General features: G+C 42.0%; 3 protein-coding genes and 2 long non-coding RNA genes across 9 annotated transcripts; 3 read left to right on the plus strand and 2 right to left on the minus strand.

The window, feature by feature from the left end:
• The first annotated feature begins 4494 nt into the window (after positions 1-4494).
• On the plus strand, positions 4495-6471 carry LOC109897619 (uncharacterized). Its single transcript, XR_002256238.2, has 3 exons — positions 4495-4573; positions 5597-5658; positions 6001-6471. It is a non-coding gene; the product is annotated as an uncharacterized LOC109897619 (long non-coding RNA).
• Positions 6472-6770: 299 nt separating this feature from the next.
• On the plus strand, positions 6771-21655 carry LOC109898477 (putative E3 ubiquitin-protein ligase UNKL). 4 transcript variants are annotated; one of them, XM_020493455.2, is made up of 16 exons: positions 6771-6891; positions 7749-7958; positions 10717-10893; positions 11789-11955; positions 12643-12778; positions 12876-12993; positions 13123-13207; positions 13298-13458; positions 13872-14060; positions 14616-14669; positions 15337-15514; positions 15624-15713; positions 15814-16035; positions 16200-16393; positions 16512-16769; positions 16942-21655. In XM_020493455.2, the coding sequence occupies exons 1-16, from the start codon at positions 6827-6829 to the stop codon at positions 17095-17097; spliced, it is 2460 nt and encodes an 819-aa protein (XP_020349044.2). In that variant the 5' UTR covers positions 6771-6826; the 3' UTR covers positions 17098-21655. The 4 variants fall into 4 exon arrangements, with proteins under 4 accessions (XP_020349044.2, XP_020349047.2, XP_031689974.1 ...); XM_020493457.2 differs by having other exon boundaries at positions 6781-6891; positions 11822-11955; XM_020493458.2 differs by lacking the exon at positions 13872-14060.
• LOC109898475 (uncharacterized) lies at positions 21316-34013 on the minus strand. 2 transcript variants are annotated; one of them, XM_031834113.1, is made up of 30 exons: positions 33486-34013; positions 33203-33307; positions 32670-33116; positions 32441-32543; positions 30506-30665; positions 30204-30422; positions 29745-30026; positions 29338-29479; positions 28996-29190; positions 28725-28877; positions 28377-28571; positions 28164-28277; positions 27897-28041; positions 27458-27752; positions 27012-27091; positions 26716-26870; positions 26456-26582; positions 25174-25305; positions 24920-25084; positions 24439-24741; positions 24278-24334; positions 24159-24197; positions 23807-23976; positions 23505-23700; positions 23240-23334; positions 23003-23117; positions 22577-22785; positions 22393-22478; positions 22211-22280; positions 21316-22029 (listed from the first exon to the last, which is right to left on the minus strand). In XM_031834113.1, exons 1-30 carry the CDS (start codon positions 33600-33602, stop codon positions 21949-21951), a joined length of 4752 nt encoding a protein of 1583 aa, XP_031689973.1. In that variant the 5' UTR covers positions 33603-34013; the 3' UTR covers positions 21316-21948. The 2 variants fall into 2 exon arrangements, with proteins under 2 accessions (XP_031689973.1, XP_020349042.1); XM_020493453.2 differs by having other exon boundaries at positions 22577-22788; positions 33486-34012.
• LOC116375864 (uncharacterized) lies at positions 26578-27375 on the plus strand. The gene is made up of 2 exons (XR_004211285.1): positions 26578-26725; positions 26811-27375. It is a non-coding gene; the product is annotated as an uncharacterized LOC116375864 (long non-coding RNA).
• A 191-nt stretch (positions 34014-34204) lies between the features above and the next one.
• Positions 34205-36795, minus strand: LOC109898478 (insulin-like growth factor-binding protein complex acid labile subunit). The gene is made up of 2 exons (XM_020493460.2): positions 36693-36795; positions 34205-36370 (listed from the first exon to the last, which is right to left on the minus strand). Exon 2 carries the CDS (start codon positions 36363-36365, stop codon positions 34563-34565), a length of 1803 nt encoding a protein of 600 aa, XP_020349049.1. The 5' UTR covers positions 36366-36370; positions 36693-36795; the 3' UTR covers positions 34205-34562.
• Between the last annotated feature and the right edge of the window lie 34429 nt (positions 36796-71224).

The following is a 71224-nucleotide window of genomic DNA, read 5'->3' on the forward strand; positions in this document are numbered from 1 at the left end:
AACATACAGCTGGCTGGGTTTTCGGTCCATCAGCAAGATAGAACAGCTGCCTCCAGTAAGACAAGGAATGACGGTCTGTGTCTATTTGTAAATAACAGCTGGTGCACAAAATCTAATATTAAGGAAGTCTCAAGGTTTTGCTCGCCTGAGGTAGAGTGTCTCATGATAAGCTGTAGACCACACTATTTATGTAGCTGTCTATTTACCACCACAGCCCAATGCTGGCACTAAGACGGCATTGAACAAGCTATACAGCTCGAGCTGTACAAGCAAACAAGAAAAGGCTCATCCAGAGGCAGCGCTCCTAGTGGCCGGGGACTTCAATGCAGGGAAACTTAAATCAGGTTTTACATCATTTCTACCAGCATGTTACATGTGCAACCAGAGGAAAGAATCTCTAGACCACCTTTAGAGACTAGTACAAAGCTCTCCCTCGCCCTCCATTTGGCAAATCTGACCATAACTCTATCCTCCTGATTCATGCTTACAAGCACAAACGAAAGGAGGAAGTACCAGTTACTCGCTCAATAAGGAAGTGGTCAGATGACGCAGATGCTAAGCTACAGGACTGTTTTGCTAGGACAGACTGGAATATGTTCCGGGATTCTTCCGATGGCATTGAGGAGTACAGCACATCAGTCGCTGGCTACATCAATAAGTTTATTGATGAAGTCGTCCCAACAGTGACCGTACATACATACCCCAACCAGAAGCCATGGATTACAGGCAACATCCGCACTGAGCTAAAGGGTAGAGCGGGACTCTAACCCAGACGCTTAATAGAAATCTTGCTATACCCTTTGACGAACCATCAGACAGGCAAAGCGTCAATACAGGACTAAGACTGAACTCTACTACACCGGTTCCGACGCTCGTCGGATGTGGCAGGGCTTGCAAACTATTACGGACTACAAAGGGAAGCACAGCCGTGAGCTACCCTGTGACATGAGCCTACCAGACGAGCTACATAACTTCTATGCTTGCTTCGAGGCAAGCAACACTGAAGCACGCATGAGAGCATCAGATGTTCTGGATGACTGCGTGATCACGCTCTCCGTAGGCGATGTGAGTAAGACCTTTAAACAGGTCAACAGATCTTTGAACCAGGACGTGTACTCCGAGCATGCGCTGACCAACTGACAAGTGTCTTCACTGACATTTTCATCCTGTCCCTGACCGAGTCTGTAATACCAACATGTTTCAAGCAGACCACCATAGTCCCTGTGCCCATAGTCCCTGTGCCCTAGGCTGGTAAGGGCTCACTATTGTCCCAGAAACCCTAGACCCACTCCAATTTGCATACTGCCCAAAAATATCCACAGATGATGCAATTTCTATTGCACTCCACATTGCCCTTTCCCACCTGGACAATAGGAACAGCTATGTGAGAATGCTATTCATTAACTACAGCTCAGCGTTCAGCACCGTAGTACCCTCAAACCTCGTCACTGATCTAAGGGTCCTGGGACTAAAAACCTCCCTCTGCAACTGGATCCTGGACTACCTGACGGGCTGCCCCCAGGTGGTAAGGGTAGGTAACAACACATCTGCCACGCTGATCCTCAACACGGGGGCCCATCAGGGGTGCATGCTCAGTCCCCTCCTGTACTCCCTGTTCACCTATTACTGCATGGCCAAGCAAGTCTCGAACACCATCATTAAGTTTGCAGACGACACAACAGTGGTAGGCCTGATCACCGACAATGATGAGACAGCCTATAGGGAGGAGGTCAGAGACCTGGCAGTGTGGTGCCAGGATAACAACCTCTCCCTCAACGTGATCAAGACAAAGGAGATGATTGTGGACTACAGGAAAAGGAGGACAGAGCATGTCCCCATTCTCATCAATGGGACTGTAGTGGAGCAGGTTGAGAGCTTCAAGTTCCTTGGTGTCCACATCACCAACAAACTATCATGGTCTAAACACAGTAAGACAGTCGTGAAGAGGGAATGACAACATCTATTCCCCCTCAGGACACTGAAAAGAGCATCCTGACTGGCTGCATCACTGCCTGGTATGGCAACTGCTCGGCCTCCGACCGCAAGGCACCACAGAGGGTAATGCATACGGCCCAGTAGATCACTGGAGCCAAGCTTTCTGCCATCCAGGACCTCTATACCAGACGGTGTCAGTGGAAGGCCCTAAAAATTGGTAACGACTCCAGCCACCCTGTCATAGACTGTTCTCTCTGCTACCGCACGTCAAGCAGTACCGGAGCGCCAAGTCTAGGTCCAAAATGCTTCTTAACAGCTTCTATGCCCAAGCCATAAGACTCCTGAACAGCTAATCAAATGGCTACCCAGACTATTTGCAATGCCCCCCCCTCCCTCTTTTACGCTGCTGCTACTCTCTGTTTATTATCTATGCATAGTCACTTTAACTCTACCTACATGTACATATAACATCAAATACCTTGACTAACCGGTGCCTACGCACATTGACTCTGTACCGGTACCCCCTGTACATAGCCTCGCTATTGTTATTTTACTGCTGCTTTTGAATTATTTGTTACTTTTTTTTCTTCCATTTTTTACTTATCTATTTTTTACTTAACACTTGTTTTTCTTAAAAGTACATTGTTGGTTAAAGGATTGGACGTAAGCATTTCACTGTAATGTCTACTACACCTGTTGTAATTCAGCGCATTTGACAAATACAATTTGATTTGATTACTCTGCTCTCAGCTGTGCAACATGCAGTAAATCATTGTTTTGCAGGCTAGGAGTGTCCGTATAGCCTCTCCCTGCTAACTATTTGTTTAATTTAAACAACATTGCTCCATAATGTTACAGTATTAGCTAAACCAGTTCAGTTTACTAGTAGTATGCAATTGTTTCTTGGCCCCGAAAGAAAGGAAAATGTTGTGAGTCTGGTAAAATAATCTGTAGTATTGTGTAGGCTGTAGCAATATTTTTTAAGTTAGCTATGATTTGTTCAATGCCTCAATTGATTTCAGAAGTTATATTGGATATACCGTATGGCTGTACAGATTCCTGGTTCAAATCAACCCAAGATCATGAACCCTAAAGATGGGACAGAGTGCATGACAAGGTGGCCCAGAGGAATCTAGCTGTTCTGAATGAAGACCTCTAGTGAGGTAAGTACACACACACATACAAACACGCGATACCAGCTTGATATGTCCCTTGTCACCTATGTTTTTACCCAGAGAGTAACAGCTCTGGTGCTCTCTGTCTCATTCTATTATTTCTTGCTCTATGCTTGACCTAGGGTTTGAGAAGAGCTGACAAATCAGAACTGAGTAGGATTATTAGTGAGCCCCATGAGGAGCACCTGATACTGTGCTGACTTCTCTGTCCTGGATGCTCTCCTGCCCAAACTGTCCCATTGTGTTTCCCCACCTCTGAACCCTCTTACCGCAAATAGAGTTACCCCTGATCCTAGATCTATGATCAATCTCAATTTTAACTCCCTCTCTTTGTCGCTCTCTCCCCATTCAATTTGTGTTGCAATGAGGTTCTTATTTGGTTAACTGTTGTTTCTTATATTGTCAATTTGGTTGTTTAATTCGTTTTTAATGTCGTTACCACTTTGAATGAATGTATTTTATCTACAAATGTATTGTTTTTCTTACATTTAGATTTCAGAGAGAATTTCAGTGTACATTTACAGCAGTATCCTGGCACCAGAATTGCAAGCTTAATACTGTAATTATGCTTTGCAGCAGAGATGATGCAAAATATTTCACAGTACTATTTTCCTTACTGTAAAACATTACAGCATCCCTCTAAATTTACAGCAGGGATGCTGTAATATGTTTTACAATAAGGAAAATAGTACTGTAAAATATATTACAGCATCTCTGCTGTAAACAAAATTACAGTATTAAGCTTGCAACTCTGGTGGCAGTATAATGCTGTAGATTTACAGGGAAAAGTTTTATGGTGTAACTCTCAAATAAACCATGACCTGTAAATATGTAAAAAATATTTCACAAATATTGACCATGAGTCACTTAAACAATAAGACACGAAAGGTTGTGGTTTATGGCCAATATACCATGGCTAAGGGCTGTTCTTATGCAAGACGCATTGCGGATATTGGCCATATACCACAAACCCCTGAGGTGCCTTATTGCTATGAAAAACTGGTTACCAACGTAAAGAGCAATAAAAATACATGTTTTGTCATACCCGTGGTATACAGTCTGATATACCACGTCTGTCAGCCAATCAGCATTCAGGGCTCAAATCACCCAGTTATAAAAATAAATATATGATCTGTAAATATATTCAACATAGCTCACACATAAAACTACAATTTGAACAAATATAGGAGGATTTGTGAGCGAATGTTCAGAAATCCCTGACATTTAAAACTGTGGAATGTGCATTTGCACATTCAAAAAGTGCCTGTGGATCTGTATTCTGTGTTTACAAAATTCTTAGATTTTTACCTCCATCTGTCCATGTATTGTAATCCACAAATGTAGTTTCAGATGAGAGTCGGCTATCTCCATTCATTGGGATAATCTTTATGTCACGTGACGAAATTACATCACGACTGTGTACTTCTTGTCCTTAGCTAGAAGAAAGAACAGCTTCATAAAATGTGAGTACAACGTTTATTTATTCAACAAATTATGTTAAAATGTTCAATAAATGACTTTCGTATGAATATTGCATTTGACCATTGGTGCATGCAATACCGAGTGTGTGTACCGGTAGCTAGCAGGCGATCTCGTCACCTCACCACCTAAATTAAACTTACTAGCAGTGGTTGAAAAAGTACCCAATTGTCATACTTGATTTGAAGTAAAGATACCTTAATAGAAATTAGTCAAGTAAAAGTCATCCAGTAAAATACTACTTGAGTAAAAGTATTCGGTTTTAAATATATATATTTTTATTTTTATTTTACCGTTATTTAACTAGGCAAGTCAGTTAAGAACAAATTCTTATTTTCAATGACGGCCTAGGAACAGTGCGTTAACTGCCTGCTCAGGGGCAGAACGTCAAATTTGTACCTTGTCAGCTCGGGGATTTGAACTTGCAACCTTCCGGTTACTAGTCCATATACTTAAGTATCGAAAGTAAATGTAATTGCTAAAATATACTTATGTATCAAAAGTAAAAGTATAAATCATTTCAAATTCCTTCTGTCAATAAACGGCACCATTTTATTGTATACGCCAGAGGTATACTCCAACACTAATTTACAAATTAAGCATTTGTGTTTTTAGTGAGCCCATCAGATCAGAGGCAGTAGATATGACCAGGGATGTTCTCTTGATAAGTGTGTGAATTGGACCATTGTTCTGTGCTGCTAAGCTTTCAAAATGTATCGAGTACTTTTGGGTGTCAGGGAAAATGTATGGAGTAAAAAGTACATTATTTTCTTTAGGAATGTAGTGAAGTAAAACTTATCGAGTACAGATACCCCAAAACACTACTTAAGTTGTACTTTAAATTATTTTTACTTAATTAGTTTACAACACAGCTTAATAGTTAATTGTTAATTCAGGAATGTGTCAATTTTGAAGAACTACTCAATAAAAAAAATCTGAGTTGTGATCTGGCTAACAAGCTATATTGAAATGTTGCAAATCCTATTTTCCAATCTGTTGTCTTTCAGGGACATAACAGGGCAATTGATGCTTTGGCAGGACAAATCACTCTTTCCCAACTGGTGTGGAGGTATTAAGAAATTGTAACATTATCTGATTAGAAATGTTAGAAATTCAGCTACTGTTTTCTGCTCCGTGTAGGCTTGCTAGCTAGCCAAGTCATTTGTTGTGCATGCTTAGATACATGTATTAATATGTTGTTTCCTAGTAAATACATGCATTCTGTGTCTGAGTACTGTCAGTTCAATACATCTCTGTGTTGTGTTGCATCATTGAATTAAGGGGCTGGGCAATGTTGCCTGTTCAATAAAAGGCAAAGTTGTAAAAATGTTTAACCTGACAATATCGCTTGAGCCGGCTGCTTTTGGACGCTACTGCAACACCCCACTAGTCAATCTCCCATTTATTTCAGGCCCTTCCTAAGTTGCTTGATCTGACAGCTGACTCGCCCAAGGACCCACTGCAGAGTTTCCCAAAAAACGGTCCTGGGGACCCAAAAGGGTGGACTTTTTTTGTTGTTTTTGTCCTAGCACGAATACACAGCTTATTCAGGGCAATTGATCAAATTTATTATTTTAATCAGCTGTCAAGACCAACCTGTACAAACACTCCTTTACCCCTAATGCCATTGCCGTTTGAATACAGGGAGAGGGAGGCAGGCAAGTCTGTCTGTCTGAACAGGAACTGGTATCATTGTCCTTGGTCATCATAACATGGTGATGCTGACGTTGCTGATGATTTTGCTCAGCATATTTTTGATGTGATTCGAGGATGTGTACAGTGCGCTTTGCTTGTTATGTAACTTTGTACTAATGATTTTATTACAGATCCACAAGCACTTTTTGAATGCACAAATACACTTTCCAAAGTTGTAAATGTTAGTAATTTCTGAATATTTGCATGCAAATATTTCTATATTTGTTCAAATTGTAGTTTTATTTGTAAACTGTATTTAATATATTTACAAATCATATTTATTTTTGATTTATGGTGAATATCTGAAATATTTATACATATTCACGGATTATGGTTTAATTTGTGAAATATATGATTTACATATTTACGGACTATAGTTTTATTTTAATATATGCACACATCAGTTTTATTTGTGAGTTATGTTGAATATAAGCACGGATCGTGGTAGACACATTTACAGAATAAAGAAAAATCTCTCCTCGTACGCTAATGGAACGAAACCAGACAGTTCGCGCAGGCGCGTTTCATTGTTTTGACTGAAAATGCCGTCGGTTTCGAAAACGGCGGCGAACGCTTCTCCTCAAACCGAGAAACCAACCCACTATACGTAAGTAAAGCAAACGTTAAATGGACAAAGACGTTTTCGTTAAAATACCGTGCTGCTTTTATGTACAGAATATTGTTTTATAGTTGGACTGCTTGATATTCCTTCACTCGTAGTGCAGTAAAACATGGTGCTTTTCCTTTTGTAAATTCTTCCCAATGCACGCAGTTAGCCTGGCGCTAACTTGCTAGCTACATATTCAAATTGATGCAGTAACTGAATTTTCACAAATACATGTGTATAATTGTATTGTGTGACCATGAAAATGTTCCACATAAAAAATAGGCGTAACATTAAAAAGCGGAATTCGCAGGAACTTGGTTGGTGGTTAACGTTAGCTAGCCAGTCAGCGTGCTAGCGTGGACTGGGTAACGTTAGCTAGCCAGTCAGCGTGCTAGCGTGGACTGGGTAACGTTAGCGAAGTTGAATGGTTTGCCAGCCAGCAGTGGTATCCTTTTCCTCTTTCCACCTCGGCCTTATTTGCTGCCTGTCTACGAATGTGTTTTGACGTACGTTCTGGTTGTTTGATAGAGTGCAACGCCGAACATCTTGCGTGGATTGTATGTGAATGGTCAAAGTAGATAACTACTAGCTATCACTACCAAGTAGTTCTAGCAGTTCGATTGATTGTAAAATTCAGCTACATAGCTAGCTAGTGTCAATCAAATATTAGTTGTAGATGTTGTAAACGTGTATCTCCTTACCTTTAGCATATATCGTGTTTACATTTCAAATAGCGAAGCTGTAACATTTATCAATGTTAATGCGATATTTCCCCTGAGCTTTGGACTCAATACTTCTTTTACACGATGTCTGGTGGTGTCTGTCATTAACACTGCCTTTGTCTTTCCATTTTGCAGATATTTGAAGGAGTTTAGGACCGAACAGTGCCCTCTCTTCCTGCAGCACAAGTGCACACAACATAGACCCTTTACATGTTTTCATTGGCATTTCCTCAACCAGAGGCGAAGACGACCGATTAGAAGAAGAGATGGAACTTTTAACTATAGCCCTGACGTTTATTGCACAAAATATGACGAGACTACGGGCATTTGCCCAGATGGAGAAGAGTAAGTGTGAAGCTTAATTTCCCCCCTGTGAATTATTATGTTCTGGTTAGATTGTTGATACTGTATCATGCTTATCAATATTGTTTTGTGGCTGTTGTTCATTCCGGTTGAGAATTCACTCAATGTGTGCAGGTTGCCAATTTAGTGAGCACACTTATAACGGTGTTGCTAATATTTTATGGATGCTGCATTGTTTCAGTAGGAAGTCAGATTCATGCGAATTCCTGAAGTGAAATAACGTTATTGCACAGAATTCAGCTCGCACCACGAGCTTGGTGATGACCTAGCTTGCACATGGTGTTGTTGACTTGTCTATTGTTCGAGCTAATGTCGATCCGCATGGCCTCGTATGGCCCCCGAGTGGGACAGACGTTCTCAATAATGCGGAACCAACTGGATGATTAACCACATTCATTGTCATTTCATTGATGTTTTTTTGTTGTAATTCTCGCTGGACACGTCTGTTTTGAGCTGCAGAGTGGGGTTGAGCTTCTTCCTCCAGCTTACAAGGAAACGATGAACACACCCCCTGTTTTCTTGCTCGTGATTGAACCGCCTTTGCACATAGCCTTCACCCATTGGTCGAGCAACCAATGTTTATTGTTCCTGGGTCCGTTGAAAATGAGGTCGCTTTGAACGAGTTCCTGCTTTGTATTTGTATCCTTAATGTTGTCACAAGTAGTTATACATGGACGTGTCTGGTTTTTACCACTTGTTCTGTATCATCATGTTAATTGAAACCTAAGTAGAAGAGGGATTTCCTAATTCAATTATCTGCTCAGCTTGCGCATAACTACTCTTTTGTGATAATTAATAGAGATGTACTGAGGGGTAGAAATGGAGTATGTAAGTCTTATATGTTCTTGCTCTATTGTTTAATGGCTACTGCAGCATTTTTAGGCCCAACCCTCAAAGCATCAGCTATTTTCACTTTTGTAACAAAATCAGAGGAACATATTTTGAATGATTGGGGTATGCCACTTCAGCTCATTCTTAGAACTGTAGTTTTCACTACTGGTGTGATATCAATCTACTGAAAATGAAAATAACAAAGAATAGGCCTAAATGAGCCTACACATTTGTAAAGGCACAACCATGCTAATGATAGCATGTACAGATGGTAATAGATGTAGCCTAAAATATAATATAGCAAGTCACGTTGTGCGGATACAGTTGTCACTTGAGGTTACATATGAGAAGGCTTGTGGTGGTGCGGATAGACACCAAAGGAAGGATGAATAAATTCATACATTAGCAGTTCATCTGCATCTACCTAAAATAAAAGCTACACTATTCAGTTCCCAGGTGTAACAAAGTCACAGGGTTATTGTAAAAAAACAGAATGCTACCCTGTAGTGAAGGGGGATATTATTTGACGATATATCGTATTCACAATATCATAATATTATTTCTGCTCTAGTTGAGGATACCTGCACCAAAACTCCAGTATTTTTCCTTCATAGAAAACAAGCTATTGTCTTTTTCAATAGGGAGCCAATTGCAATACATATCGTATTGGCACCTAAGTATTGTGAAGTCCCAGGCATTTCCCAGGACTACTAACCTGTCCTGAGTAATTTTACAAAATGCCCATACTTGGCCTACTGGAACAGATGTACTTGTTAGTATACTTACTGGCAGCTCTATCAGTTGAAGTAAAAATATGGAAATGTTAATATTGTATGTGTTGGTTGGGGATTTTTACAAGTCTCCTTACAAAATTAACAGAATTAAAGGTTCACTGAAAGGAAGCAGGCTATACAGCTAATAACCTAGCCTATTTAATAAGACAGGATAGATGTTATAGATTATATCTTGAGAAAGATGCTGTTCAACACTAAGAAGAACAGCTCTGAAACATGATATTCAAACCACTCCTATAATTTGGGCTTATTTGTGTCAGAGCACCATAAAGAAATTGAGTAACTTGAAACGTCTCACTCACTAGTTCAATGACAATCCTCAATGGCACATGTCTGGTTAAAGTGCTTTGGTCAGATCCACAGTTTAGTGATATGTAGAGGTAGCGACTAGATGCAATGTTAATAGTATTTGTGGCAAATATGTAGCATACTGAATACTTTTTTATAGAGGGGTTGGTTAATCATTGAGGTTGAGTTCCAGTTTACTACAGTAAGTAAACAATGTTCCTCAATTCATCCAGCTGTCATATTGAAAGTTCTATACAATTTTTTAACTGTGCCTGAGAGCGAGCACTTGCACTCTCTATTCCTCATTCTACCAGTGGCTGCTCTCTTCTCGTGACATCACATACGTTGCCATGGTTACTGTTGCTGAGTCAGAAGCTTTTGCTGTATTTGAGAAATGTATTGGTTATCTAGCATTTTCAATGTGAATTTGAGCACATTAATAGAGATGTTGCTATTATTTCTGTTAAATTCCTCACCATACATCAAAGCCTGTGAGAGCTCTGTATCTATAAAAGGCGTTGCATTCCTCTGACTCCCACTGTGGGCATTGGCTACATTTTTGTTGGTCTAATGTGCATATTAAGCATCAAGATGAACGGTTGCCACTAATACAGGGAGGAAGACAGATGTAACTCATTCCTTTAGCCTCGGTCTGTTTCCTTTCAATTAAAATCTGTGGACTGACTTCTTAGGATAAGCACAGCATAGAATTCTAGAAACATTGGATAGACCGATTTTATGCAGATTGTATCTCTGTCACATCAAATCCTGATCATTTTAATGAGGAAGTCTGCATTTGTCTAATCATCGTTTCCTTTCCTGTCTAGCTGTCCTTACTTGCACCGGACCACTGGTGACACAGAGCGGAAGTACCATCTTCGCTATTACAAGACTGGTACCTGTATCCATGAAACTGATGCCCGCGGGCACTGCGTGAAGAACGGCCTACACTGCGCCTTTGCCCATGGCCCACATGATCTCCGCCCCCCGGTCTACGATATCAGGTGATCTATCATGCCTTTAGTAACCACTGTTCTCAAGGTGTCATACCTTCACGAACATGTGACTAGGCTTGTTAAGCCAGTTAGCTGAGTACACAACGATAAATATTGCAAGGTCTGACCATGCACTAACAAAATGTACCAACTGATTCCATTCGTAAATCATAGTTTCTAAAATTGACCCGTAGACCATATTTTTGAAGCTGTCTGTCAACCCCTTCTCTACCATTGTTAGTGTTACTTTGATTCGACATGTTAGGCCTAGCTCTCTCTGCAGAAGTGAGTCTGTATCCACTCCAGTACATGCCCATACATGGAAGTGGGAGAATGAAGCGTGTTAATCTATTTTCTTAGCTCAATTAGTCTCCCTGATGCCTCTCGAACTGGCCGGGGCTAAGAGCAGATGAAAGCACAATTTTCTCTTCATAGACATCAGTCATAGTGTACTTATTGCCAGGGTTGATGTTGGTTTTGTTGAGTACCAATACTGTGCAAACAATGAAAGTGTTAAATGATGGTGATTTCAGTGGTTCAGAAAGATTCAGTGGTTTATTTGAAGTAATAACCCCACATAGCTCAGAGATGGATACAAAAACTAGGCCCATATCTGTAATGCAAGCAATGGACTTACGTTTAACAATAACATACATTTGCCTCTTTACTATGAACCATGTGTTCACATTTTAAATTCCTGTCACTAGAAAATAGCAATACCCTGTCGAACATTCCATGAATGACGTCACATTAAGGAATGGGAGCTTGAAATAATTCAACAAAAACAACAATTAAATGTGGTATCCGCGTTGCCTAGCAACTGAGCAGAACAAGTCTGTAAGAGCAAGGCATTGCATGAATATTCTACATTTTGTCTCTTCCTCTTTTTCTTTGTTTTGTGTAGTAGCTCTCTCACTGATCTTCTTCATGTGCACAGAGAGATCCAGGCACAGGAAGCCCTCCAGAATGGCCAGTTGGGATCTGGAGAAGGTATCCCTGATCTACAGCCTGGTGTACTGGCCAGCCAAGCCATGATAGAGAAGACTCTTACAGAGGACCCCCGGTGGCAGGGTGAGCAGCAGACACATTGATTCTGGTGTCGGTGTTACCCAGTGCCACATCATTTTTCTATTGATTGGATTTCCTTGACCTGTTGTGTTATATTTTGGCATTAGGTCAATAACAGAATGTCTTACAATGAGTATGTTTATATGCACATTAATAAATCAATATAAAACTGATTATGGCAGAAGGCAGAGTATGGCATTAGTCATATTAACACCTTACTCTGCTTATCTTAATTGGTGTAAGATCATAATGGTTGTAAGCATACGCCGATTAAAACTTCTGGATTTCGGGACAATCTTTCTCATTATTAGGGCATCAGAGTTCAGAGGTGTGCATGAGCTTCCTCTTGTGCGAGTGAAGTGAGTTTGGAAAAACTGAAGTATGCATATTAGAAATAGTTTTCACATACGAACTTTGTCTAAGAATCAAAATGTTTTCGCAAAAATAACATGGTCGCTGTGGTTTATTTTCATTGGCGTATTATTATTATTATTATTATATCTTTTTTTATGCATTCATCAAAGTCCCGTCAGGTAGCCTGATTTCAGATGGCCATGTAAACAGGATTATTAGGGGACACGTTCTTGAAAAGCATGTAAAAGTTTGAAGTCAAACGATGATATTAATCTGACTATCCACAATAATAATTTTGTGTGCATACAACAAACTCATTGTGTGCTTTCCTTCCAGACACCAATTTTGTTTTAGCAAACTACAAAACAGAGCAGTGCACCAAGCCTCCACGACTATGCAGACAGGGCTATGCCTGCCCTCACTACCACAATAGTAGAGACAGAAGACGAAATCCACGCAAGTTCAAATACAGGTAGGCGATTAGGACTGTCAATCGACAGAGTATGCCTTTTGACAACTGTGTAATATTTCCGTAATATGTAGTTAACCCTTTTTAAATGATGTGTCAGGTCAACTCCGTGTCCCAATGTGAAACATGGGGATGAGTGGGGAGAGCCATCGAAGTGTGACAGCGGAGACAGCTGTCAATACTGTCACTCACGCACTGAACAGCAGTTCCACCCAGAGGTAAGTGGGACATTGGAGACTTTATAAACGCTTAGCACATTTCGTCTCTTGCAATGGGGAATCTGTCAAACCTTAATTTGGGAAAATGCCACACAGTTATGAGCAGAGAACCTGTCTTTCTCACTTCAGATCTACAAATCCACCAAATGCAATGACATGAGGCAAACTGGTTATTGTCCTAGAGGGCCGTTCTGTGCGTTTGCGCATGTAGAAAGTAAGTGAAGCGCCTCAAAATAAGTCACTGCTGTCTTGCTTGTTGGCAACCTTTCAAAGATAACCTGTCTGTGATTGTGTACTTTTTCAGGAATTCCCTCCACGGAAGAGACCATGAACTCGTTGCTAACAGCGATGCAGTCGGGCTCCCAGGCCAAGCTGGGCTCTCAGCAGTATTCAGAGTGTCCGGTCAGCGAGTGGGGCAGCAGTGCACACTCCATCAGCAGCATCAACAACGGCCAAGTGGGGAATGTATGTGATCTGATTACTACTCCCTCTATGCTTCTCTCCACTGTCTTTTACAAAGGCATCTCAGTTTGTATGAAAAACATGCTGTCTATAGATTAGACCCTGAATAGATATTTAAATTGTTACCTTTCCTTATGTCACACCTTTGTTTTGTATATTCTTGTAATTTTCTGTTCTTGCCTTCTATTTAACTAGTTTGTAACATTTTTTTTCTGGTAGTACTAGTGCACCAAGAAACATACAGTGTAATTCAAAATAATATAGGATTCAACAGAAACCAAACTTTAACAATTCAGTGTCATTTTCTCTCTCTCTGAATCCAATATTCCATCTAAACATCTTCAGTTATCATCTGGCCTCGTTAGGAAAGCTGGCTCTAAAACCCTATTAAGTCCATGTGTACTTCTCTCCCTCAGGTTTCGTATTCTAATAGTCTGACTGTAACGCCAAGCTCAGGAAGCAACAGTTCATTGTCCCCAATCGGACCCATCGGCAGGTCCAAATGCTTAACTAATGGTAGCTTATGTTCAGAGTCCACCACGTCAAGTGTGTCATCTCTGACGTCTAACTATCCCAAAGCGCCGGGCTTTGAACGCGAGGATCAGGTACTACAATAAGACTGCTCTCTCTCTTTCCCCGTCCTTATGGGAAGACCCCTGTACTCCGCTTAGTGTAGGGCCTGACCCACTGCTATAAACACATTGGTCATAGTTTCCATTCTTTTGATTCAGAATTTTGATTTATTTCCATATTAAATTATTTGTCAGTCACTTTTTTTTATGTTATTTTCTTTAAATTTGTGATGACTTGGTGAATACTGAAATGAACAACCAAGGCAAAATAAATAGTTTACCCGTTCCAGGTCAAATTCGGTGTTGTGCTTAACATTTTATGAACGTAGATTAGACATTTTGTTTGGATATGGAACTTGTGTTCATGTTATCTATTAGTTATAAAATAAATGTCTGCTTATTTAGTCTTAGACTGTCTTAATGGGTTGTGGTGATAACATTAGGCAATTTCTCTCTTTTGATAGGGCTGCAGATGACTGGTTTATTAACTGAATTTTCTTCACCTTTAAGAAACGTGTTGGCTTTCTAAGACCCAGCCAATTGTTGGGTTTAAGTGTTGGGTCATGTGAATGTGCTGTCTGTTTTCAGATAAAGAACTATAAGGGACATAGTGATCAAAAGATGATGGACCAAGACAAGCAGGTGAATAACTAAAGCGTTTGCTACTGCCTTTGTATTCCTAGAAGCTAGTTCCCCCTAATATTAATTTACCACCGGTCCAAAAAACATGATTTTATAGGGAATCATTTTAAGTGTAAACTTAAATGACTAAAACCAGATATAAAGTATGTAGAAAAGATCATGGAGCTATATATATATTTTTTTAAACAAGTTCATATTTGAGAACTACCAATCACCAAAATAAAAACTATACAGTCAGGGAGAATCTAAAATTCCAAAAATGGCATGGGACCCCCATTGATATGTTAATGTTAGAGTCCCTGATAGCATAAACCATGGCAAAATGTGTAGAATTGCAGGAACTTAGATTGAAAACTGCAATTTTGCCACCTCTGCTGAAAAATATCATAGGGAAACACTACTAGTGATATGTAGAACAATTCATATTTAAAGGTATTCATGTAGAGGCAAAAGGGTTTTGCTGTTATAATTTCAAAGTCATTGGGACCCGTCCAATCGACTTGATTAAAACAGCCTATTCATGATCTCCCATCTAAAGCATATGACCAGGCACGGTATCTGTGGCTTGTCTTACTTCTTAACCAAGCACCAATGTAGTAAAGCTAAGTATTGCTCAAATTGACACTATTAATGAAACAATGCCTTACTATGTACGCCTCTTTTACAGACACACAATAGTGTATTCTCTGGGATGAACCCTCTGGCATCCAGCATAACCTCCAGTATAGAATCTAGCCTGGCCTCCAGTATTGGATCAGATAGTTCCTCACCCACCACCTTATCAACAATGAATGCAAAAGCAACCCCATTCTATCCTGGGAGCAATACTGTGGAGTCAGTTATAGGTAAGTGTACTTGTATTGTACAAACTTGTTTGAGGGGTGAATGTGCCTCTTCATACAAGGAATACTTATTGTTCTAGGAAAGAAAAAAAAGACTTGCCTTTTCTTTCAGGTTCTGCTCTTGACCTGAATTTTTGTGACATCAATGTTGCCTCTCTTGATAAAGAGTTTGAGGAGCAAGAAAACAACAGCCTTGGTTTAAGTAAGCAAACCTGGTTTGAAACATTGAACACAATTAACTTAACAGTGTGTTCTGCATTTTTTAATTGCGAAATTGATTTACACTTCCTGTTGCCCTCTAGGTCAAAGGATGTTGGGAGGATCCGCTCCGGTCAACATTCCTGGCTCCCTTGCACGGTCTTCTTCATTGAATTCCAACTCCTCGCTCTCTGCATCCCCTCTGAGCTCCCTCTCCCAGTGCCTGTTGTCAGGAATGGCTCCACAGCAGACTCAGCCTCAGGGCCTGCTAACCAAACCTGAGCATGGTCTTCTGGGAACACCTACCTCCTCTCAGAACTCTCTGGGTAAGTTAACAATAGAATATTTACTAGCAATCTTGACAAACATGCAAGAGTAAGCATTATTCTTTTATCTTTGAGGCATCATCAACCATTCATAAATACATCACTCTATTGTTTTGTTTTTTTGTGCTTTGACATGAAACAATTGTCCTGATCCCACCATGTAGGTTTGAATGGGGGAGCTAGCAGCATATGGGACTTTGTGAGTGGCAACTTCTCTCCCAGCCCATCACCAGTGTTCAGCAGCCTGGGCTCCACCACTGTGAGCAGCAGCGCTGACCTGAACCGGCTCTTCAGGGAGCTGGACGAGGCAAATAGGAAGATCAAGCAATGGGAAGACGCCTGGCACCAGGTCAAGCAGGTCGGACACAAGTCCCATGCAAGAACTATGACATGAACTAAAGGCACTGCCTCAGTAAGCAATACATCCTGACCCATGTTAAACCAATTTATATATTTTACATGTCTGTCTGTTCCAGGCATGTGAGGCCTGGCAGAAAGATTCCCATGATGCAAAAGAACAAGCAAAGTCGGCCGAGGTGGAGCGGCAGCTGGCAGAGCAGAAGAGAGAGGACACGGAGCGCAAGCTGAAGGAGCTCCAGGGGGACTTTGACGTGCTGTGTCGCTCCCCTGGCACACCCCTGCTTAGAAGCTATGGAGACCTGGACCAGCTCCCTCTACCAAAGCTCCACTCCATCCAGAGCCAGCTGCGCACTGACCTAGACCTTATAGACGGGGTAAGAAAGGCCAGATACTAAACACATTCTTATTTATAGTGATCAGGATATACATTATGGCAGACTATTTAGCCTAGTGAAGCATATTTCTTTTAAGATCTTGCTTGGAATCATTGTATTGTTATTTTGTTGTGAGTAGTTTCTGATACAACCTCTTCTCTTCCCAACACAGGTAATATATCAGCTTCAGTCAAAGAAATGTATAGTTTGCCAAACGCATGATCGTTGCATAGTCCTGCAGCCTTGCCAACATTATGTACTTTGTAAGAACTGTGCACCTAGTAAATCAGAATGTCCATACTGTAAGACAAAAATATTGAAGTGGTGATGTACAATTATTCAAGGTACTACTTAAGGAATTTGCCCTTTGAAGAACTACTAATACATATAGTATGCTTACATTTTCTAAATAGCATTTTGTGTTTCAGTATTCATATAGTAATTCAATTAATAGTTTAATTTGAACTACATAAATGGTGTTAAATGTAGTATGTTATTTTGTATTGTAATGGATCACTTACATTTTCCATAGATCAAGTAGGCCTAATTTGACTTTATCACTGAAACACATCAGTCAAACATTATTATTAGTATTGCAACCATCTTTGTGAAGATTGATTTCTCTTAAAGCACTTTGTTGACCTGGGAATTTGTTAAAGGGTATTTTAGAAATTAGCTTTGAGCTGTTTTTGTTTCTTAGATTAACATATTATTTGTCTTAATATGCTAATGTATCCTGCTTTTGTGTGTACTGTGAAACATACTAGAATATTTCATGTTTCCTATTGTTAAATCATGGTATAGTTCTATATATCTTGTTAGTTTTCATAGAAAAGTGCTAAACTATAGTTTCTACTTTTCATTCTTTAATTTACACATTTCCATCAAAAAAGTACACGTTTGAATGCATTTTAGGCATAACCAGCAGCAGTAATGTCTAAGGCACATTTATGCTAAAGCAGTTAGGAAATCAATTGTCTTTTAATGATTTACTGAATTGTTCATTATGTAGTTGTTAGAGGAGCATGTCTTGATGTACATAAGTCTGACATGGTGAATTTGATCGGATTCCTACTAGCTCTCAAACATGTCTAGAACATATCTGATACTCTATTCTAGTCTCAAGTGCCTTGCCTTAGATGATAACCATGAGCATCGATGCTTAGAGGATTGTTGTAAAAGCAGACACAGGTAGTCAAAGCTTCTGCACACATTTCTGCATCATATGTATATGCCATAGTGTATTGCCCAATCCTATGTCAAATTATTTCCTCAGATTATAGTTGTATGAAGATATACATCTTGTCAGTGCCTGTGTCCTGACTTCACGCTTACAAACAATATACTTTCCTTGTCTAAACAGGCAATGGTGCTTTTTTGGTGCGGCTTTGATTGAAATCTTTGATTTAGTGGTTGGGAGTATGCAAGCAAGGAAACAACTCTGGTCTTGTTTGTAAACAAGATTAAAAACAGGCTCTGCTATACATTTTAGACTGGTGTTTGTAAGATGCATCAATGGTGTTGAACCTGTAAATTGTGTTTTCAAATACGACAGTGTAATGTGCTTAGCTAGGTTAATCTAATTGAAATGACCTTCTACTGTGTTCAAAATATGTATTTTTCTTCGCTCTATATCTTGGTCCTTTTAATATTTACAGCAATTAGTGTGTTCTGTAGAAAACCATATATATTCCCAGGTACACGATTTGTAACTTAGTTATAAAAATTTAGAAATAAAATAGTTTACATTTACATGGATAGTAATTCAAACTCAGAAAAACAAAACTTGTGTTTATCCTAAAATAAAAAAGATAGTGTTCCCTCATGTTATGTTAAAATGGCAGGCGAAACAATTTTATTGCATGTCTTATACGCGTCATACGTTAACCAGCTACAAATCTAGATCACTGCCAGATATATTTGTATTGTATTGTGAGTCTAGCATACTGTAGAGTCGATCACTTCACTTTTGCAAGCTTTGCCGCTGCTGAGAGAAAGATGTATACATGTAGTTGTAATGCATTTACATTCTTCAGTGTTATTGTACATATACAGTTCAGACATCAGAAGCCTAAATTGTCACACGTTAAGCAGTAACATGTTTTACTTAATATATATCAAAATGGTATCATAACAATTGTTACCTAACATTCAGATACCTATGTCATAGAGTCTAACATTTGGTATACCAGGTTTAACTTCTATAATGTTATAGTTCAAGTAAAGTACCACTCAAACAAAGACTCGTTTTTTTTTTGTCAGTCACACGTTCGGGTACTTTTGTGAATCTTCGAAAACATTGTTACAGGCCAATCAATGTACTGCTGTAGAATGTCTCAATTCTTAAATTGGTTGTTGAAGAATCCTAATAAAGCTACAGTAAATGCTCACCCCAACCTTTAATATACCACAGGTTTTTATTTTTCCTGTGACGAAAACTAAGTTAATGTGGACTTGACTCAAATGAACCAAAGTGGTGTTGTAGTTTGTTCTTTGTAGTTACATTTAAAAATATGTATTGAAATGTACAATTCGTATAACATTCTCTTCAATGGTTCAATGACAGAAAGAACTATGCCAACTGCTTTTGCTGACAATAGCAATGGACTTGAAGCCCATTTGTAGTTTTACCAAAGATCTTTATTGCTATTGTTTCCTTTTTTATTTTTATAACTTAATTTCAGTAATCTAAGCAAATCGTTAACCTGATTTGAAACAAACCAAACCTAACACCTTATGTAGATTGGTGTGCATTTACAGAAACTAATGGCATCCTTTTTTTGTAAAACAAATGCCTGTGGTTAGCAGCATACACAATTCTAGTTGTCTACAAGTTAGTGACGTGTTAATATTCTTAAGTGGCCATATAGACGAGTACCAGTGGAGGCTGCTGAGGGGAGGACGGCTCATAATAATGTCTGGAACGGTGCGAATGGTATTTGATACCATTCCGCTCCAGCCAATACCACGAGCCCGTCCTCCCCAATTAAGGTGCCACCAACCTCCTGTGATGAGTACTATTTTGAAGTATGTTGTTCACTTTACAGCTAAAATCTCTGAATCAGTTTTAAATATTGATGGTTGTGAACTACTTGTATGCTGTCAGGACTGTAATGTGCTTTTTTTCATTTGACTGGTGTTTTCTTCATTTTAATTCACAATTTACTGCAGTCATTGGAAAGATGGCGATAGTGTATCATTTGTTTATTGGTTAGATATGAGTGAGTCATTGACGGGTGAAATGACAGAACTTGATTTATTTAAACCAGCATCAATGGCAGATACAGACGTGAGTAAGTTTAAGGAGCAACTCTTATCACTCATTTGTTCTTGGTCCTTCACCCCTCTTCAATGTGGCATACTAAGTATACATCTCCCTTTTACACTGAATAAAACTTAAGATCATATTTTATAAATATGGCTCTAAATCATTCAATGTTATGGCCATATTAAACTGATGTTCTTTTTACAATGGACCAATTTAGTTTTTTTTTTTTTATAAATCGGTGCCTTATGTTAATGTCACATTTTAACTGGCATTTGAAGAGTATTGCTCTTAATGAGGGGTGACTTACAGTAAAACGGAAAAATAATCCAAATTCTAGTGCCTTTAGATAATTGTATGTACCATAATCTCCCCAATTAAAATCTGGTGGATACCACTCAGATGATTAGCTTTTTCGATATTATCACTTAATGATTTGAGTGGTAAAATTTGCTTTGTCGCTCGGAAAAGTTAAGAATTCTATGTGAAGAGCTAGCATTCGTAAGTGATCAGAGAAGGGCCGTTTTGAACCAGACTGCATGTTTCGTAAGGGAGGCTTAGGGCAACCTTAGAATGATGAATACTGCTTCTTCGTCTCAGTCTGTATTTGCCATATCACTCTTCATAACATGCCACAATACCTACCACCAATAAATACTGGACTCGACTTTATTGGCACAAGAAAAAACAGACAATTACTGTTAAATAAAAGCACCAAGTACGACTCTGTTTTGTAAATTAAATGTAATTGAGATGTAACAATGCTCTGCAGTGGTTTAGCATAATCTATTTTGCATTCTTGTAAAGTGTTTGTTTCTTTGTTTTATTAAATATTGTGATCATGGAACCTGAAGATTTTATGCAATCTTGCACATACATAAATGTATGACACTGTTCCAATTTATAGTATGGAGAGACAAAATGCATATTGCAGCATAGAACTTTTGTAAAAACATTTCATTGTTCCCAATAGTTAATTTCAAAATGTTCATTTAACATAGAAACCCTGAAATATTGAATGTACCGTTCTAAATTAGATATTTAATAGGTCACTGGAATAATATGGAGAGCAGTTCATCCATTAGCTATGATGTAGCATCTAGTTTTGTGAATTGCTATACAATGAAATAAATGTAAGACTTAAACACATGCCGATTTCCGGTCTCTGTATTTATCAGTGTAATGATTAAGGGGAGGGGGGAATACATTTTATTTTCTCAGGGTTTTGGTGGACTGTAGGATAAAAGGTTCTTAAATTGTGAACTGTAGTTCGTAGATGTATTTGCGCTGATGTCGATGGAAGTAGACATTTGTATTACGAATGAGAAACATGTCCCTTATTTTGTTACAATAAAGTATGGACAAATAGGACATTGTATATTGAATTAGTATTCAACTACCCCATAGAAATTATCAATGGGAGTTCCCCTGTGTTAAAGTTGATCCTCTTTATGGCATCAAAGAAAGGCTGGATTTGGCATTTTACGCAATTAAGTAGGAGGTATTGAATCTTTTGCTTGTAGAGTATCATTAACTTGTTCAATTGTACTGCAACATTATGCAATGGTTTACAGAATTCACAATTTGTATCTTGGGAATTAAAACCATTTTTGATCTTAAATGTGTTGAGTATTTGTTTCATGGATTTAAAACAAGGTAGTAATGAAAGTATGTACTTCTAGATCACTAAACTCCCAACGATTAATTCCCCTTGACAAGTATAGTCTTGCAATAACTGAAACATGAACCAGCATTTATTTTAACATGAAAATACCATAGTTTTTACTTTTTAGGAGGGGGTTACATAAGGTTTCTTACCACAACCAATTAAATAAATATTTTCTTTATACAGTATTGGTACAGAATTCCAGAAAATAGGTTGGCCCTCTTGGTAATGCTCTATAGCATTAAGGTTCACTCAGATTGCTGTGGTACAATGGCATGATGACTATCAGGAGACAGGACATCAAATAGATAGCACAGAAGCTGCAATGCCTAGAGCCAAAACAGACAAGAGATGTTCTCAGACATGCTTGTTATCAATGGTGATTTCTTCAGACATTCATTCACAATCTGTTTTATCGAGGTCATTTGATCCTGTTAACTAAACATAAGGGTCCATTTTGCCATTATTTGGTACTACAACACAATGTTTCCGCAGTTAGAACAAGCTTACTTTTTTTTCAGTGCTGGGATATATCAGCATTTTCCCCACTTTGGCAAGGTTAGACCTCTCTCTGTAAATACTATAGTAAAAAAGAAACCATAGCATATTAATCTATGCATTCCATTATGATGCAAAGAAGAAAATGCAAAACACTTAACTGGTACATGTTTTTGAGTAGCCCATTTCCTTACCTTTCAAGCATGGAGTCAAAGCAGGTCACAGCGTTATCCTTCTGTAGAACAACGATAAGACAAGGGCCCTCGGGTAGAGCACAAATCTAGAGAGGAGATAGTGAATGCAAGCAGAGTGTTACAGTGAGTGACCACTGCATGCTGCTATTGCGCAACTCCTACATGGCAGATACCCACTCCTCACCTTCCCATCCCTCTCAGAGGGTAGCATCAGTATCTCAGCTATGTGACATCTCTGGGTCTCGTCCAGGACAGTCATCCTCCCGGCCACCAGGTGGCAGCCTGTCCTCAGCAGCTGCTCAAGCAGGTCCAGGTGGATGGGGGCTGGGCCCAGTACACTGGTGGGCAGCAGCAGGCAGGTGGTTTGGCAGAGAGCACTGCGGACCAAGAGCCCTGCTGCCACCCACACACAAACAGCCACGTTTACAAAGTTCAACTGCTGTTGATACCGCATCAACTAAACACAACAATTGCCCAGACCAATCATAGGCAACGTCCCAATAAAAAGTCAATGATTAAGGGACCTGTTTTGTATCCACATAAAAGTAGTAAATAAACGATTCAACAACAAAGACACAGCTAGGCTAAAACATTCAAAACTAGACCTCACCTCCATTCAGTCCATACGCCATAAGGTGTGATAAAGATGGCTTGTTCGCAGCAGCAAGAGTGTGGCTCTGTTCACGAGCCAGACAAGCCAAATGGTCTGAGTGTACACTGGGTATCTGTGATACAGAACAGTGAGTGACAGACACAAAATGTGTTCTTTATTTAAACACAGGGCATATGAGACGGCTATACATCTTGGAATAGTACATCATGTCTATTGTAGCACTGTGTGATGTACCTGCTCCTGTCTCATGGTGTTGGTCTCTGTGCAGCATAGGCCCTGAGGGAACAGCCTCTTCACATCCTGAACAGCTCTCTGATAGCTCCTCGATCCTACAACATAGTATTATATCATTCATCATGAGCTACTAACATTACATCTGAAACATTAAAGCCTTGTTCCAAAGCCATTCTCAGCCACTCTGTAACTGATTGATCTATGTTCTCTGGCAGGGCCTGGAAGGTGGCCCAGTATGGTGCGTGGGCGAAGGCCACTGACTGACCATAGATGCCGCTGTGTAGCTGGTCCGAACTGTAATCGGCCCTCCAGAGGAATTGGTCCTGAGCGCGGGCCTGGGCAGGGTCCTCAGGTCCCAGCATGTCCAGTAGCCTCTTCACAGCATTCTCCCTCTGCAGGCACAGAGCCAGGGAAGGCCCAGAGCTCAAGTGCTGGACATGGGCTTCTACAGCAGAGGGGTCCTAAGGGGAAAACACAAGAGGAAAACTGAGCTGAGCCAATGCATTTAAAACAATGTAACAATCTGTCTACTGGCCTGGTTTAGGTAGGTAGGAATATGTGAGTTGCCTGATGCTCTGCAGCAGACGCCAGTGACACAGCTGTGCTATTGTCCAGAACCAGCACATGCAGGCCCACCACAGTGAAGCCACTCCGCTGGACTTTGCTGAGGATTTTCCCCAGAGCATGGCTCCACACTCCAGGCTTGAACAGACACAGTGTGACCAGCGGCTGGGGACCTGATGGAAACAGACAAGAGTGGCAAACAGGGTGCTTACACATTTTCAACTTTTGTACATATTTGTAACCATTGTTGAAGTAATCAACTTTGCAAGTAACCAATGTTTAATAAAACATCCTACATTACATCATGCTATTTAAAGGTCAAAGTTCATCCAAATAAACCTGTTTCCAAACTCACCCTGCACCATGTAGTTAAACAATGACTCACACTGGGAACCTGTAAGAAACATTAAACAAGTCAGAAGGGAGGCGGGTGAGAGAGTCGTTTGAATGTGCTGATGACCCGGTGACACATACCAGCTACATTAATGCGAGGTGGAGGTAGGAACTTCAGTAATGGGCGCACACTGTGATCTGAAGATGAGAGAAAATCCACATAGCTATCCTTGACACGTTTGCCCCAGATATAGGGTACAGTGAAATAGTACCTAGCTTGCACTGACTAGTTTTTTTTTTACCAGGGATCATGTCTCCCAGGGAGAAGAAGAGGGACGCTTGTCTGAAGGCCAGTTCAGGAGTGGGAGACAACAGTATGTTCAGGTTCCCGGGGTAGTCCCGTGGCAGGAGCCGCCGTAGGGTGGCGAAGGCGTCTACCCTCCTCAGAGCACACACCAGGGCAGGGGAGGAGGCCAGGCCCACCAGGCTGCTCTGCCACAGCCGGTCTCCTACCTCATAGGGGCTCACCTCCCGCGCCTGCTGCGGGGACAATGTGGGCAGCCACTTCAGGGCCAGCAGCTCGAATCCATCCTCCACGACATCGCCTGACGGAGAAACAGGGTAGAAAGGAGAGAAACGTAGGGCAAGGTTAGGTAGGTGAGGAGTTCAGTGCTACAGCTGAATTGCAAGTACAATATTGGTATTATGAATAACATTATGCATTTTAAATATATTTCAGTACATGGGCTGTGTTGTGGGAATGGTTCATGTGGGGTAAAGTACCTGTTGTGTCCCCTGTCCAGAGCCTGTGTAGCAGGCTCAGGCCCTGACTGATGTCCCTTCCAGCCAGCGTAAGCACCACCACCTGCTCCAGCTCTGGGTTGGATGGACACCTGTGATTGGACAGCACCACATTGCAGGGGTTGGGTACGGCCCACATTCGCCCACCTGAGAACCAAGCATGAACATAAACTCAATTAGACCAGGAAGCCAGGGAGGGGGTCATCATTGACAGACTGTGTTAACTCTTCCCTTACCAAAGCTATGGAGCAGGCTCTCTCTGTAGGGCAACATGTGAAAGCAGCTGCTCGGGTCCAGCTTTCCTTCATCTGACAGTCTGATGTGGATACATCCCAACAACCTCTGCTTCTCCAACTCTTTCATAAGGGCTGACAAAAAGAGGAATCAGTGTCAATAAACTGAACATTGATGTCACGAGCTCAAATGCCTCTACAGTACCTATCAGCATCAAATGGGATACATGTTCTTTTTATTTTTTTAATTTTATTTTACCTTTATTTAACCAGGCAAGTCAGTTAAGAACACATTCTTATTTTCAATGACGGCCTGGGAACAGTGGGTTAACTGCCTGTTCAGGGGCAGAACGACAGATTTGTACCTTGTCAGCTCGGGGGTTTGAACTCACAACCTTCCGGTTACTAGTCCAACGCTCTAACCACTAGGCTACCCTTTATACACTGACTGTACAAAACATTAGGAACACCTGCTCTTTCCATGACTGTGACCACGTTATTTCTACTTTGCACATTCTTCCATTGCAAAACTACCATTCCAGTATTTTACTTGCTATATTGTACTTACTTTGCCATCATGGCCTTTTTTGCCTTTACCTCCCTTCTCACCTCATTTGCTCACATTGTATATAGACTTGTTTATACTGCATTATTGACTGTATGTTTGTTTTTACTCCATGTGTAACTCTGTGTCGTTTTATCTGTCGAACTGCTTTGCTTTATCTTGGCCAGGTCGCAATTGTAAATGAGAACTTGTTCTCAACTTGCCTACCTGGTTAAATAAAGGTAAAATAAAAAAATAAAAAAAAGGTGAATCTAGGTGAAAGCTATGATCTCTTATTGATGTCACCTGTTGAATCTACTTCAATCAGTGTAGATGAAGGTGTATGTGTACTATTCAGTGGGTGAATGGGCAAGGCAAAAGATGTATGTTCCTTTGAACAGGGGATGGTAGTAGGTGCCAGGCTTGAGTGTGTCAAGAACTGCAATGCTGCTGCGTTTTTCAAGCTCAACAGTTTCCTGTGTGTATCAATGGTCCACCACCCAAAGGACGTCCAGCCAACTTGACAAAACTGTGGGAAGCAGTGGCGTAAACATCGGCCAGCATCCCGGTGGAACACTTTCAATACCTTGTAGTCCATGCGCCAACGAATTAAGGCTGTTCTGAGGGCAAAAGGGTGTGCAACTCAATACTAGGAAGGTGTTCCTAATGTTTTGTACACTCAGTGTACTTTTGAGGTGATAGAAGGAGAGATATTAGGTATTACAGGGTTAGGTGCTATACCTGCAGGCAGGCTGGCACAGTGACGCAGGCCACTCTCTCTCCTCAGAAGTAAGACCAGGCAGTGGGAAGACAGCTCAACCTTCTTCTCATCCACAGTAACAGTGGGCGGACTGCAGAACACTGACACCTTGTCAAAGAGAAAGACAAGTTTTTAAGGGCATAGTCAACATTGATCTCACCAGCTTCTCTCAGGAACTTTGCTGTCATTTCAGTGTGGTGTGACTGATCTGGAGACAGTGTGGTGGAGGTGGGGTCATTACCTGCTGACTGGTGAGTCCCAGTGCCTGGGTTCGTTTGGTGGGGAGCTGCAGCCTCTGGACCCCCCTCAGACTGAACCCTCTGCCCTCACACACAGACAGAACCCGGCTGTAGCAGCACGGCGCCACCGCTGGAGACACTATCAAGAACACGTCCACTATGAGGTGGGAAGGGAAGAGTCATATCCACAGTAAGACATTTTGAAACTTCCAACTACTGTACTTGGGATCGAGACTAGAGTAAAGCATTAAGCCATAACTAACATTGTTGACCTCAAGTGTGTACTTGTTTCTGTTACCTTTAACAGTAGCACACAGGGTGGTAGAGGACCTGGATAAATACAAGGGGCTGCTTCCCTCTCCATCACCAGGGGCAGAGCTGAGAGTGTTGGAAGAAAATCATGTTTTTTGTGAAATACTTTGACTACTGTTTGTGTTGTGTATGTTATATATATATATATTGCCCAAGAAGATGAAAACAAATGTATAAATCAATCTTTACTGAGTAAACCTTCAGCCTCTTGACCTTCCATCTACTCATGATGATTAATGATGTTGTTGTTTTTTAAATTGCTTGTTTTTTTGTTGTTTTTGCTTCACAACGCTTTGAGATTCTTTATGTAAGGTATAGCACTATAAAAGTTCAATAAATTGTTATTAGTAGTAGTAATATGTTTGTTTTTCTACTTGTAATGTTTGAGTGATGGTTGTGAGACATCAGGATGGCTCTGGACTACAAACACACCTGTCAGTTGGAGCCTGGTCAGGGTTCTGGAAATGATTCCCTGGAACTCTCCCTGCGAACCACGTGACCAGTTCCCTGTGCACACTGCTGGCCAGGCGAGGGGAGTAGAGGAGGGGCAAGTTCTTGCTGCTGTAGTGCAGGGCGTTGATGGATGCCGGGTCTGTCTTCCTAGCCAGCAGGGGGTCTGAAGGGCCTGTTACATCCTGCCACACAGTGCAGGCGTGAGGCCCTCGGACAGCCAGGGCAAGGACGGGCTCATCGGCCCCATCATCTCCCTGCCCGTAGGATACCCTGCCTGAATCGGAGACATACTTACTATAACTTACTGAATCATTCCAGTCTAGGCCACTGAAGATCTGCAGACTAGTTAAATAAAGATAAAATAAAACTAGATAAGAATATAACAGAATAGAAGTTTATTAGCTGATAGACGTTTTACCGGCGCTGTTGGTCAGAAGGCCAGGAGGAGGGTAAAGGAGGCGGAGGCCACACACATCCAGGCCTGAGGTGTGGAGAAGCTGGAGGGTGTGGTGAACCACCAGGGGATGCAGGAACAAAGACGTGTATCCCAGAGCAACAGCTAGCTGTGAGGAGAAGAAGAAAAAAACTGTATAGTTGATTTCCTCATCCCATGACCATGGGGTATTAACCCTGAGGTTAGACGATACCAAGGAGTTTTGGAACAGCTGAGACGAGATGTTCTTACCTCTGTGTGTAGCTGCTGAGTGCACATGGTCTCAGGCCTCTGACAGCTGAGCTCCTGAGTCTCCACAGTCTGCCAGTAGAAGCCTGGGTTCAGACCGAAGGTCCTCTTCACAGCCTGAGACACAGGGCAAATTATACAGCACATTACAGGGAACACATCCACATCATCAAGTCAATCTCAGATTCTAAGCATTCACCTGTACCTACTACCTACCATTTTGTCTGAGTTGACAGAGATAAAACTGTCCAGGCAGGAGGCAGGTATGTGGACGGTTGGGGGATAGGCCTCTTGGTCTAACAGGCTCCTGAGCTGCGGCAGCCAATGGGTGATGGCTCTAAGGGAGGTCTGAGAGAGGAACCTGCAGACACGCTGCTGGAACACACTATGACCCTTATCCACACCCCGTTTCTATAAAGAAGAAAAAGGAAAATCACTTAACTGCAGAAAAGTATTGTGTAGGATCAGAGGAAATGTTTGGGTGCATTCACATAGAATTGGGTATTAGAATACTACTATTAATAATAAGTAATTTAAAAGGATCTCTATGTTCATTCCTCTCACCCGGGGTTTTCGGACAAGTTGTAGGCTCTCTCCGTGGGACACAGCACAGATGTGTAGAGCCAGTCCATCCTCTGTCCACAGCTGCTGTAGGCCGGCCACCCAGAAAGGTACAGCAGCCCTGTCATCACCCCCTTGAGGGTCTGGTGCTCCAACCTACAACACACAAGTTAGAGGCCTCAGTAAGACATGGACTCCATCTCAAACAGAGTAAAAATAATCAGATGATCTCAGTTGAATGACGTTGTCAAGGACTAGTCAAATAAATATTCACCAAAGACAGAAACCAAGCAACCAGAGCATTGTATATATGGGATTTGGTTGTGGCTGACTCCACTGTTGGTGCTTTCCAATGATGACTGCTGCTGGCTACCAGGCCGGGACTGGAGAGGCATACAGTCAGCAGCAAGCACTCCTTATCCTCCATATCAGCAGGCAGAGTATTAACTGATTGTAGGTGAGAGGCCTCCTGGGGAAAAAAAGAACAAAAAAGATTATATATGTAGGGGTAACGGTCAATTTATCAAATGGCACTGAGGGAATGACAATGACAAAGAAGACTGAGTGGAGAGCTATTGAATTGTGAGCACTGAGTCTCTGTTCCAGATTAACTTACAGTGTCATAAAGAACATCAGTCTTCTCAGCGGCAGGCTCCCTGTCTCCAGCAGACCTTGTTGGTCTAAAGCTTTCCAGCTGTTTCTGGAGCTGTTGCTGGCGCTGTGCTCTCTGTTTCTGTTGCTCTCTCTGCTCTCGGTCACTGACAGGTCACAAAACAGGTGTTCAGCCACCAGTGGAGGCTGCTGAGGGGAGGACGGCTCATAATAATGGCTGGAACGGAGCGATTTGAATGGCATCAAACCATGTGTTTGATGTACCTTATTTGATACTATTCCACTCCAGCCTTTAGCACGAGCCCGTCCTCCCAAATGAAGGTGCCACCAACCTCCTGTGTGAGCCACTGTGACTAAGATTCAAGATACAGTATCTGAGACAAAGTCTCCTAAAATGAATATCGTATCTACCTTTGTTTCTTAGGCTGCCCGGTAGTAGCACTCTGCTGAAAAGCAGGTGTTCTCTCAACTGGCGGCCTGTTTTGGTCACGCTTCATTGTGGTTTGGTTGTCCACCTCTGGAAGCAGAGATGTTATCTCATTTTTAGCCTCAGGCAGCTTGTCCTTCAAGGACACTCTTCTGGGGGTTCTGCATGTAGAATCTGCTGGAACTGGATATTTCCTGTCCGGCTCTCTCCTGTTTCTGTTCGCCTCGCGTAACATTCTGAGTAACAGGCTCTTTCCAGTTACTTCCCTGGGAGAAAAAATAATAATAATTGACTCAGGAAGGAGTAAAACTGAATTTATAATTAACAGATACAGAGCCATTATAGTACTATATATTTACAAACCTATGTAATAATGTTTAGACCTTTACAATGGGTCAGTTATTCAAGGCAATATTTACTATTTTCCATTCAGTAAACCATACCGTATATTATTGTCTGTTTTCTTATCAGATTGGTTTTCGTCATGTAGGTTGGGGTTGGTCAGCTTCATGGATTGTGATGAAGTGCTGTTACATGGTCTGGTTGTGTTCGTGGGAGGCTCAGGGTTACGTAAATCAATATAAACGGTGGGCGCTTCCTGGCGGCTTGGCTGCAACTCAAATGCCATCCTTTTGAAAGACTTTCTCCATCCACCATTTTGTCTGCAGTAAACAAAATGTTCATGTTAATTAATTACATTATTCATAATCATGTGAAACCCACACAACTTGATCATATATTTTACCTGAAATTGGTAGGATGTTGGACAGGTGCTTTCTGAGGCACACCAGAAGTTTTATCTGGCGCAGTTTCTCTTTTCTCTTCAGCATCTCCACATGACGGTGTCCTACAGAAAGCAGACAGCCTCTCCAATATAGTATCCTGTGACCTTACATTGTCTCCATCTGTGACCAAATTGAGAATGAATTGATTACATCATTATGATAATAGCATTGAATGTGAATGACATGCTAGGTGCACACTCGTTACTCTAGATCTACTAGTTGTTCAGCAGTAGCTATACAGTTGAAGTCGGAAGTTTACATACACCTTAGCCAAATACATTTAAATTCAGTTTTTCCCAATTCCTGACATTTAATCCTAGTAAAAGTTCCCTGTCTTAGATCAGTTAGGATCACCACTTTATTTAAAAATGTGAAATGTCAGAATAATAGTAGAGAGTGATTTATTTCAGCTTTTATTTCTTTCATCACATACCCAGTGGGTCAGAAGTTAACATACACTCAATTAGTACTTGGTAGCATTCACTTTAAATTGTTTAACTTGGATCAAACGTTTTGGGTAGCCTTCCATAAGCTTCCCACAATAAGTTGGGTGAATTTTGGCCCCTTCCTCCTGACAGAGCTGGTGTAACTGAGTCAGGTTTGTAGGCCTCCTTGCTCACACACACTTTTTCAGGTCTGCCCACAAATTTTCTATAGGAGTGAGGTTAGGGCTTTGTGATGGCCACTCCAATACCTTGACTTTGTTGTCCTTAAGCCATTTTGCCACAACTTTGTAAGTATGCTTGGCGTCATTGTCCATTTGGAAGACCCATTTGCGAGCAAGCTTTAACTTCCTGACTGATGTCTTGAGATGTTGCTTCAATATATCCACATCATTTTCCATCCTCATGATGCCAGCTATTTTGTGAAGTGCAACAGGCCCTCCTGTAGCAAAGCACCCCCACAACATGGTGCTTCACGGTTGGGATGGTGTTCTTCGGCTTGCAAGCCTCCTACTTTTCCCTCCAAACATAACGATGGTCATTATGGCCAAACAGTTCTATTTTTGTTTCATCAGACCAGCGGACATTCCTCCAAAAAGTACGATCTTTGTCCCCATGTTCAGTTGCAAACCATAGTCTGGCTTTTTTTTATGGCGGTTTGGGAGCAGTGGCTTCTTCTTTGCTGAGCGGCCTTTCAGGTTATGTCGATATAGGACTCGTTTTACTGTGGATATAGATACTTTTATACCTGTTTCCTCCAGCATCTTCACAAGGTCCTTTGCTGTTGTCCTAGGATTGATTTGCACTTTTCGCACCAAAGTATGTTCATCTCTAGGAGACAGAACGCGTCTCCTTCCTGAGCGGTATGACGGCTGCGTGGTCCCATGGTGTTTATACTTATGTACTATTGTTGGTACAGATGAACGTGGTACCTTTGCATTTGGAAATTGCTCCAAAGGATGAACCAGACTTGTGGAGGTCTGTAATATTTTTTCTGAGGTTATGGCTGATTTCTTTTGATTTTCCCATGATCTCAAGCAAAGAGGTACTGAGTTTCAAGGTTGGCCTTGAAATACATCCACAGGTACACCTCCAATTGACTCAAATGATGTCAATTAGCCTATCAGAAGCTTCTAAAGCCATGACATCATTTTCTGGAATTTTCCAAGCTGTTTAAATGCACAGTCAACTTAGTGTATTTTATCTTCTGACCCACTGGAATTGTGATACAATGAATTATAAGTAAAATAATCTGTCTGTAAACAATTGTTGTAAAATTTACTTGTGTCATGCACAAAGTAGATGTCCTAACCAACTTGCCAAAACTATAGTTTGTTAACAAGAAATTTGTGGAGTGGTTGACAAATGAGTTTTAATGGCTCCTACCTAAGTGTATGTAAACTTCCAACTTCAACTGTGTCAGTGATACCTTAGAGTTACCCTTTTGTCTACCTGGTTGTATTTCCATAGGTTCGTCAGACATACTGCCTCCTAAAAAGAGTCTATCTGTTTGAAGAGTCAGAAGAATCTGGTCCAGATCCCAGTGCTCCAGTGGCTGGTAAAAACACAAAGGTACTGATTTGTAGGACATAACACTTCATCAGTATCTATCTAATGGTCAACAAATACATTCGTTATTATGTAGTACCTTCTCAATTTATAACAGGAAACTTAAACTCACCTCAAAAGACAAAACAGTTTGACTACTTTGTAGTGGCTTTTTCATAGAGCCATTTGGTTCAGTTCTCGGTGTCTTTCTCAAAGCATTGAGTGACTCCAATGTGTTTTCTTCACAAGCTGTGTTGTGTGAAGTGTGTGGCGATGTGGACTCAGTTGTTTTTTGTCTGTTTAGTGTGCCATGGCTGTGGTGCGCCGAGGTGTCCCCTTTCATCTCCACAGGAACGTTGCTGCGTGGATGGCCTCCTGCCCAAGCTGCATTTCTAATAGAGTCATGGCTGCATATCTCATTTACCTTATTACCTATGGGACTGAGCTCCTGGAGTGTGCCCTGCTGGGCTAAATCAGTAGCTTGATAAACTCCATGGGGTTCAGTTGTAGGCTCTCTATGAGGGCAAATGGTCTTCTCTGTCAAACACAGTTGTGGCTGTGCCATAGATATTAGAAGCTCCTGTTTGGGATACACACAGTAACCTTGTCAAGGACTCGTCACCAATTGGTGTAAACTTGCTCGGCTAGCTAGCTATTTCACGTTACCTCTATTTCAGAGTCCTCCAATGACAGACACTCTAGGCACTCTGTGTGTTTAGGAAGAAGGGCTACTGGTCGCCGAAAGATGGAAATGTCTTCTTCATTTTCAGACTGGAGAGTAAGATTAGACAGATTTCAGCTAACGTTTGATACATTCATCTAGATTTACTGTGGCAAACACAATTCAAACTCTTGTGGAACAGCAAGTAAGTAGCAAAACTCATACAAATGAAGGGTTTTTCATAGGGCTAGCTAGCTAACGTTAGCTAAGTGCGGTAATCAAACTCACCGATGAAGAATCCGAATCAATGGACGGAATATGGGGTTTGAAGCTGTCAAAAAGAGCATTCCAACGCTTTGAAGGATCTGTGTCCATATTGACATAAACTAATGTTTCTATAATCATCAAGATATACCACTCTTATGTGAAAGCAGTAGCAGTCAGCTCCACTAAGTTAGCCCAAGTTAAATAGCTGCTAACAACAACTAGCAAACTGTTGGTTACCATAACAACTGAACTACGCGAGTGAGGAGCGCATATAAATTATGGAGGAGCACGTGTTGCAGTGCAGAAGAGATGTGGCCTGGGGAAAGATGGTCAACATGAACGTGTCAACATCTGTGATGCGACTGCGAGTTAAGTAATGTATGAACCGTTCAAGTTCTGCGGTCTATGAATCCTGCAGTCAAAGCTGTATTGGAATAGTGCTGCTGTAAAATTGCTCCTGCCCACTTCTTCAAAATGAAAACGTTATAGTGTCGTTATATGTAGGCCCTGAAGGTTTACTTCTCCCTCTGCTTAGAGTTCTGGACCATTATGGTACAGAAGGAAGTGTTTGCCTTGTGTACACACATGGTCCATCTGGCCCCTCAATAGCTGGGCCTCTGCACCTTTAATTGGTAAAGGCTGCTATTGTTTACCTAGGGCCTATATCTATATTTGGTTGTGTGACCAATTCCTTGTTGAGCAAATCTGTCTCTTAAATATTTATTCAGAGGACAAAAACAAACATGACTTGTGTTTATTCAAAGGAGGAGTTTAATAGTCACCCATTCAAAAGTGGACTGCTTTGAAACATGTCCTAAAAGCTAAATGTACTGTACACTGTGTATTCTAGTATGCTTACTTGCAATGTTAATGAACATTTCATGAAATATGAAACTAACTAAAAGTGTATAATGCAAAAGCTACATACTTGCAACATGTAGGGCCTAATTACCACAGTAGCAAAAATATTTTGTTACATTACATATTTTGAGAAATAATTAATATTGGCTAAATCATTGAATGTACAGGGAAAATTGTAGGCTAATAACAATTATTTTGAAATTATTGTCTTCCAAATGTCTGGCGTCTTTGACCCCTTCAGCAGTTGTTGAAATGTTCGTTGCTGATATCCCTCAGGTCATGGCCAACCAAGCCTGGAGGGCTGTTACATGTTATATTGTTGTAGATGGTGACAACAGTGTGGGGTTCCTCTCCCTCAGCCAGGGTTTCCACTTGCCGGGGCACCGTCTGTGGTCTCCTCAAGCTGTAGTCTCTAAGGGGAAGGACACTGCAGTCACATTTCCAACGGTTCCCTGTCAGCCACAGTTGGTGTAGGGTGTCTGGGATATCTGGTGGAATGCTGCTAAGAGCATTATCTTTCAGGTTTAGATAGCGTAGCCTGGGCAGCAGCTGCATGGTACCATTGTGCAGGATCTCCAGCCTGTTAGCTGAGAGGTCCAGCCACGAGAGATGCTTCAAGGGCATGAGGGCCTCAGAGGGAAGTTGACGGAACAAGTTGCTGGACAGCAGCAGATAGTCCAGGTTCTTCAGGCCGTAGAAGGTGTGGGAGGTTAGGACCTCAAGCTTGTTGAATCTCAGGTCTAGTTGTTGTAGGCCCAAGAGTTCCACGAAGCTCTGGCGCTCCACCACAGAGATGTTGTTGTTTTGAAGAAAGAGTCGTCGCAGACCCGATAGTCCAATGAAAGCTTGGGTTGTGACCCTGGTCAGACAGCCCTTATCCAGGTGAAGACTGTGGAGCTTAGCGAGACCTTTGAACACTTGGTCTGGAAGACTGCGGAAACAGCTGCCAGACAGGTTAATGACAGCCAGGTGAGAGAGGCCCATGAAGGTGCCCATCCGGGCCTCCTGCACCTGGTTGTGCTCCAGCTCTAGAACCTCCAGGTGCCCAAGCCCCTCAAAGATCCTGTCCCCCAAGGCATGGATCCGGTTGTAGCTCAGACGCAGTTCTTCAAGGTACTGCAAGTCACGGAAAGTCCTGGGCCTTAGTCCACTGATGGAGTTGTTGGAGAGCCGCAGCACATGGAGGCTGTGAAGACCAAGGAAAGTCTCATCGTGGAGCGCTGACAGTTTATTGTTTGTGAGATCCAGCCATCTGAGGGACTTCATACCCACAAAGGCTCTGGGTACCACCGTCACTATCTGATTCTGAGCCAGGTAAAGCTTTTGCAGTTTGGGGAGCTTCATGAACACATTAGCCTTAATGACCTTCAGGTAATTTCCGGTGAGGTCCAACTCCTTCAGCTCGGTAAGACCTTGGAAGAGTTGTGGCTGTAAGTAAGCCAGCCTATTCCCAGCAAGAACCAGCTCCCTCAGGCCATGCAGGTCATGGAACCCAGTCTCAGGCAACACTGCTAATGAGTTCCACCCCAAGTTGAGAAGCCACATATGTGGGAGGCCTGCAAACAACTTCTCCTCAATGCGGGACAGTTGATTGTTATGGAGACTAAGCGAGGCGAGGTTAGGCGTGTTCTGGAAGATAGTGCCCGGCAATGAACGGATTCGGTTGCGCTCCAGGTGGATGTGAGCTAGCGACTTAAGCCCTCTGAACACCTGGGAGTCAAGTGACACCAGCTGCCCGCTCTGTAGATTCAGAAAATCCAAGTTGCTGAGATCCTTGAAGGCGGTGGCAGGCAGAGTGGTGAACAGGTTTCCATCCAGCCAGAGGGAGCGAGTGGAGACAGGCACGTCAGAGGGGGCCTGGGTGTAGTTGCGTGCGCTGCAGTAGACATTGAGCTCTAGACTGTAGTCGTCATGTAGACAGGTGCAGCCCTTGGAACAAGGAATGGGCTCCTCAGTAGGTTTCTCTCCCCCTGTGTCAGGGTCTGGCAACACCAGTGATGTCCCCAGTACCCACAACACCAGTAGCACAATCGTGTGCATAACAGCTGGGGGTAGAGAGCAAAGGAAGTAAGCTCAATGTTGGTGCTCCTTATCTAAAACTACTTAATATGCTTATTCTCTTTGTAATAAACATGTATTTTCTCACATTTTAAGTCCTCCCTGAAAGTCAATAAATTAACATATGTACTCAGCTTTTACGTGAACCAACTTAAGATCAATAGTATAGGCAATGCCTAGGCCTATTTCCTATTTTTACTGCAAACATTCATTACTAAAATATGCAAAGCTACTATAAGTGTACATTCATTTCTATTATGTGTAATTTTAAAAGATGAAAGTTCAATGAATCAGAATAGTTTACCTTACCTTATATTTAAGCGATTTTGACTGAGGTAGACCGACAGACAGCCACCCACTAAATGAAGGACGTGTGTATTTGTGTTTGGAATGGAAAACCTGCCTAGTCTTTCTAGAAAAAGTCAGACCCACTGAACTCTCAGAATTAACCTGTTCATACCCTATGACCAGCATCATCATCAGTCTTTCAATGAGACTATGGTCTTATCTCTCTCAAATATATTTTTTATACATATACAAACATATCAGTATCTTTATAAGTACATTTTCAGTCAACATTCTTAACTATTTGATGTTCAAGAATTGAATAAACAAAATGCATTTTTTTCCCCATGACCTCAGTTACCGCTTATCTCTCTATTGGTTCTTAGTTTTAAACTCAGATTTGTCATACTACATAACATCATTAATACTGCAAAAATTCATATTATATGAATGTCTGTAAATATGGTCTGGTGGTCTGACTTCCAAGTAGCCTTTTGCTGTTTACTAAAGCCAGGGTCCTTTCTCTGAGTACATTTACTGTAGATTCTGACTGATACAGACAACATGGCTGAGAGATAAGACAAACCTGGTGCGATAAAACTGTGCTGGCTGAAAAGTAGCAATGGCATTTTGAAATGTATAGTTGAAGTCGGAAGTTTACATACACCTTAGCCAAATACATTTAAACTCAGTTTTTCACAATTCCTGACATTTAATCATAGTAAAAGTTCCCTGTCTTAGGTCTGTTAGGATCACCACTTTATTTTAAGAATGTGAAATGTCAGAATAATAGTAGAGAGAATGATTTATTTAAGCTTTTATTTCTTTCATCACATTCCCAGTGGATCAGAAGTTTACATACACTCAATTAGTATTTGGTAGCATTGCCTTTAAATTGTTTAACTTGGGTCAAACATTTTTTCACATGCTTTTTCAGTTCTGTCCACACATTTTTATAGGATTGAAGTCAGGGCTTTTTGATGGCCACTCCAATACCTTGACTTTGTTGTCCTTAAACCATTTTGTCACAACTTTGTAAGTATGCTTGGGGTCATTGTTCATTTGGAAGAGCAATTTGCGACCAAGCTTTAACTTCCTGACTGATGTCTTGAGATGTTGCTTTAGTATATCCACATCATTTTCCACCCTCATGATGCCATCTATTTTGTGAAGTGCACCAGGCCCTCCTGCAGCAAAGCACAACATGATACTGCCACCCCCGTGCTTCACGGTTGGGATGGAGTTCTTCGGCTTGCAAGCCTCCGCCTTTTTCCTCCAAACATAATGATGGTCATTATGGCCAAACAGTTTTATTTTTGTTTCATCAGACCAGAGGACATTTCTACAAAAAGTATGATCTTTGTCCCCATGTGCAGTTTCAAACCGTAGTCTGTTTTTTTTATGGCAGTTTTTGAGCAGTGGCTTCTTCCTTGCTGAGCTGCATTTCAGGTTATGTCAATATAGAACTAGTTTTACTGTGAATATAGATACTTTTGTACCTGTTTCGTCCAGCATCAAGGTCCTTTGCTGTTGTTCTGGGATTGATTTTCACTTTTCCCACCAAAGTACGCTCATCTCTAGGAGACAGAATGCGTCTCCTTCCTGAACGGTATGACGGCTGCGTTGTCCCATGATATTTATACTTGCGTACTATTGTTGGTACAGATGAACATGGTACCTTCAGGCGTTTGGAAATTGCTCCAAAGGATGAACCAGACTTGTGGAGGTCTGCAATTTTTTTCTGAGTTTTTGGCTAACTTCTCTTGATTTTCCCATGATGTCAAGCAAAGAGTTTGAAGGTAGGCCTTGAAATACATCCACAGGTACACCTCCAATTGACTCAAATGATGTCAATTAGCCTATCAGAAGCTTCTAAAGCCATGACATCATTTTCTGGAATTTTCCAAGCTGTTTAAAGGCACAGTCAACTTAGTGTATTTTAATTTCTGACACACTGGAATTGTGATACAGTGAACTATAAGTGAAATAATCTTGTCTGGAAACAATTGTTGGAAAAATTACTTGTGTCATGCACAAAGTAGATGTCCTAACCGACTTGCCAAAACTACAGTTTGTTAACAAGAAATTTGTGGAGTGGTTGACAAACGAATTTTAATGACTCCAACCTAAGTGTATGTAAACTTCTGACTTCAACTGTATTACAAAAAGAGATTCAGGTTTGTACTTGCAATGTGCGTAAAAGCTCAGTATTAAGAGTTGTTAGATGTTTTTTTTGTCCGAATTTCGTCTTGATATCAGTGCGCTGTAGCTAATCATTATCCCAGGTAAAGGGAAATGTAGCTGTTTCTTATCTCACAGCACACACATTGACCAGCAAACAGACTGATGGTAAACGTGGGTTGACTTTCACTTTATTCTCTTTCTCTGTAGCTTGGTTTCGTGAACTTACTGGACTACCCAGAACCGGACGTGTGCCTAAGGACGTCCAAATTCAATAAAATCTAACAGAAAACATGACCATTGGCTGGACAATCCTGGACTTTGACAGACTGGCATTTAAGAAAAGACATGGGTTTGTTGTGTAATGCCTACTCTAATACTGGCAGGCATTAAATTACATTGTTTTGTCACACTGAACATTCTTGTCGCTAAATTATATCCTAAACCTTAAGTAGGTATATCAGGGTTTTAAGACGCAAAGTCATCATTTTGACACAGAACTGTCACCTTAGGCTTAGTTCTCTGTTTAGCTCAACAAGTTTCTCCTTTCACAATGTGATTGTTCCATGATAGTGAACAACATGAGACTTGCCTGAAGGTTGTTAGAAAGATAAAGCATCCCTAATATTTAAGCAGTGTGTTTAATGTTTATAATTGGTGGTGCTATTCACTTCTTTCACCACTAGAGAACACTGCTGTTCTGTTATCTAGGCATATGAGACATGTTGAAGGAATCCGAAAGCTCACTTTCTCTGAAAGGAAAGACCCTTCAGCATACAATCCAGTTATCCCAATCTGTTTGCAGGTGTTTACATGTTTTGAGATATTGTTTTACTTTGAATTAGTCCAATAAGTTAGCCACCTTACCACATACACTCTGTCATGGCAATGTCTCATTCAAGTTTGATTCAGTGCTTCCATTTCTGCTCTAGCAGAGGAGGCCCTTGTTTGCTACAGCATGGTGTCAAATTCAAATAATATGGAAGAACATTGTTGAGTTTTATGCTGTTAGAATGATTAATGAGCCATCGCAAAAAGATATATCAGCTTATTTACTTTTCCTATTTTTAAGAAATGAAGGAATGGGTCTCATGAAGGTGTGTAAATCCCTGTACCGGAGGGAAATCTCCCATAGTGCGTCTTTAACAATTCCTGCTCCCCAGACAAACACCTCTAATTGGCTCACTCCCCTGCACTCAACCAGCAGAAAGGTTCCCTTCCCAGGTCTGTCAGCACAGGGAGAACAGGAGGCTTCATGGTGAGTGACAGAGCCCCAGCTGCAGTGGCAGTGAATGTAGAGCAATGTCTCGCGCTCTGCTGGGAGTGTTTATATACAGGAGGAATAGATAAACTCCTCAGTCACATAACTAGCAGTGGAAAAGTTGAACTTCCTCAGCAGTGGTGAACAGACCTGAAGGGCACCATGTCAGTGTGTGTTGGAGGATCCGTGCTGATAGCTACAATACCGCATCTTCCTTATATTTTTGTTATTCCTTCTGCTGCTCATGACTGTCTGTCAGAGAATGAATGCCTAGAGGGGCAAGTGCACTCTACTGCCTTCCAAATTCTATCCCAACAGTAGAGAATACTGCCTACCTCCGTTAGGCTAACTGTTGTGTAATCGTGCAGGCTGACACTGTTTTGAATGCTGGTTATGGAGCAAGCTATGTTATATTTTAAGATAATAGAGAAAATAATATTTTTGCCAGTTGCACAGATGTATTTTTTTACAGCTGGCTTATTATACAGATTGTATGCTAACTAAATGCATTATATGTGAGGCTTGTATATAGCGCAGGGCTGTCGAGGGGAACCTAATGGCACAAGTCCCTTAAGATCACATGCGACAGCCATATTGTATGAAATCTAGCATGTCGACTTCCCTGGGATAACATATGCTGCTGGCATATTGGATTCTCCAGATGTAGGGAGCAGATAATAGGTATAATTTCATAAAAGAACATTACGATTCCGCCAGGTACTTTTGCATGATTATTGCAAGAGATGACATCAAACCCAATCCACTGACAAGTGAGAGGGGGCATAGAAGTTTAAAGTAATTTCCTTTCTCTTTATACAGGCTACGTATGTAGAGGGGCTAGAGTCAAGGAATGTGTTGTAAAAAGTTGGTTTGCAGTAGATTGTAGCCTACAACTACACAGGTGAAGTGGAACAAGCTTATTTCTATTTCACAGGGATAGAACAGTACTGAATAAAAATTAAACTAGCGGCTTTGTGTGGAGCCGTGGGAGACATAGGCTAAGAAGAGTTTACCTCAAGGTAATATGAAATAACCATGGAACTTTTTCATTATTTCAGGGATTAATTGTATTATCGTGTTACAAAAAAAGTATTTTAATCGACTCAGAACATGAAATAATCCCCTCGAGAGATTATTTATTACTCTCCAAGGACAAGATTCTTCTGCCCTCAAGATAAGACTAATCTTCCCTGAAGATGTAGGATTATTCACTTGAAAAGGATGTTCCTGTAAAATTGAAAATGATGCCCCAAACCGTCTCAAAATGGAGAGCAACTGTCGGAAAGGGCCATGATCCCCACCTGAATCAAAGGTGAAGCATAATGAAGCTGTAGCACAGAAAATACTTTGTAGGAATGAACTAACTTGTATGATTTTAAACGCTTGAATCAGTAAACATTACTTTGACCCACTAGTCTGCTGTTGAGATGTGTCCATATCACACGCCGTCTGTTGGGTACATCCCACTAGGCCTATAGGCATTAGATGAAGCCTGCAGGCCTCAATCTCAAACAAATGGACTTATTGGCACCAATGTTCCCTCTAATGTTTTAGGGCACTGAGTCTTGTGAGCCGGAAACTTGAACCTTGTGAGAATTTTATGCAAATTCCGGCACTGATGTTCAGTGAACACTGAGGCTGTACCCTTACAGTTTTAGACAGTAGCCAATAGGCTATTGTGGCTATTTGAGCATAATGTAGGCCTACCAACAAAACCAATGGAGCAAATATACATAACATTTTTACATGAAAATAGCTTTTGATTTCTATGATATAGCCTACATTAGCCTATATTTGGTGTTCAATGCAGGCCTACATTTTATGACACTTTTAATAACGTGTTTACATTATGAAGGGCTTGACATTGATTTTTTTTACTAGGGTCTGTTCTGTAACACCGTGGGCCAAATAGGTGACTGTAAATTGCATTGTATGATGCAAGAAACCACTTTACAAAATAACAGTGATTATTATTACCATACAGAGAATTAGACAATGTAGGCTACCTCTGCCTATTGGCTTATTTGCAAATTCAAGCCTGCGTCAAAATACATCACTGCCCCTTTAATTAAGACGTAAGCGTTTTGCCTGACTGGCTTTTCAAAGACTACTTGAAATGTAGCCAACATGTTTTGTGCTCTTGTAGGAACCAGTAACTCCCCAAGGCTTACCTATACTTATCTATAACTGGGCTAATAACTCGCTAACTAGCAAAGAATATCAACAAATGTGCACATGCGCGGCTCTTCGCTCTGATCTGAAAAGGGCATTCAATTGCGGGTGATTGAAAGGCCGCTCGTGGCCTACCCCCGCCAATAGAATTCTACTCCTTTGCGCTCTGGCTCTGCCTACAACAAAATCAAAGACTAAATCTTGCAAAGTTAGATTTGTTTTATTTTGCTGATATAATGTTGATTCGATCACAGAAAAAAACGTTGATCTATATAGTCTAATCTAATGGGGCGAACTCAGTGAAGTTCAATCTCTTGCGTACCGGCCTGGCATTTCTTCTGCACAGCAGTCTTGGAGGAGGTGCGCGTTCTCGCACACGCGCAGTTTAAAGGGAACATTGATTAGCACTAATTCATTCCATCTAACTGGATGGAGGCAATTTTTCACAATTAATAAGAACAGAGGCCTTCCTTCGTGATACACATTCAAATTGACTCCCGGTTTGCGGTATGAAAACGTCTGACAGACTTATCCATTCAAGAGCTCTGAAATGTCCAGCTGTGTGAGCCAAAGCCATTTGAAACATTCGTGACTGGAATCATGCCATTCGGCCTCATGCTCGGCTTGGGAGGTTGATCATAGCGCGATGAGAAGGATTGTGACTATGTATGCTCTCGTTCATGATTTATTTTTGTTGTTACCAATCCAAGCTGATTGCTGGTCAGATTAAAAAGGGGATCCACACAACACTATTCAATTAGGAACCCAATTCATTTGGGAATTTAATTGGTCAAATGTAGCCCACTTTGAATCCATGTAAGCATTAGCTAATACATTTCTCACATATCCTTTCATATCCCTGGATGATTTTTAGCCCTTGTCACATGCTGTAACCTATGCCTCTGACCATTAGGCAATCAATCAAGCGTTGATAGAGGCATGATTCAGAGAGCAACAAAGAACCCACATCTGAGGTGTGATCTTTTTACATTGATGCTGATTGGTGTGTGGTCTGTCTGATTTTTAGAGAAAAAAAGAAATCTGCCTTTCATACAAGGTTTCAAACCCTCTTATCGGTTTCCTAGGCATTCATTCACCCCAAACCTGTCCACACAATGCAAACTCAACCAATGGATGATGGGAAATAGACGTATCTGTACAAAGCATTGAGGGTTGGTATTAAAATGTGTTTTTATAAGTAGGCTAGACTGATTGAAATGTTCATTAGCACATTAGCAGCTGAGTTGATCTTTAAGCCTCATATCGGAAAGCCCCAGACCCACTAGTCAGGATATGCCCATGATTACTCACTGTACCTCCACTCTTCAATACCCAGAATGTCTGTTGAGTACAGGAGGCTTCGTTGCTCTCTGCTTGTTGGGTGCATAAAACACAAAATGTTATGCTTAGATACGCAGACCAATTAGATGTATTTATTTACCAATTTATGTCATTTTATTCAATAGTGTCCTATGCTCATAGGCCATAACGTAATTGTGGACAAGCTGTGTTCTATGTTAAATGGACATATGTTATAGCGCTGCTGGGTATGGTACATGGGTTGGTAAGCAAGGTATTTGTCTCAGGGGTAGTTGGGATATGCAAAAAACACATTTCACACTCGTACAGGTAACCCCTATTTGGCCTTTGATAATAGTCCATTAGAGAGTGATTAGTTTTGTGAGAATCTAGCCTCTAATAACAGTGTTCTTATCTTACCTCTGTCATGGTGCTGCAGAGTTAATGGAAAAACCTTTTACATTAAAGCACATTTCTGTTGCATTGTCCACAAGAGCCATCTCCCATTTAATATAATAATACTATATAGTATAATAATATACAGTATATCACAAAAGTGAGTACACCCCTCACATTTTCACTTAGGGGTGTACTCACTTTTGTTGCCAGCAGTTTAGACATTAATGGCTGTGTGTTGAGTTATTTTGAGGGGACAGCAAATTTACACTGTTATACAAGCTGTACACTCACTACTTTACATTGTAGCAAAGTGTCATTTCTTCAGTGTTGTCACATGAAAAGATATACTCAAATATTTACAAAAATGTGCGGGGTGTACTCACTTTTGTGATATACTGTATAATATACATAATATAATCATGTCATTTAGCAGGCACTTTTATCCAAAGTGAGTTACAGTCATGTGTGCATACATTTGACATATGGGTGGTCCCGGGAATCGAACCCAAAATTCTGACGTTGCAATTTTTTATTATTTTGATTTAATCTTTTATTTAACCAGGTAGGCCAATTGAGAACAAATTCTCATTTACAACTGCGACCTGGCCAAGATAAAGCAAAACAGTGCGACAAAAACAATAACACAGAGTTACACATAAACAAACATAGTCAATAACACAAAAGAAAAATAGAAAAATCTATGTACAGTGTGTGCAGATGTAGAGAGGTAAGGCCCTAGAGGCGAATATAATTACAATTTAGCATTAATACTGGAGTGATAGATGTGCAGATGATGATGTGCAAGTAGAGATACTGGGGTGCAAAAGAGCAAGAGGGTAAGTAATAATATGGGGCATTAGGTAGTTGGGTGTACTATTTACAGGTACAGTGATCGGTAAGTTGCTCAGACAGCTGATGCTTAAAGTTGGAGAGGGAGATATAAGACTCCAGCTTCAGAGATTTTTGCAATTCGTTCCAGTCATTGGCAGCAGGGAACTGGAAGGAAAGGTGGCCAAAGGAAGTGTTGGCTTTGGGGATGACCAGTGCAATATACCTGCTGGAGCGCGTGCTACGGGTGGGTGTTGCTATGGTGACCAGTGAGCTAAGGCGGGGCTTTACCTAGCAAAAACTTATAGATGACCTGGAGCCACTGGGTTTGGTGGCAAATATGTAGTGAGGGCCAGCCAACGAGAGCATACAGGTCACAGTGGTGGGTAGTATACGGGGCTTTCGTGATAAACGGATGACATTGTGATAGACTACATCCAGTTTGCTGAGTACAGTGTTGGAGGCTATTTTGTAAATGACATCGCCGAAGTCAAGGATCGGTAGAATAGTCAGTTTTACGAGGGTATGTTTGGCGGAATAAGTGAAGGAGGCTTTGTCGCGAATAGGAAGCTGATTCTAGATTTAATTTGGGATTGGAGATGCTTAATGTGAATCTGGAAGGAGAGTTTACAGTCTTACCAGACACCTAGGTATTTGTAGTTGTCCACATATTCTAGGTCAGAACCATCCAGAGTAGTGATGCTAGTCGGGCGGGAGGGTGCGGGCAGCAATCGGTTGAAGAGCATGCACTTGTGTTGTATGGCGCTGAAGCTCGTTTGGAGGTTTGTTAGCACAGTGTCCAAAGAAGGGCCAGATGTATACAGAATGGTGTCGTCTGCGTAGAGGTGGTTCAGAGAATCACCAGCAGCAAGAGCAACATTAGAGCGTTGGACTAGTAACCGGAAGGTTGCGAGTTCAAACCCCCGAGCTGACAAGGTACAAATCTGTCGTTCTGCCCCTGAACAGGCAGTTAACCCACTGTTCCCAGGCCGTCATTGAAAATAAGAATGTGTTCTTAACTGACTTGCCTGGTTAAATAAAGGTACAATTAAATTGAAAACCATCATTGATGTATACAGAGAAAAGAGTCAGCATGAGAATTGAACCATGTGGCATCCCCATAGAGACTGCCAGATGTCCGGACAACAGGATGGATATATGTCTGTAACAGTTTGGGTCTAGAGTGTCTCCCCCTTTGAAGAGGGGGATGACCGCGGCAGCTTTCCAATCTTTGGGGATCTCAGACGATACGAAGGGTGGTTGAATCGGCTAGTAATTGGGGTTGCAACAATTCTGGCGGATAATTTTAGAAAGAAAGGGTCCAGATTGTCTAGCCCAGCTGGTTTGTAGGGATCCAGATTTTTGCAGTTCTTTCAGAACATCAGCTGTCTGGATTTGGGTGAAGGAGAAGCGGGGGTTTGGGCAAGTTGCTGCAGGGGGTGCTGAGATGTTGGCCAGGGTAGAGGTAGCCAGGTGGAAAGCATGGCCAGCCGTGGAAAAATGATTTTGAAATGATCAATCATCGTAGAGTTATTAGTGGTGACAGTGTTTCCTATCCTCAGTGCAGTGGGCAGCTGGGAGGAGGTGCTCTTATTCTCCATGGACTTGACAGCGTCCCAAAACCTTTTGGAATTAGTGCTACAGGAAGCAAATTTCTGTTTGTAAAAGCTAGCCTTAGCTTTCCTAACTGACTGAGTATATTTGTTCTTGACTTCCCTATGCTTCGCCATGCTCTACCAACTGAGCTACAGTGGACCTGATACATCCTACTTATTTACCTGGTTAGTGTGCTGTACGGGACAATGGGAGATCATTATTAGGAAAATGTAATATGCTGAAGAGTGAATTTGCCAAACTTCATATAGACAGACATTTTACCATTTTAGACTCATTGACATACATTCACACTTTATTAAGTAGGCATGCTTGAGGTGCACCCTCATTGATACAACCAGCCACCATTTGGTTGATTGGCATCCACCCTCTGCATATGACTTCAGTGTTCTAAACACAAGCCCCTGGTGTTACAGATTGAACTGCAACATGGAGTGTTACATTTCCCTTTCAGTCTCTGTTTTCAGATCCTTTTTTATTACAGTATTTTGCTTCTTGATGAGATTAATTTGTCACAGCAATATTGAGTCCCCAGTAGGTTTTTCATGAGGCCATATGAGTACACATAAGTATGAATTTGCATACTGCCGATATTGAAAAAGGAGGGGGCATTCACATTTCCAAACTATCAGCGGCCCCTTAAAGCTCAGAGTTTCTAAGAGACCGATGGAGCAGACAGAGCCCCATGGTCACTGTTGCTGTTGGCAGGTCTAATAAAACCCTGGATTGTGTGTATTACCATTCGTAATGAGCTACGATTCTTCTGTGGGACCCATGACAGCCACTTCCCCTATTGTCAGCCATTAAATCACCATGTCAAATCAAAATCAAATCAAATCAAATCAAATTTATTTGTCACATACACATGGTTAGCAGATGTTAATGCGAGTGTAGCGAAATGCTTGTGCTTCTAGTTCCAACAATGCAGTAATAACGAACAAGTAATCTAACTAACAATTCCAAAAAAAACTACTGTCTTATACACAGTGTAAGGGGATAAAGAATATGTACATAAGGATATATGAATGAGTGATGGTACAGAGCAGCATAGGCAAGATACAGTAGATGATATCGAGTACAGTATATACATATGAGATGAGTATGTAAACCAAGTGGCATAGTTAAAGTGGCTAGTGATACATGTATTACATAAGGATGCAGTCGATGATATAGAGTACAGTATCTACGTATGCATATGAGATGAATAATGTAGGGTAAGTAACATTATATAAGGTAGCATTGTTTAAAGTGGCTAGTGATATATTTACATCATTTCCCATCAATTCCCATGATTAAAGTGGCTGGAGTAGAGTCAGTGGCATTGACAGTGTGTTGGCAGTAGCCACTCAATGTTAGTGGTGGCTGTTTAACAGTCTGATGGCCTTGAGATAGAAGCTGTTTTTCAGTCTCTCGGTCCCAGCTTTGATGCACCTGTACTGACCTCGCCTTCTGGATGACAGCGGGGTGAACAGGCAGTGGCTCGGGTGGTTGATGTCCTTGATGATCTTTATGGCCTTCCTGTAGCATCGGGTGGTGTAGGTGTCCTGGAGGGCAGGTAGTTTGCCCCCGGTGATGCGTTGTGCAGACCTCACTACCCTCTGGAGAGCCTTACGGTTGAGGGCGGTGCAGTTGCCATACCAGGCGGTGATACAGCCCGCCAGGATGCTCTCGATTGTGCATCTGTAGAAGTTTGTGAGTGCTTTTGGTGACAAGCCGAATTTCTTCAGCCTCCTGAGGTTGAAGAGGCGCTGCTGCGCCTTCTTCACGATGCTGTCTGTGTGAGTGGACCAATTCAGTTTGTCTGTGATGTGTATGCCGAGGAACTTAAAACTTGCTACCCTCTCCACTACTGTTCCATCGATGTGGATGGGGGGGTGTTCCCTCTGCTGTTTCCTGAAGTCCACAATCATCTCCTTAGTTTTGTTGACGTTGAGTGTGAGGTTATTTTCCTGACACCACACTCCGAGGGCCCTCACCTCCTCCCTGTAGGCCGTCTCGTCGTTGTTGGTAATCAAGCCTACCACTGTTGTGTCGTCCGCAAACTTGATGATTGAGTTGGAGGTGTGCGTGGCCACGCAGTCGTGGGTGAACAGGGAGTACAGGAGAGGGCTCAGAACGCACCCTTGTGGGGCCCCAGTGTTGAGGATCAGCGGGGAGGAGATGTTGTTGCCTACCCTCACCACCTGGGGGCGGCCCGTCAGGAAGTCCAGTACCCAGTTGCACAGGGCGGGGTCGAGACCCAGGGTCTCGAGCTTGATGACGAGCTTGGAGGGTACTATGGTGTTGAATGCCGAGCTGTAGTCGATGAACAGCATTCTCACATAGGTATTCCTCTTGTCCAGATGGGTTAGGGCAGTGTGCAGTGTGGTTGAGATTGCATCGTCTGTGGACCTATTTGGGCGGTAAGCAAATTGGAGTGGGTCAAGGGTGTCAGGTAGGGTGGAGGTGATATGGTCCTTGACTAGTCTCTCAAAGCACTTCATGATGACGGAAGTGAGTGCTACGGGGCGGTAGTCGTTTAGCTCAGTTACCTTAGCTTTCTTGGGAACAGGAACAATGGTGGCCCTCTTGAAGCATGTGGGAACAGCAGACTGGTATAGGGATTGGTTGAATATGTCCGTAAACACACCGGCCAGCTGGTCTGCGCATGCTCTGAGGGCGCGGCTGGGGATGCCGTCTGGGCCTGCAGCCTTGCGAGGGTTAACACGTTTAAATGTCTTACTCACTTCGGCTGCAGTGAAGGAGAGACCGCATGTTTTCGTTGCAGGCCGTGTCAGTGGCACTGTATTGTCCTCAAAGCGGGCAAAAAAGTTGTTTAGTCTGCCTGGGAGCAAGACATCCTGGTCCGTGACTGGGCTGGGTTTCTTCCTGTAGTCCGTGATTGACTGTAGACCCTGCCACATGCCTCTTGTGTCTGAGCCGTTGAATTGAGATTCTACTTTGTCTCTGTACTGGCGCTTAGCTTGTTTGATAGCCTTGCGGAGGGAATAGCTGCGCTGTTTGTATTCAGTCATGTTACCAGACACCTTGCCCTGATTAAAAGCAGTGGTTCGCGCCTTCAGTTCCACACGAATGCTGCCATCAATCCACGGTTTCTGGTTGGGGAATGTTTTAATCGTTGCTATGGGAACGACATCTTCAATGCACGTTCTAATGAACTCGCACACCGAATCAGCGTATTCGTCAATGTTGTTGGCTGACGCAATACGAAACATCTCCCAGTCCACGTGATGGAAGCAGTCTTGGAGTGTGGAGTCAGCTTGGTCGGACCAGCGTTGGACAGACCTCAGCGTGGGAGCTTCTTGTTTTAGTTTCTGTCTGTAGGCAGGGATCAACAAAATGGAGTCGTGGTCAGCTTTTCCGAAAGGGGGGCGGGGCAGGGCCTTATGTGATAAGCAGCCAGTGCTTGGGGGATCCATAAGAGCATGTTGTCTACAGCTTTTACTCAGTTTGATAACCCTAGTCAACCCTTCCCCATTACCAGATTCCAGAGTTGTACCACTGTCCCTTGTGAACACTAAGCATCCACATAAAACCTAACAGCTGCATGTATTTAACAGAACCTTGGAATTAAGTGTTTTATAGGCTGATAACAGCCTGACAGAGCAATAACACTACAGACTATATAGCTTCCCATCTCCTCTATTTGGTGCAGTGGGCCTTTGGGGCATAAATGCTGTCAGACCATCCTGTTGGACTCATTTGTTGCATGATGTGCTATGAGCATGGGGGACACAGCACAGCAGTTGTGCCCAGCCCTGGGGACAGTCACAGCTAGGAGAGAGCCCTAGGGATACTTTCTCTCTCTTCCACATCAGCAACTTAAAGGATGCCCACCACATAGAAATCAAATCAAGGTTTATTTATCACGTGCGCCGAATACAACACCTTACAGTGAAATGCTTACTTAAAGGCTCTAACCAACAGTACAAAAAAGGTATTAGGTGAACAATAGGTAAGTAAAGAAATAAAACAACAGTAAAAAGACAGTGAAAAACAGGCTACATACAGGCACCGATTAGTCGGGCTGATTGAGGTGGTATGTACATGTAGATATGGTTAAAGTGACTATGCATATATGATGAACAGAGAGTAGCAGTAGTGTAAAATAGGGATTGGCGGGGGGCGGGACACAATGCAAATAGCCCGGTTAGCCAATGTGCGGGGGTACTGGTTGGTCGGGCCAATTGAGGTAGTATGTACATGAATGTATAGTTAAAGTGACTATGCATATATAATGAACAGAGAGTAGCAGCAGCGTAAAGGGGAGGGGGGGGGCACACAATGTAAATAGTCCGGGTAGCCATTTGATTTCTTGTTCAGGAATCTTATGGCTTGGGGGTAAAAACTGTTGAGAAGCCTTTTTGTCCTACACTTGGCACTCTGGTACCACTTGCCATGCGATAATAGAGAGAACAGTCTATGACTGGGGTGGCTGGGGTCTTTAGGGCCTTCCTCTGACACCTCCTAGTGTAGAGGTCCTGGATGGCAGGCAGCTTAGCCCCAGTGATGTACTGGGCCGTACGCACTACCCTCTGTAGTGCCTTACGGTCGGAGGCCGAGCAATTGCCGTACCAGGCAGTGATGCAACCAGGATGCTCTCGATGTTGCAGCTGTAGAACCTTTTCAGGATCTGAGGACCAATGCCAAATGTTTTTAGTTCCTTGAGGGGGAATAGGCTTTGTCGTGCCTTCTTCACGACTGTCTCGGTGTGTTTGGACCATTCTAGTTTGTTGGTGATGTGGACTTGAACTTGAAGCTCTCAACCTGCTCCACTACACCCCCGTCGATGAGAATGGGGGCGTGCTCGGCCCTCCTTTTCCTGTAGTCCACAATCATCTCCTTAGTTTTGGTTACGTTGAGGGATAGGTTGTTATTCTGGCACCACCCGGCCAGGTCTCTGACCTCCTCCCTGTATGCTGTCTCGTCATTGTCGGTGATCAGGCCTACCACTGTTGTGTCGTCTGCAAACTTAATGATGGTGTTGGAGTCGTGCCTGACCATGCAGTCGTGAGTGAATAGGGAGTACAGGAGGGAACTGATCACGCACCCCTAGGGGGCTCTAGTGTTGAGGATCAGCGTGGCAGAGGTGTTTAGTCCCAGGATCCTTAGCTTAGTGACGAGCTTTGAGGGTCCTATGGTGTTAAACGCTGAGCTGTAGTTAATGAATATCATTCTCACATAGCTGTTCCTTTTGTCCAGGTGGGAAAGGGCAATGTGGAGTGCAATAGAGATGGCATCATCTGTGGATTTGTTTGTGCATTATGCAAATTGGAGTGGGCTAGGTTTTCTGAGATAATGGTGTTGATGTGAGCCCTTACCAGCCTTTCAAAACCCTTAATGGCTACGAATGTGAGTGCTACGGGTCTGTAGTTATTTAGGCAGGTTGCCTTCGTGTTCTTGGGCACAGGGACTATGGTGGTCTGCTTGAAACATGTTAGTATTACAAACTCAATCGGGGACATGTTGAAAATGTCAGTGAAGACACCTGCCAGTTGGTCAGCACATGCCCGGAGCACACGCCCTGTTTAAAGGTCTTACTCACGTCGGCTATGGAGAGTGTGATCACACAGTCGCCCTGAACAGCTGATTTTCTCATGCATGCCTCAGTGTTGCTTGCTTCGAAGCGAGCATAGATGTGATTTAGCTCGTCTGGTAGGCTCGTGTCACCCGGCAGCTCGCGTCTGTGCTTCCCTTTATAGTCTGTAATAGTTTGCAAGCCCTTCCACATAGGACGAGCGTCGGAGCTGGTATAGTATGATTCAATCTTAGCCCTGAATTGACGCTTTGCCTGTTTGATGGTTCGTCAGAGGGCATAGCAGGATTTCTTATAAGCTTCCGGATTAGAGTCCCGCACCTTGAAAGTGGAAGCTCTACTCTTTAGCTCAGTGCAAATGTTGCCTGTAATCCATGGCTTCTGTTTGGGGTATGTACGTACAGTCACTGTGGGGACGACGTCCTCGATGCACTTATTGATAAAACCAGTGACTGATGTTGGATACTCCTCAATTCCATCGGAAGAATCCCAGAACATGTTTCAGTCTCTGATAGCAAAACAGTCCTGTAGTTTAGCATCTGCTTCATCTGACCACTTTTTTATAGACCGAGTCACTGGTTCTTCCTGCTTTAATTTTTGCCACTAGGAGCGCAGCCCCTGGGTGAGCGGTTTCCTGTTTGCTTATTTCCTTATACAGCTGACTGAGTGCCGTCTTAGTGCCAGCATCTGTCTGTGGTGGTAAATAAACAGCCACGAAAAGTATAGCTGAAAACTCTCTAGGCAAGTAGTGTGGTCTGCAATTTATCACACTATACTCTACTTCAGGCGAGCAAAATCTAGAGACTTCCTTAGATTTCGTGCACCAGCTGTTGTTTACAAATATGCACAGACAGCCCCCGCTCGTTTTAACGGAGTGTGCTGTTTTATCTTGCCAGTGCAGCGTATATCCCGCTAGCTGAATCTCCATGTCATCATTCAGCCACGATTCCGTGAAACATAAGATATTACAGTTTTTGCTGTCCCGTTGGTAGGATATTCGTGATCGTATTTAGTCTAATTTATTGTCCAATGATTGCACGTTGACGAATAATATTGATGCTGACGGCAACTTTCCCACTCGCCTTCTGCGGATCCTAATGAGGCACCCCGCTCTGTTCTGTGTCCTCTGTACCTGCGTCTCTTCCTCTTGCAAATAACTGGGATGTTGGCCTTGTCGGGTGTTCGGAGAATGTCCTGTGCGTCCTGCTTGTTGAAGAAAAAGTATTTGTCTAATCCGAGGTGAGTGATCGCTGTCCTGATATCCAGAAGCTCTTTTCTGCCGTAAGATACGGTTGCAGAAACATTATGTACAAAATAAGTTACAAATAACGCAAAAAAAAAACACATAATAGAGCAATTGGTTGGGCGCCCGTAAAACTGCTGCCATTTCTTCAGGCGCCATTTTATTCCCTCCCCCAAAGATACAAAGCTTACCTGTTTTTTTTCCCTTGCCACTGTTATTGCTGTGGTTGGATTTAGTTGAATTGTTTTCTTCTGTCGTTGCTCTGTCATAAAAGTGTGAAGAAAACATTGCAGTTTCACCAGTAGAATGAAGCCTTTGTGGAAGACACAGAAGAATCGGAAGATTCAAGGAAGAGGCCTATATATTATAAATGTTTTATTTGTTCTTTCTTTTGCACTCTTGAGTTTAGTGCTTGTCTGTTGCTGCTGCTTTGTTGAGCAGCCACCATTGTGTCTAAGAAACCATACACAAAATGAATAATTTAACCAAATATTTGGGATGAGGTCATAATTTCATGGAGTCTGTAAAGGAAGAAACCATATGGAAAAAGTGGTAAGCTAGATTTCCCCCGAGCTAAATTCATTTATTGTGTTAGAGGTTTCATGATGCTTGTATCAAACCAAAGTAGATCATTTTAAGATGTTGAGCCAATGGGAAGTTGAGTAAATTGAAACGTTTTCTTCCCAGACATAATGCAAGGTGGGGTAAGTTTTGCCAAGAGACCACTATTTGGACAAGCTATGTTTTTAAACTGTAATGTTTACATGAATTCTGATCATTTCCTGGGATACACAATATCCTGAAACATGTGTAGATATCTTTGTTAAAAAGAATACTATATTTCCCTTGACTGAAAATGCTAAATGTAAAACAAATGGCTAAACTTACCCCAATCTCCCCTATGTTAATTTTGTTGTAATTAACTTCAAAGAAGGAGTAATATAAAATGGAAAACAGTTACAGCCTACACAGTGATCTGAGACACAAGTCTTATACAGACAGCAAAACCAATGTAAAACCATGGTGGGAAACTTCTCCTGCTCTGAGAGCCCTCTCCATTCTGTTGACTTTGAATGCTCCCATAACCCATTTACCCATTTCTTTCTCTTTTGTTATGCAACACCACCACCAGGTCAACAGTGCCATCCACTGTTGGGAGGTATTCTAGATTAGAATACCAACTAAGTGACTCTCACTCCAATATCGTGTTAAGGAGAGCTGGTCTAAACCCTGGCTTACAGTACCACCTCAGTCCTGTTGACAGTTAAAGACCACCCTCGCTTCCCTCCCGCCGCCCCTGCAGCACTGTTACCCAGCTATAAATACCCCTTCTCAGCCCCCTTCCAGCCCTGGTGAGGAGAGCTCCATGAAATGAGAGATGTGAGTTGTCTTTGTCTTGACATCTGGAAGGCACCGGAACTCAGCCGTTCGGATCGTTGTAACCACAGCAAATCAACGCAGCTGATGACCCAATTAGGACCCTTGAATTGGCCAATTAGCTGTGTGGGAGAGGATGCATCCCTGACATCTCTTCCTGCTCTCAGTCCCCAGGAGATGGGTAGTACATGGATTTCATTTGCAGCATTGGAAAGTAGAAACGCCTGATTAAATCATTCTTACTTCTGTGTTATGTTTCAAAGCATAGCATATATATAATGCAATTGACCAGGAGAAAAAGTAAAATATGTGTTAATATCAATAATAAGCAGTTTGGGCACCACCTATCTTATTTGCAGCTCCCTTCCTGATCTGGAAGTACCTTGGAATTATGTCAACACCTGTACATCCTTAAAGAAATCTGTCAAAGAAGGCACAGACTCTGATCAGACTATTTCAGCGCTTGCTTATGCAGCAGGAAGATAAAAAGTTATACCTGCCCAGAGGTTCCAAGCCTCATCATGGTCCTTTCAGTGGTGGAACTTTTGTTACGCTCTCCACATCTGACTTGACAGATGCTGGTTCACTGTTTCCTGTGGTGCTACTTTCTGGTGTAACACCCTTGAGATGAGACTAATACATAGAGTAGCTCTCTTCCCCCTGTTCCACCCTCAGGCTGGTCTGGGTAGGGCTGTGATGTGCTGTGCTCTATCCCCAGTGGAGTATCTGTTTTGCAGGATGGGGCTTCCGTACCTAACAGGGCCAGTAGTTTCATTCAACTTTACAGTAAAGGACTATTTCAGTGCAGTGGGCAGCTGTTAGCAGATAATAATCCATTATGCAGATGTTGTTATGGCCACAAGTGAAATAAGGTTTACGTCAGTAATGATTAGCCTATACCCTACATTTTGTAAGTCAACTCGATACTGATTTATGATTTCAGCTGACTAAGGCTTTGCATAGATTTTTGATGCTTTACCATTTGCTATCTGTTTATGAACACTCAAGCATGGACCATATGACGATGTTTAGCTGAGATTACTGGGGTTTTATGTGTGGAAACATTTCCACAAAATGTGTGATCTAGGCCTTTATTACTCATGAGCCGAGAAAAATACTGGTCAGCAGAGAGGACAAAATACTCCTCAGCTCCCCCAGGAGGATTATTTAACTTCTATTTTTATTTTTTTGCTGTAGCAAACTGGATCAAATTAAGATCCTACATCTATATAGTGTTTATTTTAGTGTCTGAAATTTGTTCTCCTGTCATCAAATATATGGAACACGTTTTCCCCCCCAAAATTGAAAGGCTATTCTGATAATAGTTACGGTACTAGGCTATAGTTTGAAAGTTCAATGTGTGTCTATGTTCTTTGTGCACTTTAGATGCTTGTCTCAGTTTGTAAATCTCTTCACACATTTTGTTATAGAAGTGAGTCACTGAAAATGTGATTTAATTTTTTTTCACTTCAAAGAGGGAAATTAATTACCGGTAAAGATAAGAAGGTTTGGAAATTACTTTAGACTTTGAAATTACACTGGGTTCAGGGAACAATTTCCCTTCAAATATATTTTAAATGTAGGGTGGGCAGGGCAATTTAGAAAAAGTGTTTCATGAAATTGAATTTGGACACAGGCAGTTTTCAGATACCTATGGTTGAAGTTGCCCTCTCATATTTACCAGTCTTGCTCAGTAATTCCAGCTCTCTCCGAGTCTGTTATCACTACGAGTGACCTGAACGTCTTGGATTTCCAATCAACCCACACAGGCAAGGGGACTATTCTTATTCAAATCAGACCTGAGAGAGGACCTGATTCATAAAACATGGCAGTACCCTATTTTTAGATTGAAATAGAACAGAATAAAATAGGACAGGAATCAATTCCAGTTCAGTCATACATTTATTCTGATGAGTTGTCTCCAAGAGTTCTGGAAGGACATGTGCATTATGGGTAGGCCTATTTGAAGCATCCCAAGGTGTGTAGGGCAATTTCAGAAATCGCTCATCCTTCTTTATCTACCAAGTGAAGCGTGTCTGATGGGTGTACCCAGACGTATGGCCATTATTAAGCCAGCTGTTTATTAAATTAATGGGTAAATGAGTGTGCGTGCTTAAATGGTTGACATTTGGAATATTCTCTGTGGAGGAAGATTGCTTACCATTCAGGATGCATTCAAAAAGATAGAGGGAAATTCACATTCACCCTATCTGGTGTGACACACGTTGCACAGTAATTTCATACCAGTCCTTGCATTTGCTTGTCTCCTGTCCTTCAGCTTAAGCCAGTGTCATGCCTTACGTCAGAATCGATCTTGTTCCTACATGCCGATAATAGGTTTTGACAGTTGGCGATATATTCCTGGAGTGAGTAGGGCTTGCAACCCTGGCTGACTTGAGTGATTCAGGTCACAAGCACTTACTTTACATGTGGCGTCCTCTAGGATTGGCACCCAGCCAAGAGAGGCAGCCAACCAAGTAAACGTGTCATGTTCCTGTGACCAGTAAGGGTCGGACTGCTCTAAACCATTTCCAGTTCAGTCAGGACATGAGGAAATACAACAAACAAATAACGCTAACAATTATTCACTAACGACGAAAGATTGACTGACTTACACAGAGAAATGGAAACTCATTCAGCTCACCATTTGATCCCCTTTTAGCCCCGCGTATGAAGTTCATCTGATATGCATGCACCGAGCTGTCGAATCACTTAACACGCTTGTCCTGTCAGTGAGAAGGGAACCTCTGAGGAGTCACAGAGAGACACACTCACTAATGTGTTAGTGAACTAGGGACACTAGGGAGTCATGTCTGAATAGGTCAAATCACAGACAAGGAAAAAATCCGATATTGGCCTAATGCAAATGCCTGTTCTGTGGAACCAGGCAGCACAGAATCCGTGCTGTACAGCAGTTGAATGAGGATGTTAGAGGAAAGCCAGGGTCATCCCTTGTCCCAGACCCTCATTATGATGACAGACCTGCTAGAGAGAAAGAAAAAATACAATTGGCGTATGACATTATGAGTCTCAATTCCTCAGTAATGAAACGTTGCTTCGACTGACTAGACTATACACAATCAGCCCTGCCCTCCAAAGGGGTGTGCTGTTTCCAGCCAAGTTTTTGGGCTGTATCACTTAAATCTTGCTACAGATTTTTCTGCATTCCTCGCTCCCTCACTAGTTAGCCTAATATTTGTTTTCATCATGTTCAGTGCTGACGTCAGTTCTCTTTAGAGCCGGTCTTTTGTCTCGCTAACAGTCTGTTTTGAAAATGCAAAATCATTTCCAAAGAGACAGATGGATGACCATGGGAAAGGGAAAGTTGCCATTGATGTTGCTGATAACAAAGTTCAAGTGAAATGCAACCAGCTGAACCACCTTTCTATCTTTTAAGACCCATCAATATGCACACACACACACTTACACGCACACACACACACACACACACACAGGCTTTTATTTTACACCTTTCATGTCCAAGTCAGCAGAGCATTGATTTGTTTAACGGCGCATTGATCTGACAAAGACTTATCCAAGGCCCACATCCCAGAAAATTGGTTCTGTCTCGCTTAAGTGCAGTAACTCAGTGGTTTTGATCCAGATTAAACTTTGAACAAATTTCATCTTACAATGTATTATTAAAGTTTATTTCCAGTTGAGTTCTGTCACTTTCCAGTCGTCTGTGTTCACTTTCTCCTCTATTTATAGAAATGTTGTTTTGTTGTCAGAAAAAGTCTAATCCCCTCACCAGAGGGTGCAAGTGCTTGATGAAAGCTTTGGTGGATAAGACTATCTGGGAATGTGTAGACCTCTTCCTGTCATTAGGCAAGTACTGCAGCTCTTCAGAACACAAGTGTAAAAAAAAACTGAAGTGGTTCTAACTTCACAAATGGACTCAATGAGATTATAAAGGTACGGTACACAAGGCACATTACAGGGTATTAAACAGAGTACTTTATGGGTCAATATTCATCCCTCAAATGAGAGCTGAAACCACCTCAAATGCGCTATTATTCATTTGGAAATGGGTTGTGTTCCCAGCTCTGGTTACCCTGTTAGCACAGGGAATTAGGGATTGGTTGTTGATGGGTGCCCCTGGTATGGCTGTCTCTATCCTGGCTGGTAGCCTGTGTGTGTGTGTGCTGGGCTGGGGGGACCAGGTGGAGGGAGAGGGGGAGAGCAGCAGGTGGGAGCCCAGAACAGAGCAGCTATATGGGCCACAGAGTTCTGCGGGAGCCGCTCTCACTGAGCATCCTCTCTTTGATCTCTTGGCTTATTAGCATCCCAGCAAGCGACTCTGAAACCTCCAACCATGATAATGAATATCCCTGCATCCCTTGTGGCTATGGCAGGGCCGTGTGGTACCGTGGCTCGGCTTGTCTGAACATATGCTCTCCCTACATACTCACTGTATTGCTCCTCTTGTCCTGGCAGCCCTATTGGGCTGCTTCAGGCAGACAGGCATATTAATGTGTAGAAGAAGAAGGTACAGTGATCATGGAAACCTTCATCATTAGGCTACGCTGGGGCGGCAGCGTAGCCTAGTGGTTAGAGCGTCGGACTAGTAACCGGAAGGTTGCAAGTTCAATCCCCCGAGCTGACAAGGTACAAATCTGTCGTTCTGCCCCTGAACAGGCAGTTAACCCACTGTTCCCAGGCCGTCATTGAAAATAAGAATTTGTTCTTAACTGACTTGCCTGGTTAAATAAAGGTAAAAAAAAAAAAAAAAAAAAATATTGGCAGACCCTCAGATGAAACATAGTCAAGTTGGGGTGTAAGTTAAGAGATGGCAGTAGTGAGAGTCGTAAAGGCCTGTAGGCCCCCAGAAAGTGGCGGTGCCCAGTGCCTGCCCTGGCTGGACTATATCCTAATATCCTACCATCAGACCTGATGTGGTGTGCAGCCCAACACAACGATCAGCCAGGCTGTTTTCTGAACAGTATGAATATTCAGGGCCACCGCTGTGTATGGAGAGGGATGCACTTGAATGAGCTGGAAGGGTGATAATTAATGCCATAGCGAGCTGGAAAATGATTTACTTTCTTAGCCTGTCTATCTCCCCCCCCCCCCCCCCCCCCCCCCTTCAGCTCGTTGCCCAGGGTGATGAATAATATTACATTGTTTTTACTGAGCCGACCCCCTCCTGGATGACATAAAACACAGACCGTTGTTATGATTCCGTAAACCATTTATATTGAGTCCAAAGCTTTTAAACATAGAAAGACGCAAACTTCTACCGTAAGACCTAATCATCGACCTGTGCCGTTTCCTGGTTGCAAAAATTCTAATAGTTTGACTAATTTCAGTTTATGTGACAAAACAAGAAAGTATAGTGTAGAAAATTATTGTACCGTCTAAACCGCTGTGAAATATGTTTTCCATAACCAAACATTTTGTATTTTCAGCTGTTTGAAGCTGGTGTACAAAACCGAAAGTAAAAGACACAAAAATGGAACTTAAGCACGAAAGCATAGAAATAGCACACATAGAACAGATCTACAGTTTCTTAGACTTGTTTTCAATGAGAATGGCAGCTCTATATCTCACATTTCTATGTGATTTTGGTCGGGTTGCCCAAAAAGTTGCATATTGCAGCTTTAACCTATAAAGAAGACCTAATCATGCTAGAAGTCACAGGGTTTGTGTAATGGAATAATATTTATTTAGAAGTAAATAGTGTCACTTTGTCACTCATTCACACTATCCACTCATATGTTTATCCAAAAATCAACCATATCCTCCTCGTCCCTTTCCTCCTACCTCACCATTATACAGTAGCTCCTTTAGTCGTCATTATGTTAATGTGATTACAGTGTCAGTCATTTGGCTGGCGTGCCCAAAACTAAAGCATGAGGTAGGAATGAGCTTATCACGGTGATGATGGTCACACGTCAGCCCCATCACACGGCCAATTAATAGAGAAACAACCCTCCCTCTGTGGTACTATTGTTGTTTTCTCCCTTCAAGGCCCTCACAACAATAGTGTGACACTCTCTAGAATGCAGCTTGCCCGTTTAAAACCATCCTACAGGATCACCCTCCCCGTCCGTCCTCACTCATTTAACTACAGCCCTCTCCCCGTGCTCCTAATGATGTCGATCATAACGCCAGTCACCCTGCATGCAGCCGTTTCTGCATAGAAGACTGTTTTCATTCCCAGGAAGCCCACCTCAGCAGAAGTCAGGAAGGAAAGAGAGTTTCACTGAGACGGATCAAAGAGGGAGTCTGACAGTACAAGTAGCAGGGGACAAGAAACTAAAACTACAGCAAATGAGCTGTTGATGCAATCCAATCTTTTGTTAGACAATGTGTTGGATATATGGGTATATGGTGTCAATTATGCAAAATGGTTACCCTATATTCTCAGTTCATTAGGTACACCCATCTAGGACCAGGTCAGACCCCCCTTTGCCTCCAGAACAACCTGAATTATTTGGGGCATGGAAACATTGCTCAATTGGTATTAAGGGACCTAACGTGTGCCAGGAAAACATTCCCCAAACCATTACACCACCGCCACCAGCCTGTACCATTGACACCAGGCAGGATGGGACCATGGACTCATGCTGCTTACACCAAATTCTGACTCTGCCATCAGCATGACGCAACAGGAACCGGGATTCGAAGGACCATGCAATGTTTTTCTACTCCTCAATTGTCTAGTGTTTGTGACTGCATGCCCACTAGAGCTGCTTCTTCTTGTTTTTAGCTGATCGGAGTGGAACCCGGTGTGGTCGTCTGCTGCAATAGCCCATCTGTGACAAGGACTGACAAGTTGTGCCTTCCCGAGATGCCTGTTGTACTGCAACGTTATTTGCCTGTTTGGGGCCAGCCTGTCTGTTAGTTTGCACAGTTCTTGATATTCTCCTTCGACCTCTCTCATCAACGAGCTGTTTTCGCCCACAGGACTGCCGCTAACTGGATGTTTTTGTTGTTGAATTTTACCCCTTTTTTCTCCCCAATTTCGTGGTATCCAATTGTTGTAGTAGCTACTATCTTGTCTCATCGCTACAACTCCCGTACGGGCTCGGGAGAGACGAAGGTTGAAAGTCATGCGTCCTCCGATACACAACCCAACCAAGCCGCACTGCTTCTTAACACAGCGCGCATCCAACCCGGAAGCCAGCCGCACCAATGTCTAACTGGATGTTTTTTGTGTGTTGCACCAGTCTCAGTAAACCCTAGACACTGTTGTGCGTGAAAAGCCCAGGAGGCCGTTTTTTTTGCTGAAATACTGGAACCGGCGTGCCTGGCACTGATGACCATACTACGCTCCATGTCGCTTAGGTCACTAGTTTTGTCTGCCTGCTTTATATAGCAAGCCACATTGTTCCTAATAAACTGGCCACTAAGTGTATCCATGTATGTGTACAGATTCCTGACAATAACGAAAGTAACACCGAGAGCAAAATGGCTCCTCTTTCTAGTCTAGTTGAGTAGTTAACTTGGATTCGTTTTAAACTGAAAAAGTACATCGTCCAGGAAGATACTTTTTCTCAAAGGGTAAATCAGATCTACAGTACGTGCCATTAAGTTGCATTTGTAGGCAGGTTTTTTTTTGGTGTTGTGCATTGTGGTATATAATGATGAAATATTCAAGTGAATTTATCTGTTAATGTAGGCCAGAGAGTGAAGTGTAAGGTATAATGCAAGAAACATAGCCAGTGGAAAGCTACTGTTATTTTTTTAAATATATTTCTTTTTACGAGTGTTCCCTACTGCTGTGTGGGTCGGGAGGTTTAGCTAAGGGGGAGCTACATTAGAGACTGACAATAATTACAGCTTTCTTTATTTCCAAATTTAGCTCAGCTGTGTCTGCACAAGAGGAACATTACCACCCCCTGTTACTAAATGTAAGTGCCTTTTCTCTGCGTGAGGAACAGTAGCTACTGACGATATAGACGGTTAAGTAACCTTCCCCTATATTTCTCTTTCAACCCTTTTAACATTACTGACTGTCAGTAGTTAGACAGTATACTTTTGACATTTCTGTACAGTTTGTGTGTAAAAGAAGGTCACAAAGTAACCTTTATGACAGAGTAGTTCATTTTTAATGAATAGTATTGTAAGCATGATTCCTTACTCCCGTGCTACACAATACCTAACATCACATCCTTTCATAAGGAAACAATAGACTGCATTTCAAGGGAAATCACCAATGTTGTTGCGCTTTGTGGTTGTACACGTTGCAGCAAGGCTAATTTGTTGAAAATAAGTCGAGTAGATAAGGCACTATGACGGAATAGAATGGAGAGTGAATGAACACTGCCTTTTCCATTCAGAGACAGAGAGTAGCAGTGTCTTGTGACCTAAACACTTCCTGTAGATACAACGCGTGCCAATAAATCAGATGGGAGCAGGAGTAACAAATTGATTAGCTCTCTCGTCCCCCATTTAATTAGCTCCCTTCATGCGTATAATTAATTCTCAATTTTTCTATAGTCTAGTTTCAAAGTCACATCATAAATAGACTCAATGGGTGACTGTGTTGAAAACTGTATTTTCATGTACTCTCAATGTGTCAGATATGAGATGTGCTGGGGATGGTCCTCGTAGTAGACTCTGGTACAAGAGCCATACTATAGTACAGTCCAGTCTGAATATTGAATGGTGGCGTGCACCTGTCTTGTGTATTCTTCAGTGCTGCGCTGCTGTTGCATGGTATCTGACCTCGGTGGTTGCAGCTTGTCAGAGGTGAATCACATATTCATGAATTCTTGAGTGAGGAGACGAGGCTGATAGGAAAAGTATATTTTGGGGGTTTTAAGAGTTTGTTGAAGACGAATTGCTGGGAAATATGTTTGGGGGAAATGTGCCAAGTTGGAATTGCACATATTTGTAGATGTTTAAATTGGTGCGCTTTCAGAACTTCACTAAAGAGTAAAAGATTCACATCAAAGCTTAACTCTCACTTCCATGTCTGCTGCATATTTTTCCACTGGTTCTGCATCAAGTCACTCTTAGACAATTCTAGCCTTTTGTACTTTTGTCTGTGTTTTTACGTCTATAGACAATATGAAGTCTGATTGATCTTACTTTCTTTGCAATTATTTCCTGTCTCTTAGTACAAAGGAGCTCCTCTGAATACTTCATCCTTTATTGTGTCTATTCTATAAATATTTGTGGTCGGCATACATCAATGGCCAATCAGATCACAATCGGAACTAGCAGGTAGTGGCTTCAGAATATTCACCAGGGACTCTTAAGTTAGAACAGAGCACCAGTGTATGTATGATGGGTATATTTCCAATGTAGACTATGATGTGCTTTTCTCCCCTTCCTCGGTCTGTACAAATCACAAATCAAGTGATGTTTCTCAATTTTCTTGGTTATTACAATGTGCATGTGTTTGATGAAAGGGTAAATACAAAGAGTTTGTTCTCATTTCCTGTTTTCTCCCACATGTGGTTAGGGAAAGAGCCAAACACCTCAACCTTCATACAGATTGGAAATCCCTGTATCTTGTACCATATTGATAATTCCCCCAAACCGATCTATTCCAGATGATTTGTGAAGGAAGCTGAGCCAAGTGCCTCCCTTCCAGGTAAATCCCTGTAAACACTTCTTCCCACTGTTTCATTTCCAGGGCTAATGATGTTTCTTTTCTTTCTGGGTTTGTTTCCTCCCCTTCTCCTTCCTCTTTCAGGGTTTTCTTCATCGTCTAGTCCCGTGAAGAATCATCAAGGTGATTGTTGCGTACACTTATCTTCAGACGGCATCCTTCGCCTGTCAAGTCAGAAAGTGTGTATGTGTATAGAGGTCACCGTCTGAATATGTAATAGAAGCAGACGTTCCTGGAGATACAGTTAGCAGGACTCAGCGGGGGTTGAGGGGGTTGCAGTAATCAGGGTTGAGATGGTGCTCGTTATATTTGGCAACTTGCTGGTGGTGGCACAAATGGAGTGAGTGTGCCTGCAATTTTAATGTCTGCTGAATGAGAGTGGTGGTGAGGTGAGATTGCAGTGGCACGTAAGTAATTCCTTGCAGGTTGATTTTAGTTACATTTGTATCCTGTTAGAATTTCAAATGAACCATTTATATATTCACCTTGCCCTCCACCAACATCTTATCTAGCCGTCCCTGGTGACATGTTGCCTGAGGTGTTGACACCTGTGATTTGACCTCTAAGAGATCCCTTTTCCCCAAGATGTTATTCACCCTGCAGGGCGTTAATGTTATGTTCCATATTACAACTGTAATGGCCTGGTATAATGGGATAACAGTACATATACAGTACCAGTCAAAAGTTTGGACACACCTACTCATTCAAGGCTTTTTCTTTATTTTTACTATTTTCTATATTGTAGAATAATAGTGAAGACATCAAAACTATGAAATAACACATATGGAATCATGTAGTAACCAAAAAAGTGTTAAACTCAAAATATATTTTAGATTCTTCAAAGGCTGCTTTTCCTTCACTCTGCGGTCCAACTCATCCCAAACCATTTCAATTGGGTTGAGGTCGGGTGATTGTGGAGGCCAGGTCAAATAAAGGTCAAATACATTTTAAAAATCTGATGCAGCACTCCATCACTCTCCTTCTTAGTCAAATATTCCTTACACAGCCTGGAGGTGTGATGGGTCATTGTCCTGTTGAAAAACAAATGTTAGTCCCACTAAGCACAAACCAGATGAGATGGCGTATTGCTGCAGAATGCTGTGGTAGCCATGCTGGTAAAGTGTGCCTTGAATTCTAAATAAATCACAGATAGTTTCACCAGCAAAGCACCCCCACACCATCACATCTCCTCCTCCATGCTTCACGGTGGGAACCACACATGCGGATATCATCCGTTCACCTACTCTGCGTCTCACAAAGACATAGCGGTTGGAACCAAAAATCTCACATTTGGACTCATCAGACCAAAGGACAGATTTCCACCAGTCTAATGTCCATTGCTCGTGTTTCTTGGCCCAAGCAAGTCTCTTCTTCTTATTGGTGTCTTTAGTAGGGATTTCTTTGCAGTAATTCTACCATTTAAGGCCTGATTCACACAGTCTCCTCTGAACAGTTGATTTTGAGATGTGTCTGTTACTTTAACTCTGTGAAGCATTGATTTGGGCTGCAATTTCTGAGGTCTAATGAACTTACTCTCTACAGCAGAGGTAACTCTAGGTCTTCCTTTCATGTGGAGGTCCTCATGAGAGCCAGTTTTATCATAGCGCTTGATGGTTTTTGCAACCGCACTTGAAGAAACTTTTGAAGTTCTTGAAATGTTCCACATTGACTGACTTTCATGTCTTAAAGTAATGATGGACAGTCATTTGAGCTGTTCTTGCCATAATATGGACTTGATCTTTTACCAAATAGGGCTATCTTTTGTAAGATCTCAAATGCATTAAGAAGGTGAAGCTAGTTGAGAGAATGCCAAAAGTGTGCAAAGCTGTTATCAAGGCAAAGGGTGGCTACTTTGAAGAATCTGTTTAACACTTTTTTTGGGGTTACTACATGATTCCATATGTGTTATTTCAAAGTTTTGATGTCTTCACTATTATTCTACAATGTAGGAAACAGTAAAAATAAAGAAAACCCCTTGAATGAGTAGGTGTCCAAACTTTTTACTGGGACTGTACATGTATGGTTTTAGTTATTATTTTGTGAATGTTAAATCTATTAACAGGTTATTATTACAGTATTACTCGACTGCGTTGGCACTTAACCTAGAGTTTAACTCTTGATTTTCAGATGTTGTAACCTATTTCTATCCAGGCAGTCAGTAGGTACTTTGGAGCATCTCAGGGAATCTGGTTATTGTCTGGAACATTAGAGGAGAGAACAATATGAGCCCTAAACATGAAAGCAGTCTTTGACTTTAACACGATCAAATAAATTATTCTAATTATTCATTAGAGGAAACAGCTGCCTGCATTTTATTTTGTAAGTTTGTCTAAAAGGCTCATTTGACAATGCTGTTTCCACTGCTGATGTTGTGAATCAGGAAAGCACACAGAAAAATATAAAAACATATCTAGGCCCAAATGTTCTCGTTTCATCCATCCAACTCTTCTCATCCCTTACCACCAGCATCACAGTATCAGAGGAGTGACTCCATACAGTCCAGCTGCAGCTATGGATCTGATCCTGACTCCTGACTGCTGACCCCACACCCGTCACCTCCCCCCTCCTGACCCCACACCCGTCACCTCCGTCCCCCAATGACAGATGCAGCCATCATTGGACTTCCTAATAGCAGATTTCCACCTTTCCTTATGCTAGTCATTTTAATCATTATTACAACTCTCCAAATGTATTCCATCTCTTTGCCTAAGTTAGCAAATCTGGTGCCCTGACAATTGGGTCCAGCGCTGTGGTTATAAACAATCCATTTTGTTGAACTAGTAGGCTAGCTAGAAGTTGGATCTCTCCTCCCCAACATGGTCCCTCTTATGGGGATATAGTGCCTGTGGTTTACCTGGGGGCAGGATGGCAGTGTTGTCTCAATGTTGTCTCAGTGTATGCGTCAGTGTGTGAGTGTGAGGTAAGCAGATGTTTTCGTAGTGCCATTAAGGAGGGCGTGTGCAGGAGGAGCAGGAGACGTGATATGTCACCCACTGAGCAGCCGGCAACAGCAGATGTCCACTCACTGTGAGTTTGCTACTGAAAATCAGAAAGCCCCATCAGTCGAGCTAGATGATAACACATGTTGGTTACCATGATGGCATTGTCAGGAAGCTGTGTTCTCCTACTTTGGGGGAGATTACAGGTCATGAATACATCCCTTGACTCAAAAGGTTGCTCGTGACATTTGTCTTATTATAGTCAACTACAGCGCCAGTGTATGAAAACACTTGTGAATTGAAGTACGTAATCACCGTGACTCACGATTGAACTTAATCCAACAATCATCAAAGAAGTGATTGAGAGGAACAGGTAGGGAAATGATTCAACAGCGATACTGTATAATTGTAGAGTGAAGAAATATTTTCTCTCTGTGTTGTGTATCTCTCTCTGCTGAGACGCATACACACACACACACACACACACACACACACACACACACACACACACACACACACACATACAGAAACACGTACACAATTTGCAGTCAGTGTCAAATGCAGGTTGGGGGCCTTGTTTAGACTACTTGACAGGCTGAAGGCAAGGATTGTTCATCAGGCTCATTCTGTGGCAATAGGAGGCAAGAAATAGAGAGAAATTGAGAATGGCGATAGCTGCTACTCTGTCACTGTCTAGCTGTGAGTCTCATTATTCGTTCCATTTAATGAGCAGAGAGAGAGTTTACCTGGGGATCGGCAGCCAGGCGGCAGCACTTTAGCCACTTGCACCCACTGAGCCCCCAGTGGCTACAAGTGCTTATCAGGGGATATTAGCCAATCACACACCTAAGGAGACCACTTGTCAGGGTCACCATCTTTCCCTTACCTACTGGTGGATATCCCTGATGGATAGATATTGTGATGTTACACAAGAGTCGGTGGTTATGACTGGCTCATATGCTGTTGGAACAGATTCAGTCAGACAGTTTCATACAGTCCCCAACTCTCACTACCTTGATCAACATTGCAGGCTCGGGGCTTTCAAATGATGTAGAGAGCATTTCTAGGAACATATTTGCCGGCTGGCTTTGAACTTTATACAGATGTAGGATTTCAATTTGATCAGCCTGTTGCAGGAGAACATTCCTGCAATGCAGTAGTGTATTTGAAGTTTAAAAAGGCATCTGAAGTTTGTAATTTCCCCTTTGACATTTCAGACTTAGTTTCCCTTACAAAAATGTATCAAACCCTAAACAAATGTCCAACTTTCCTGATGCTGCAGGATTATTTTCCTGCTGTAGCAAACTGGCTCAAATTAAGATCCTACAACTGTAAGATCAAAGGGTTATATATGACATGGACAAAAATTGTGAGAGAAACCTGAGAAGAGTGGTCTTTGATGATATCTAGTATTTTAGACAACATTAAATATGTCCGTTTGGATCCCAGAATCTCACAATTATCTTAAGGCTTGCACACATCGCATCGAATGTGGATCTAGTGTTCTTCTGCCGATCTTTCAGCCCCCCATGCTTTAACCTCTCTTGGGTAGGGGGCAGTATTTTGACATCTGGATGAAAAGCATGCCCAAAGTAAACTGCCTGTTACTCAGGCCCAGAAGCTAGGATATGCATATAATTGGTCGATTTGAATAGAAAACACTCTAAAGTTTCTAAAACTGTTACAATTATGTCTGTGAGTATAACAGAACTGAATGTGGCAGGCAAAACCCCGAGGACAAACCACCCCCCCAAAGTCCTGCCAGATTGCAGTTCCTAGGGCTTCGCGTCAGCTAAACTGAGTTTTTATGGATATAAAGAAGGACATTATCGAACAAAAGGACTATTTGATGTAACTGGGACCTGTTTGGAGTGCCAACAGAAGAAGATCATCAAAGGTAAGGCATTTTTTATATCGCTATTTCTGACTTTCGTGTTGCACCTGCCTGGTTGAAATATGTTTTTCATGTGTTTGTATGCGGGGCGCTGTCCTCAGATAATCGCATGGTGTGCTTTCGCCATAAAGCCTTTTTGAAATCTGACACAGCGGCTGGATTAACAAGAAGTTAAGCTTTATTTTGATGTATTATGAAAGTTAAATATTTATAATAATGTAGTTTGAATTTTGCGCTCTGCAATTTCACCGGATGTTGGCTATCGTCCCACCTGCCCCATAATACGTTTTAAGGACCACCCACTGTAGATGTCTGACTGCCGCCATTTTTGATGCGATTCTACATATAAAATCCGTGCACACTTGGTTCGCAAATTACGTTCAGATGTGTTAACTACTCTCGGCCAGCAAACAATATTGGTGTGTGAGCCCTTGATCCTGGGTTGTGTCTTTTGAGGTCGGAGTTCCAGAAAGTTCTGGGACAAGAGGGAGGTGTGGTCACATAGATGCTATTCATGGGTTGCATGCTTCGTCACTATTTTGTTTTGAACGTTCATTTTGGACTGATGCCCAACTGAGCATTCTGCTCAATGCATCGTCAATGAGCGCTGATGAAGATTTCATCAAAAGTGCATTACAGTGACTTGGAAATACAATGCCATTCAAAAGGAGGCAAATAATTAGAAGGAAAACCTTTTGTCATCATTTTTATGTCGCCAGATTGACTTTAGATGCAGTATAATGTTAGCTAATTAGCTAAGTTTCAGGGGAGGACACTGGATTTTAGCTAGCTACCGTTAGCTTTGCTAGCTAATGACAACATAGACAGATGGCAAAAGTAAATTTGACGACATGATAATGTTGGCAAAGTTGTTTCCAACTAAACATTTGGCTACTTTATCAAGTCATCGTATTTCCAAGAACTATAGTGTAATTTAGACTAAACAGTATTTAGCTTCCATCCAGAATGACTGGTCTTATCATGACTTTAGGGCGTCTTGAGAACGTTAATAAGAATGGCATGACGCCTCCGAGTGATGGAGGTGCAACCTATGAATAGGCCTAGTTCTGTATGTTATTATGGGCGTGGAGCCAGGAGAGTCCTTCTCCCAGCTCTGGTGGGAGACGCCCATGGTACAACGTATGGTGTCATCTGTGTGTATCAGGCAGGCGCCTCGCCGGGCGCCAGGTGCGATGAGTCAGTGTGGGCGCAAATCTCCTCCTCAGCCTAGCGCCCATCTGCTGAGGGATAAACTGCGAGGAACGGGGTTAAAATAAACACAGAACGCAACGTGGGCCATGAGATCCATGATAGAGCTAGAAGCTTGCCATGTAGAGTCTGCACAGTACATTCAGATGGCATGGATTGATTGTATGATTTCAATTAGGAAAAGTGTACATTGCCAGTGGATGACCTGGAAGACCGTGTGTGCTCTGCTTCTGTGTTGGTAACAACAAAAAAGAGACGATTGTTTCTACTTTAATCATAAAGTTCTACATTAGTGTTTTCTTTGATTTTGTCCCTAGATGTAAACAAATACCAATCTCAGAACTTTCCCTGCCCAGTTGAGTGTGTGGGAAAATGCATGTAAGGATTTTTGCTCAAGGTAGGTGTGTGAAAGTGGTCGAGGTAAGAACTTCAGAGCTGTGAACGCATTGAGCTGTGAACGCATTGACTAAGTGAATGTAGCTCTGAAGAGGGTCGAATTTGTTATAAACAGAGTTTAGACTCTGCCCAACTTGACAAGCAAAATGGAAAATAAGAAAGACTGTCAACAGAGCGTCTTAAGAGGCACCTGGCTGTCTCACTCTGTTATAGGATGTACAAAATATTAAGCCTAAATTAGGCTGCCTAATGCCTAATGACTCAACACACCTACCTACCTGTCCTTTGAGATTTTACAGCTCTCCGTTCATCTTTGTTGGACAGACTAAAGAAATTAGACTTTTTCCTAGCAGGGTAGGTCTACGTTTTAAGAGATCATTCAACTCAAAATGGTAAGAATGCCTAAAAACCTAAATGATGACGAATGCACTGGCATTGTAACTAAATTAGTTGTACTGCAGTGTTTCTGAGTGGAAACAGAACAGATGCTGTGGGATTCAGTCTTGGAATCAGCCGTCTGTCCCCCCAAAATAACCTAATCTTCTTATGGACACGTGGTAAACTTCTCTCTGTTTAGGCATAAAGCCTTTACCCCATCATCCAAGACATGCAACTGTCAAAACTACTTTTTACAGGGTACTTT

Source organism: Oncorhynchus kisutch, linkage group LG10, assembly GCF_002021735.2.
Source record: "Oncorhynchus kisutch isolate 150728-3 linkage group LG10, Okis_V2, whole genome shotgun sequence".
In the NCBI taxonomy this organism is placed as follows: domain Eukaryota; kingdom Metazoa; phylum Chordata; class Actinopteri; order Salmoniformes; family Salmonidae; genus Oncorhynchus; species Oncorhynchus kisutch.

Excerpts from the sequence above, each read along its gene's own strand:
- LOC109898475 (XM_020493453.2), bottom strand. The coding sequence starts at position 33,602 with ATGATTATAGAAACATTAGTTTATGTCAATATGGACACAGATCCTTCA. Across the intron at positions 33,117-33,202 it reads TGGAGGACTCTGAAATAGAG|GAGCTTCTAATATCTATGGC; the intron begins GTAACGTGAAAT and ends TATCCCAAACAG. Across the intron at positions 30,423-30,505 it reads CAACATCCTACCAATTTCAG|ACAAAATGGTGGATGGAGAA; the intron begins GTAAAATATATG and ends TGTTTACTGCAG.
- LOC109898478 (XM_020493460.2), bottom strand. The coding sequence starts at position 36,365 with ATGCACACGATTGTGCTACTGGTGTTGTGGGTACTGGGGACATCACTG.
- LOC109898477 (XM_020493455.2), top strand. The coding sequence starts at position 6,827 with ATGCCGTCGGTTTCGAAAACGGCGGCGAACGCTTCTCCTCAAACCGAG. Across the intron at positions 15,515-15,623 it reads TACTGTGGAGTCAGTTATAG|GTTCTGCTCTTGACCTGAAT; the intron begins GTAAGTGTACTT and ends CTTTTCTTTCAG. Across the intron at positions 16,770-16,941 it reads ACCTAGACCTTATAGACGGG|GTAATATATCAGCTTCAGTC; the intron begins GTAAGAAAGGCC and ends TTCCCAACACAG.